General features: G+C 36.0%; 2 protein-coding genes across 21 annotated transcripts; both read right to left on the bottom strand.

The window, feature by feature from the left end:
- Positions 1-31,666: 31,666 nt before the first annotated feature.
- On the bottom strand, positions 31,667-40,489 carry LOC147504118 (eukaryotic translation initiation factor 5A-2-like). 20 transcript variants are annotated; one of them, XM_086557208.1, is made up of 15 exons: positions 40,264-40,485; positions 38,945-40,085; positions 38,805-38,848; positions 37,934-38,160; positions 37,458-37,805; positions 36,297-36,397; positions 36,058-36,209; positions 35,239-35,675; positions 34,345-34,415; positions 34,006-34,177; positions 33,106-33,235; positions 32,682-32,804; positions 32,465-32,521; positions 32,272-32,343; positions 31,667-32,190 (listed from the first exon to the last, which is right to left on the bottom strand). In XM_086557208.1, exons 11-15 carry the CDS (start codon positions 33,163-33,165, stop codon positions 32,086-32,088), a joined length of 417 nt encoding a protein of 138 aa, XP_086413334.1. In that variant the 5' UTR covers positions 33,166-33,235; positions 34,006-34,177; positions 34,345-34,415; positions 35,239-35,675; positions 36,058-36,209; positions 36,297-36,397; positions 37,458-37,805; positions 37,934-38,160; positions 38,805-38,848; positions 38,945-40,085; positions 40,264-40,485; the 3' UTR covers positions 31,667-32,085. The 20 variants fall into 20 exon arrangements, 2 of the variants coding, with proteins under 2 accessions (XP_086413334.1, XP_086413333.1); XR_015192986.1 differs by lacking the exons at positions 31,667-32,190; positions 32,272-32,343; positions 32,465-32,521; positions 33,106-33,235 and adding an exon at positions 34,490-34,563 and having other exon boundaries at positions 35,239-35,315; positions 35,425-35,675; positions 37,458-37,815; positions 40,264-40,489; XR_015192982.1 differs by lacking the exons at positions 31,667-32,190; positions 32,272-32,343; positions 32,465-32,521; positions 33,106-33,235 and adding an exon at positions 34,490-34,563 and having other exon boundaries at positions 35,239-35,312; positions 35,425-35,675; positions 37,458-37,815; positions 40,264-40,489.
- Positions 40,490-49,464: 8,975 nt separating this feature from the next.
- On the bottom strand, positions 49,465-50,259 carry LOC147504117 (uncharacterized). Its single transcript, XM_086605064.1, has one exon. It carries the CDS (start codon positions 50,257-50,259, stop codon positions 49,465-49,467), a length of 795 nt encoding a protein of 264 aa, XP_086461190.1.
- Between the last annotated feature and the right edge of the window lie 21,830 nt (positions 50,260-72,089).

Genomic DNA, 72,089 nt, shown 5'->3' with positions numbered 1-72,089 from the left:
CCAATAAAACAAAATAAAATATAAAATTAGCCTACCTATCTGGATAAGTCTGAGAAATGGGATGAGTGAAGAAAAGAGAAGAGAAATGTAAACAAAAATTAGTTAGTTGTTTCAGAAAAGAAAAAGAAAAGAAGTTTACATCCAAAGAAAAGAAAAGAAAAGAAAAAGAAAAATAGAAATAAAATAAAAACTCCAAAAATAGAATAAAAAGAGTCAAAAAGCCAAAATAAAAAGGCTAAGGATGGAAACAAAGTGTAGAAGCAAAAGAACAAGATTTTCTATAGTTACATAATATGAAGACCCTACTTTCTCAGACTTGTCTCTTTGAATATCCATTTCCTTCCTTCTTTAACCAACACCTACGCCCCGTATCACCTAATAAAGACCTCTAGCTCAATTAGAAATAGGTTGGTGTGATAGTAAGTAATAGATGTGTTTGATCGACCTCGGCTTCCTTGGATTGTCATTGAGATTGTGAGGAAACGTGTGCCTACTGCACACTGGAGCTAGCAAACTTGAGTGGAAAAATCAGAGTGTTATGTGTTTTGACACATTCCTTGTGAGAACCTACTTAGGCACGCTACCCAAAAGTTTCAGAAATGGACCTGCCATTGCATTTCATATCATAGTTCATTGTATAGTTGTTTATCTTAAGATGATTTGATTATCATGCATGTATTAGTTTAAGTTTTAGAATGATCATTCTTGTTTAAACACTAGTGAGATGTATAGATCATTGAGACATAAATAAGGAAACAATAGTTTTATTTCTTAGTCGTTGTAGTATAGATGAAGTTTGTGAGTACCTTCACTGGAAAACTCTCACAAGGCTATAACTCGTCCACTAGGGAATTCCTAATGGTTTAAGGCCTTGTTGCATATGGTCAATGCAATCGCACTTGGCGAAACAAGATTAGTTAGAACTCCATTTTTTGTCACTTATTCTAATTTCTCATATTTGCTTGAGGACAAGCAAAATGCTGTTTGAGGGTGGTTTGATAAGAGCCCAAAACTGTAGTTTTAACCCCTTTAATAATATTGCTTTAGACCAATTATGTGATTAATAAGTAAGAGTTAATATTGTTATCGTGCATTTGTGTATTACAGACATTGGAGTCGAATATGTACAGAAATGCTTCCCTTTTGCGAGATAAAAGATCAAAGGTTGGTTGCTAAGAAGTTCCATGATTAAAGACCAAGATTCAAGGAGAAAAAGCCTTTTTAAAGCCCGGTCAAAGCTGAAAAGTCAAAGTCAACACGGGCAGAAACAACGCACAAAAGTCAGCAGAACTTTCGAAGGCCGTATCTTTGGACTCAGACCTTGGAATTGGGCCTACCTTATGTCAAAACGACAGGCTCGGAAAGAGTTTTCCATTGGTCCAAGCATTGAACCAATCAGAGGAGCAGAAGTAGGCAAAAAGTCTATGGAAATCAAATCCAGCTGAAAAGGCCTCTGTGGACTGAAGAAATTGGGTTTTGGGCTTGATTTTCCGGCCCAAAACATGGCTCCTTAGCCCATGCATGAAAAAGTGGATCTGGTCTCCTCCATTTGTATGGAGAAGACTTAATTCTTAAGGATACCTAGATCTAGATTATAAAATTAGGTTAGACTCCATTAATTAGTTAGAATAGCTTGTTTTAGATCTAGTTTTTACCTTCAATGAATTAGTGTTAGAACAAAGTAGATTATTATTTAGAATTCAAGTAATTAGTTCTATTACCTTGTTTTAATTTAGATTTAGTTTTGTAGCCTCCATTAGAACCATTTAATAAAAGCTTTATTATTATTCAATTCAATTGCTTCTCTGTCTATTATGTATTCTTTTCATTATTTTGTTCATTATAGTCCCATGAATCAAAGCTAAACTTCCATTAGAGGGAGTTGAATGAAGCTTTGAGAGGACTTGATTTGTTAGTATATATTTGTTGTTTAGGATTTTAAGTTTATGTTTTTCTTGAGTTAGAGATAAGAAGAGTTTAACCTAAACTAGAGAATAGTGAGTTTGCTATGAGAATGGGAACAAGCTTTCTCTCATGCTAATTATTTTATGACTAGAGATAGTATAAAGTAATTAGGGATCATTAAAGGTCTAGTCTTTATATTTTAATCTTGTGTGAGAATATCTAGACTAGGGTTTTCTATACAAATCTATGCTAGCATGTTAAGAACTTAAAAAGTGGATTTCAATCTTTCTCTAGCTTTCTCCATATTTGATTCATCTATATTTTTATTAGTTTAGTTAATTTAGAGTTATTTGAATCCATAGTATAATCGTAGAATAAAAATTTCACATCTCATTACTCTCACCATTGTTCCTTGTGTTTGATTAATTGAATTCATTTATGTCTTGCTAGTTTAAGAGTAGAATGATTCTGTACTCTTTATATTGCATAATGAATTGAGAGTAGGAATAATATTGATAAGGTAGTTGATCATTAGTTGTTTATATTCATCTATAGATAATTAAGAATCAATTTACTAATTGTCTAAGAATTGTCTTCGTAAAAGTTTTAGTTTTACTTGCATTTAGTTTCATCTCTTATTTGTGAGTAGAACTAATCATTTTTATCGTGTTATCAAATGGCGCCGTTGCCATCTTAGTTCCCTTTAGTATTGTTTTCGTTAAAATTGTTAGTTTTCCAAAGTCCCATAACCCACCCACCCTTATTTGATTCTCACTGTGGTTGTTCATTTCAGCACTAAAAATTTTCCTCGCAGAATTACACGTAGCGCGACTCGCTCCCTGGGCAAACTAAATTTTAGCGCCATCCTCGCCCAAACGCCTGGAACTCCACTTTTTAGCTGAGCGCGACCCACGCCTTGTGAAGGTAAAACACGAGTGCCCCCCGCGCTAAAGTGCCTGGACCTTGAGTTTTCCCTGAGCACGACCCATGCCCTACCAAAGCTAAATTGAGAGCTACCCACTTCAAACGCTGGAACTCCAAATTGACTGGAAATTCCACCCCCTCATGAAACTGCCCGATTTACACAGGTTTGTTTCAAACTTCCATTTCTTTCAAGGTTTTCAGTGTTCTAACTTGTTATACACACTGAGCACGCGTAAACAAGACACTATTCATAAGCGAAGCAATGAGGCATTTAGGTACTCTTTTCTTCCACACCTCGTATCTTCTGTTAGAGGTTCATACTAGCATATTAGGATTGTTTGGAGTATTGTTGTGTTTCATTAAGATTGGCGTAGCCTTGCATGGGATTAAGGTCAGGCCGAAGAAAAATGCCCAACGTAATCAACCGGCAACGTCAACAAACACGCCTTTCTAGTATACCACTCACTACACCTCTAGCTAATATACCACACACACCACCTGAAATAATGGCTGAAGAAAGAGAGTCTCCTCTCTCTGACTTTTACAAAGCCTTGAACGATATCCCTAAATCTTGCATCGTTCTATCAGACCAAGTGGGGGATTTCCGAATCCCCCTAAATATATTTAATTTGTTACCCATTTTTCATGGGTTAGACCATGAAAAGCCTTATCAGCACATGCGTAGGATTGACCAAGTCCTTACTACATTCCACCATCATACGGTGGGTGCTGAACAAATTAAACTAAGGATATTTCCGTTCACTTTAGCCGATAAGGCAGCGTCTTGGTTAACTGCCCAAGTGCCTAATTCTGTGGACTCGTGGGCTAAACTTGTTCAACTATTTATGGAACACTTTTACCCACCACTGAAGACCGATGAAATGCTTTCTAAGATTCATTTATTTTGACAGAATCCTCATGAATCATTTTTAGAGGCTTGGAATCGTTTCACCGATCTTCTTATAGAGTGTCCACACCATAACCTAGCGAAAGACACGTTAGTTCGTGCCTTTTTCAAAGGACTTCTACACCACCATAAAGAAGTCCTTGACATAATGAATGATGGTAGTTTCCTAAGTAAGGGATCCTCAGAGGCTTATTAATTTTTAGAAGATCAAACTAAGCATAATAATAACTGGGGGGTAGTGATGATATCTCCCATAACGCTAGTTCTTCTACAACAGTTAAAGCCGCCGGTATGTTTGAGATGAAACCCGACCTTGAATTTAAAAATTTAATCAAATCTCTAACTAAAAAGATAGAGGCTATTTCTGTTCAACAAACGCCTATCCCCGTCATGAATGTCAACACCAATCCATGTAATTTCTGTTTGAGTCCAGAGCATCCCGACTCCTATTGTTCTCTCGTTTACGAACAACAAACATTACAACAAGATAACGTTTGCTCAATTAATAGTTATCCTATTCTTAATGCCCCTTGGAGACAACACCCCAACTTCAGTTGGAGAAATAATCAACAAGTAACACCTCCAGGGTTTAATAATCAAAATGTTAGGCAAGCAAACAATTATAACCAAGCTCCACCACGACAAGGACAAGGTCAGGGTAATTATAATAATTATAACAATAATAATTATAATGCTAATAGAGGTATCGTTCCGGTAAATAAATATCAAAATCCACCCATTAATAATCAATGTGACATAGTTTCTGTCACACAACCTATAGCTAACACTCTTTCACAACCGGATCATTTTGATACCTTTATGCAATCTCAACAACAGATTTTACAAGTCATCCAACTTTCCTTACAGCAGTTAGCTCAAGAGAAAGTACAACCCAAAGGTGTGTTTCCAGGTCAAGCGATAGCTAATCCTAAAACAACAAACACAGCCTTTGAGGTGAATGGTAATACTAGTACAGAAAATGCAAATGTAGGTGAGCTAAATGCTATCACCACTCTCCGTTCTGGGAGAGTGGCTGATAACAAAGTAACTATGCCTATAGTTACCCCACCAGTTGTCCCTACACCGAAGATTGAACTAGATACCGTAATAGAAACTAAAGAGTCTACCCCTGTAGAGGTACCAGTTAAACCATAACCTAAGAAATAGAAAGCAATGGTTAGACATCAAGTTGATCCATACGCTAAATATAGAGAGAAGCCATTGTTTCCCCAGAAATTAGATATGTTAACCAGAGATACAAACTTTGACGAGATTAGGGAAGTTTTCAAAAATCTAACGATTAACCTACCCTTTCTCGAAGCAATTAAAAAATTACCTCACCATGCTAAGTTTCTCAAAGAGTTGTGCACTAAAAGGCGTAAGACTAATATTCCTAAAGACGCCTTTCTAACTGAACCGTTTCCAACTTTATCAGAATATAATGGAATCGTAAAGTACAAGGACCCTGGTCGTCCTACGGTACAATGCACTTTAGGGGATTTCCACACGATGACCGCTTTACTAGACCTGGGGGTGAGTGTTAACTTACTCCCATATTACCTATACAAACAAATAGGTCTACAAGAGATGCAACCTACTAAAATGACGTTGCAATTAGCGGATCAATCTATTAAGTACCCTAAGGGTGTGGTTGAAAACGTGCTTGTTAAGGTCCGAGATTTCTACTATAATGCTGATTTTGTTATCCTCGTTACAGAAGTCGCTAACGACTCTGTTCCAATCATTTTAGGGCATCCTTTCTTGGCAACTGCCAACGCGCTCATAAACTGCCGTGATGAATCGATGTCCTTGTCTTTTGGCCATCTTTCTGTTGAGGTAAATGTTTTAAAAATGATGAAACAGTTACCAGATTCGTCTGTAGATGGGGAGGTTAGCATGATTGAGAGCTTAGCTCAAGATTATTTTAATAACACGTTTCCAGAAAACCAAATGCATAAATTCCTATCTTTTGGAAGTTCAGATTTTGCCGATAACTCCAACTTAGAGGATATCAACACAATATTCGAGTCTACACCTATCGTAGACCCTTCTATTAAGTTGCTCCATCTACAAAGTTTGAAGACCTACTGCCTAACCAAGTATTCATTACTCAATATGAGGACCCCCCATAAACATTTATCAATATTCCTTCTACCTCGGTGCTTAAACCTCGTCCTCCTGAATTAAAGTATATTCAACTTGATCCGGATGGTAGTCATCCGATAATAATATCTTCTCTGTTATCTAAGGAGGAAGAGACATGTTTGATCAGGGTGATTAGGGAACATCGTTCTGCGATTGGTTGGTCCCTAGATGACATTAAAGGAATTAACCCTAATGTATACACTCATCGTATCCATTTGGAGGATAACACAAAGGCTTCTCGCGAACCTCAGCGTCGCTTGAACCCTTCCATGAAAGAGGTGATCAGGGAAGAGGTCTTACAGTTACTCGATGCGGGTATCATATACCAAATCTCTGATTGCGAATGGGTAAGTCCCATTCATGTCATTCCTAAGAAATCAGGGATTACCATGGTACGTAATGCCAAGGGTGAATATATTGCCATGCATGGTCCTATGAAATGGAGGATCTATATTGATTACAGACGTTTAAATGCAATAACATGAAAGGATCATTTTCCTTTACCCTTTATAGATCAGATGCTTGAACGTCTAGCTGGTCATGCTTTTTATTGCTTTTTAGATGGCTACTCTGGCTATTTCCAAATTATTATTGATATAGATGCAAGAAAAGACTACCTTCACATGTCCTTTTGGAACACACGCCTATAAACGAATGCCTTTTGGCCTTTGTAATGCTCCAGGTACCTTCCAGAGGTGTATGCTTCATATATTTAGTGACATGGTAGAGTGTTTCATGGAAGTATTCATGGATGATTTTCTATCTATGGAGACTCTTTCACTGACTGCCTGTCTAAGGTTTTGATACGGTGTGAAGAGAAGAGTCTGGTTTTAAATTGAGAAAAATATCATTTCATGGTAAAAAAAGGCATAGTACTAGGTCACATTGTATCTAGTGATGGCATCGAAGTAGATAAGGCCAAACTAGATAAGATAGCAACTCTACCTATACCACTTAACCGCTTTGTGATATTAGAGCGCTCCTAGGCCATGCAGGTTTTTATAGGCTCTTTATCAAAGATTTTTCAAAAATAGCTAGGCCGTTGACTAATTTGCTTTTAAAGGATGCCATTTTTTATTTTAATTTTAGATGTAAATAGGCTTTTGAAACTTTAAAAGCCGCCTTAACTTCTGCACCCATTATACAGCCTCCCGATTGGTCTAAACCTTTTGAACTCATGTGTGATGCTAGTGATTATGCAGTTGGTGCTGTCTTGGGACAGAAACTATTTAATAAATCCACTGTTATTTATTATGCTAGTAAAACTCTAAACGATACTCAAAGGAATTATACAACTACTGACAAAGAATTCTTAGCTATCGTTTATGCTTTAGATAAGTTTCGTCCTTATTTGGTTGGTTCTAAGACTCTAGTTTACACGGACCATACATCCCTTAGGTACCTTCTCGCAAAGAAGGATGCTAAGCAGAGATTAATCCGATGGATTCTTCTTCTGCAAGAGTTCACATTAGAAATAAAAGACAAACGAGGGGTCGAAAACGTAGTTGCCGACCACATATCTAGACTTACAAATGACGATGATAATGATTCTGAGTCCATACCGGACTCTTTTCCTAATGAGCATCTATATGCTATTTTTTCTGCACCATGGTATGCTGACATTGTAAATTATTTAGCGTCTGATGTTATTCCTTATGATTGGTCAAAAAATAAACGTAAGAAGTTCTTGGCCAAAGTTAAGCTATACTACTGGGATGAGCCCTACCTTTTCAAGTATTGTGTGGATCAGATTATTCGTCGTTGTATTCCCCAATGGGAATATAATGAGGTTCTCTCATTTTGCCATGACAAAGAATGTGGTGGCCATTTTAGTGGTATGAAAACAGCTGCTAAAATTCTTCAATGTGGGTTTTATTGGCCTACTCTCTTTAAAGATGCCTCAGTGCATTGCAAGATGTGCATTCGTTGCCAACAACTTGGGCGAATCACGAAGCGTAATATGATGCCATTAAATCTAATCATTGTGGTAGAAATTTTTTACTTATGGGGCATTGATTTCATGGGTCCCTTTCCAGTTTCCCACGGTTTCATTTATATTCTAGTTACCGTGGACTACGTGTCTAAATGGATAGAGGCCATGGCTTGCCGTAGCAATGACCATAAGACAATTGTGTTTTTTGTTAAAGAGTATATTTTTTGTCGATTTGGCATTCCCAAAGCCATCATTAGTGATGGTGGAACACATTTTTGCAACAGAGTTGTTGCATCTCTCGTGAAAATGTATGGAGTTACACATAAGGTAGCAACTCCATATCATCCACAAACTAGCGGACAAGTAGAAGTTTCTAATAGGAAAATCAAAAAGATATTAGAAACAATTGTAAAGCCTGATAGGAAAGACTGGTCAAAACGTCTATCTGATGCCTTATGGGAATATAGGATTGCTTTCAAAACTCTTATATGTATGCCTCCCTTTAGACTTGTATTTGGGAAACCTTATCATTTGCCCGTTGAATTGGAGCACCGCGCTATGTGGGCTATAAAAAGCCTTAACTTCAATTTTGATGAGGCGGGTGTCAAGTGCAAGTTACAATTGAATGAGCTTGAAGAAATCCGTAGCGATTCTTATGATCTCGCGAAGGATTATAAAGCTAACATGAAACGTGTTCATGATAAGCATATCTTGCGCAAAGAGTTTGTGGTAGGTTAAAAGGTCTTACTTTATAACTCCCATCTACATATTTTTCCAGGGAAATTAAAAACCCGTTGGTCTGGTTCTTTTCTGGTTACTGAAGTCACCCCTCACGGGGCAATCACCTTGGTAAATCCCAAGGACAACAATACCTTTCAAGTCAATGGCCAACGGTTGAAATATTTCCATGAGCTTTTACCCCCTGATGTAAAGAAAGTTCTTTCATAGGACCCAATCTATGTGGACTGACCTTTTCGTTGGTGTACTTCCTTTCATTTTCATATATTGGTAAGTGCACCATTCAGGTAACCGGGCCCTCCCTATGGAGTGTGTGGCTGTAAGTACCGGATCCTAAGTCCACGGTTAACATAATTCACGTTTTCCACTCTTACATGTTTTCTCGGTTTTTGAGTCATGTTCTTCTATGGTGTGAATTATGCATTTATTGCTTTCTTGTTTTTCTTATATTAAATCTTTTTCATAAAAAAAATAAAAATTGTGAAAATCATAAACATAGTAATTTAGGAAGTCTCGGGAATCTGACTTAAAAGACCTACTTTTAAAACAAATTTTCTAAACTCTGTGTCTAAAATTTGTCTGGGGGTTGGGTGTTTATTTTCGTCCTGGATTGTTCAACTTTCCAGTTGTGTTGTTTAGGACGTTTAATTGTATTTCGATTCGGGTTGACATTATCTATGAAATTAGAGTTCATTCGTTTGCATAACTTACGTCATGCACGCACTTTGAGACATTTTCCATCTTTTATATGTCATCCATGGTCAGAATAGAGTATTTTATGGATTATTGGATTGGAAATTCTCTCCTGATCATTTCCATATCTCATCCGTAAAAATCAGACCGGTAACGAAGCGGCAATTTTAGTTTGAAGTTGCGCTAAAAATCGAAATTTTTTTGGGATTCGAATTAGGCTTGGGCCCAAGCCCACAGTACAACCCAAGAACGCATCATATTCTTCTTCTTCACCTTCACCACCGCCATTAACATGTTTTCAACCCTATAACCAAAAAAAAAAAAAAAAAAACTTAACCCACGCCCAAGTTCATTCCCAAAATATATTTTATTCTCCAAATCATTCCCCCACCAATTTCCACCACCAAAAACATTAGAAAAATTTGAAAAATAAAAAAATTTGAACTGCCGCCACCCACATGCCACCACCATCATTTTTTTTTGTAAGGTTGTTTCACCTTGTTTCCTACACCTTCTACAAACCCTCAAATCCTTTCAACACTTAAAATGGCTCAAAGACGTAGGATTTTGCCGGAGCACACATTTACTGCCCACCACTTCGCGTGCCGTTTTATGGTGACGAGATGGTTAGGAGAGATTGGAGTGCTTTGTGGTACTCGACAGACGATTTTTACCACGAAGATTTGGTCCGACAATTTTATAGGATGAGGGAGTTGGATGGGAATAGAATTTTTGTTAAGGTGGCTGGGAGGAGGAGAGAAGTATCTATTGGGTTATTGGCTGAGATTTTAGGCATTCCGCCTAGACGCCATCTCGATGCCACATTACAGGAATCCCAATTTACTGAGGTCAAGCCTTTGATGAACGCAAATGTTTCGAAAGGGAACTACAATGCGAGCTCGCATTGTGTTCCCGATCATCTCGAAACCAACCAGGTTGGTCAGAAATAGCTCGGGATTGGTAGGAATGTCATAGGGAAGGAGAAAGTCAGCGACATCGGTCTGAACTGCCTTCACGTTCTATGGATACTCTAGGAGCAGAAGCATAAATTCTATATTTTGGAGTTTTTGAGTAACATGATTAGGAGAGTTGGGAAGAGTATTGCACCTCTCCCTATTTTGATAACGAAGATCATGATGACCTTGAGAGCGACTCTGACGTCTGATAGGATTTGCCTAAAAGAGCACAGAAATCCTCATATTTATACGGAGTGTATCCAAAAAGTTTGGAGGTTGCTTGAAGAGAGGGCAATTGAAGAGGATGAGGAGGACACGACATGTTTTGATGCCGATGCCTTGGAGAGGTGTAGGTCGGATGCAGAACGCATGACTGTGATTCATCATGGCATGTGTTCTCTCAATACTATTTGCGAAGACCTCCGGACTCGGCAGGCTACCATGCATCATAACTTCGAGACTCGTGCCCAGCGCGAGGATGAGCAGTGGGAACAGACTAGGGCCGAGATGGAAGCTCAGCGCAAGTTCCGAGACGATATGCTTGCACGTTTTTCCACCCTGTGGGGTTCTTCCTCCGAGGAGCAATCGTGCACGAAGCGCCGCCGTCGCAGACAGATGGCTCTAGCCCATCAGGAGCTCAGGAGCCATCATCTTCCCATGTGCCTTCCACTACCAGCAGCGAGTGGTTTAGGAATATTATGAGTTGATGTTGTGTTGTATTTCCTTTTTATTTAGTTCGGATGTTAATTATGAATTCCGTAGTTAAATTTGAATTTGGTTGTTAAATGTTGTTTAAATTTCAATTTTAATATAATATGGTTCTTTTCAAATTGTGCATTGTTTTTATCGTTAATCCCACCTTCCCGAATTGTTAGGGGGTGATATTATTTACTCTAGCATGATTTGTTATATTATCCTCCAGTTTAGAATTTGTTTTAGAGTGAGGGTTGAGAATATTGCCGATATGGGCATACCTATAATTAGATGTTGTGGTATGATGAAATCTAAAAGAATTTAGAAGTTACTATTCTAAATTCAATCTAAAAGATATTAGGGTTGTTTTAGAATCAAGAATATGGGTTGTTTCCATTTTCGGTTTTGGAAATTTTTTGTTTCCGACAATTGCCTTAAAACTTTTTGGCAACTTCCCGATTCATTTTAGCAACTTAAAACCTATAAAAACTTCATTCATTCTACACTCATAACCCACACTACACCTAACATTCATCTCTCACCTTTCACTCCCACGTTTTCCATTTTTCTTCTCCATTTTAGCAACTCAAAGAGCTGGACGAGCTACTGCGTTCCCAAATGGAGCGCCACCTGCGCCCTAGGCATTGTCAGCCATAATTTCATCAGAGCGCGACCTGCGCCCAAAACACTGGAATTCTAGTTTTTATCCTGAGCGCGACCCACTCCCATCCCAAGCAAAAAGTGAGCGCGACCTGCGCCCAAGTGCTTGGAACTCAAAATTCACTAGAGCGCACCTCACGCCCATCCCAGGTATAGGTTGAGCACACCCCGCGCCCTGACCCCCATGGGCACGAAAAACTCCAATTTTTTTTTGGGTTGTTCCAGGATCGTTGCAGCTGTTCTAGAGAGTAGTTTTGTGATGACTTCTCCTATAGAAATACCGAAGCAGTCTTTCGAACACTTGTTGGGGAGCGAGACTTATGGACATTGGTTCTGCGAAAGGATCATGCAGTTTGGATGGAGGCATCTTTTGGTAAGTGAAGACGACTCGTATTCACCTAAGTTTACTGAATTATTTTACAATAATGTTATGTTCTATTGTAACCAAGATGGAGAACAAGAATTCTCCGTCACGGTTGATGACACACCACTAGAATTCAATAAGTATGTGGTAGCGTTAGTTTCGAGAATACCAATACCTGATCCTATTCACACGTGGGGGTATATGACCGATAATGCATACCTCTATGACTATACATATTTCCATGAGTATTATGGGGGAGGGGCATTTCGTATAATGGACCAAGGGCATTACAACATAGCCCTTGGTAGCCTGTCCCTAAATGTAAGCACCACTATGTTATTCATCCTGATGAATATTTTAGGGGATTGGCAGTTTACCTCTACAAATAGTACCGCTGGTGACATTTTCCTTGCTTTAAAGCTGGGGGCGACGCCCGATATGACATTCCCTCGAAAGTATTAGTGGCTAGTCTTAAGAGGGCCCAAAAGCATCGACATAAGTATCTTCTTATGTCTATTTTGGTTTGCCGCATCATGCTCAATTGTCTACTGATTACCCACTCCACCACGGATTGGAAAAGGGTTGAAGTCATGAGACCCACCAATTGGGTGGTTCGCTCATTTCGAGTAATGACTTGGCCGGGATGGCAGGTGCAACCTCGTTTGGTTGCTCTTTACACCCCATCAGACATAGTAACACTAGACAGGTTAGCACAAGTTGACGACACACGGTGGCGGGCTTGGCAAGTTATCATGGCATTGCAGGATGCGAAGGAACCTCCTCTCTTTGGAGAGGGAAATGAGGGTGAGGATTAAATGGGAGTTAAGGTTAGTTTTTATTTCAGTTAGTGCCTGCTTATGTCCCAAGCAATTTATTTCTCATTAACCCCATAACGGGTGGAACTCTTATAGAGTTGTATCAGTTTTTATTTTCTATATTAGTATGTTTTAACCTTGTTTTGTAGATGTTCCAGAATTTCACGCGTTTCCATGGTATTTTTCTACCCTATTTATTTAAATACTTTGAAGACAAAGCATGCTTCTTGTTTGGGGGGGGGGGGGCATAGAAATACGTGTCATTAAGGCATCTGTTAGGATATAGATATGTACAGTATGCACTTGTTTTCTAGTTAAAAAATCCAAAATTTTTTAAAAAAATATTAATAAAAAATTTATGTTGTACACTTAGGAATATTGGTATTGATTTCTTTCTCTAGGCCCTTGATAATCTAGAAATCTCACATAGCTTTTGTATTATAATAGTTTTTAGAAACTTAGGTTAATATGTAGGTAATAATCCTTGCATCTATCTATAAATATGTTACATGAGTATCTATGATTGTTGGCTGTAAGTTTCTGAAATCTAGGCTAGAGTACTTATTCTACAAATCCTGTGAGAATATAGCCTAAAGTCTTATATGAATGAACATTTGAGAAATGACACAAGGGAGAAGTAAAATCCGGATAGAAAAATCACACGTCCACTTGCTTGATCACTATACCATATCCTAAGAGAGAATTTAGGCCCTATTTGGATCGATATAGCCAGAAATTCAAACCTATGAATTATTTTCCGCTTTAGTCCCTCTCCGAGCCTTTCTTTAGCCTTTCATAAACCGCAAATCCTTTACCCCCGCTACAAAACAAAAAAAAAAAAAAAAAAAAAAAAATCAACCTACCCAATTCTTTGAATAAGTGTGAGAATAGAGATAAAGAATAGAAAAGAGAAAGACCTTTGAAATCAAGAATTTGTTAGTCGCTTCAGATGAGAAAAGTAAGTTTCCATCTAAAAAAAATATAAAAGAAAATAAAGAGTTAGAACTCCAAAAATAGAATCAAGGAGTCAAAAGCCAAAGAAAAAGAAAAAAAATATGGCTAAGGATAGAAACAAAGTGTAGAAGCAAAAGTAAAAAACAAGGGTTTCTCTAGTTACATAATATGAAGCCTCTATTATCTCAGACTTGTCCTTTCTGAATATCCATTTCCTTCCTTCTTAAACCATCTCCTAATCCCCGCAACACTTAATAAAGACCTCTAGCTCAATTAGGAATAGGTTAGTGTGATAGTAAGTGGCAGATGTGTTTGATCGACTCCGGCTTCCTTGTGTGTCATTGAGATTGTAAGGTAAAGTGTGCCCACTGCACACTGGAGTAGCGAAACTTGAGCGGAAAAATCAGAGCGGTTTTTGTCTTGACATTTATGTGAGGACCTACTTAAGCACGTTATTCCGAGTTTTCAGAAATGGACCTGCTAGTACATCTCATTGTATATATGTTTATTCATAGATGATTGATTATTATGCATATATTAGCTTAGGTTTCGACTTAATTATTTTGTATTCATTGCTAGTGAGATGTATAGATAATTGAGACATAGATAAGGAAACAATAGTTTTATTTCTGAGTCGTTATAGTATAAATGAAGTTTGTGAGTACCTTCACTGGAAAACTCTCATGAGGCTATAACTCGTCCACTAGGGAATTTCTAGTGGTTTAAGGCCTTGTTGCATATGGTCAATGCAATCGCACTCTACGAAACGAGATTAGTTAGAACTCCATTTTTGGTCACTTATGCTAATTTATCATATTTGCTTGAGGACAAGCAAAATGTTGTTTGGGGGTGGTTTGATAAGAGCCCAAAACTGTAGTTTTAACCCCTTAACAATAATATTTTTAGACCAATTATGCGAGTAATAAATAAGAGTTAATGCTAATTACGTGCTTTTATGTATTTCAAGCATTGAAGTCAATTATGTGCAGAAATGTGCCACTTTGGCGATATAAAGGAGCAAGGGTTGGTTGCTAAGAAGTTCTATGATTAAAGGCCAAGATTCAAAGAGAAAAAGCCTTCATAAAGCCCGGTCAGAAGATGAAAAGTAAGAGTCAACACGGGCAGAAACAACACACAAAAGTCAGCAAAACTTCCGAAGACCGTATCCTTGGACTCAGGCCTTGGAATTGGGCGTACCTTATGTCAAAACGACCGGCTCGGAAGGAGCTTTCCAATGGTCTAAACCTTGACCAAACCAGAGGAGCAGAAGTAGACGAAAATTCTGTTGAAGTCAAAGCTAGCTGAAAATGTGGACTGAATAAATTGGGCTTTGGGCTCGATTTTCCGGCCCAAAACATGGATCCTCAGCCCATGTATGAAAATATGGATCTGGTCTCCTCCATTTCCACACACAAGACTTAGCTCTTAAGGATAAATTAGCTTAAGATAGAAAGTAGCCATTAGAGAATAATCTAGATCTAGTTTTGAGAATTTTTATTAGTTAATTAATTAGTTTTTTTATACCTTGTTTTAGATTAGTTATTTGAATCATTTTTTATCATTCATTAGATAAATAAAATAGTTAGTTCTTGATAATTTCGATTTTGCTATTTAAAATTTCTTAGATCTAATTTCAATTCTTGTTTGTTATTCATTTCTTAGTTGTTTACTTTCGAATTGAATTCTTGAGTAGATTGATATAGTAAAGTTATAATCTTTATATTATGTTTTAGTCAATTTTATATGGAAATAATAGTTTGATGAATCAAGGCTAAACCTCCATTAGAGGGGTTTGATGAAGCCTTGATAAAAACTTGATTGTGTAGTGTAGAATCGTTGTAAGAGTCTATTCCACTCTAGAAGGTCGTTGATTCGCCATGAGAATGGGTTGGACTTCCTCACATGCTAATCATTATTTGGTAGAGATTGCCATGATTGATTAGGGATTAGAACGACCAATTCTTACCGTAAGAACGTAAGAATTGGATTACAACAATCTATGCTAGTTTATTAAGTTGGATTCAAGGTGGATTCAATCCCCCCTAATTCTTTATCTAGATTCAAACCTTAGTATTCCGTAGCATTTTGTAGTTTGAGTTAGCGTATCTTGTTCTTAGAATTCACATCGTAGTATAATCCCACCATTACTCTCATTAGACTTTGGATAGATTCGCAATATTAGAAAACAATTGAATGCTGAAGAACTAGGAGTGGAACGAATCTTCTATTCCAACTCTACTTCAATAGTATCGAGAGTAGAAATCTTTGATAAGAACTGTCTTCGTATAAAGAAATAGTTTTACTTGCGTTTGAAATTCATCATTTTATTCGTAGGTAGAATTATATTCAATTTTACGTTTTATCACTTAGCAAAGTGTGCAGGGTTACTTAGTTGCGTAAGAGTTACAAAGACAATAGGTATGGATATAAATATTACCTATGGGGGCGGGTATCCATGGAGACTCGACCCCAATGGGGCGGGTATGGGGAATCCCCGACTCCTTCCAAGCGGGTATGAGGCGGGTACGGAGATTGTGGTCCTCTACCCTACCCGCCCCAATTAAGTATGTATTGTATATAATATGCATATATTATTTATATTATGTATATTTATCAAAATGTTGTAAGAGAATAAATTAAACTCAAGACCTCATTCTTAAAATCATGACCATTTTTCCACTAGGCTAATGCAAAATCCATGAAGAGTCTTTAATATAAAGAAAAAAAATAGTTTAGTTAGGTAATTATAACTTTATAAGTATAAAATTTTCTTTTGTTAAGTTGGTTAATGGGGATAGGGCGGGTATGGGGAATCCCCAATTACCTCTTGAGTGGGGATGGGTCGGGTATGGAGAGTGAAATTGAAGTCGGGGATGGGGATAGGGATGGCAAACCCACCCCATTTACATCCTTAACAATGGGGACAAAAATTAATCTCTAGGATAGTAATTCAAACTAAAACTACAATCATACAATGTCAAAATGCCATGGAATTTTATTGATGTCAAAGTAGATGTACAAAACATATGTTAGATTGTGAAAGATTTAAGAATTCTTTCTGTTCTCTGCACAACGATCCTAAGCAGTTGCACTATGTTGTTGATGCTCTGTGAACCATTCCCTGGGCCACCACCACTATGAGTGTACAAAATTAGACTTCATTTTCTCTTTCTGGTAACTTAAACAATCCCCGGCTCCTTGGATCACACTGTTAAATGGCACTATGCCATGGCATATCTTTGCTAGCCATTCCTGATAGCCTTGGGTGTACAACAGGGCACAAACAAATGAGGTCCACCACTCCACTTGAGTTTTCTTGACTTACTCATAAGCACTAGCCACTGAAAATTTGTGTTTCAAACATGGTGTGTCCATTTAATGATTTCAGCAAATACATGTGCTGCATATCCCTGCATTTTCTACTAGAAAGCAATTAACACTCAATACAAACTTCCCCAAAAACACCCAAAACTGTAATATTAAACCCCATAGAGATATATCAATTTGGTTAATTATGTGTTTAATAATCATAAAATAATTATATTTTTGTACTTTTGCAGGTTTTCGCAGTAGACATGAAAATATTGGTATAACCTGCATTAAAGCACGAGAACAATGTATATTTGAAGTCTTCCAAATCAGCCGTGTGAAGCTCAATAAAGACGGGGAAGAAAAATGTTAACTTTCGAAGCTCATATCTCTTGAACTTGGACTCCAGTTTCGGTAAGTAAGCTGTTTAGATGATCAGAACGACTAGCTCTATCTCAGGCTAGAATTTGCAGAAATCGACGTTTGGGCCCACCAATGGACATAACAAATAGACCCACCTTCCAGGCTCACAAGAAGAGATGAGTTATTAATCATGGAGCAAGTCAAGACAAAAGTGCCAAATTATTGGCACCAATGGACACCTTGCATGTGGTTAAATAGATGCATTGTTATCCAAAATAGTGTAATTTTGACATGATTTGGTTTTGAAGATAGGTTTGTAATAAATGTAATAAATGTGGGAGGTGATTTCACGTGGAGGAAAAGGAGAGAAGCTTAAGTGTGGGCTAATTTGGGAGTTAAGTCCTTAGCCACATTTTCATATTACATTCACTCTCTCATTTTTGTAACTCTCTCACTTTTCATGTTTTTTTTCTCTAAGTGCTTAAGCTTTGTACAACATTTTAATGGTGGAACATTACAACTAGTTCTTGAAATAAATATTACATTCCTTTAGGTAAAGATTGTGTTATTCTTCTTCTTCTTCTTCCCCTCTCTCAATATATATATACTTTAGAATTTCATTAATACAAGGATCATGAGCTAAAACATTTCTTTGTGGAGGGTTAATGATGCTCATGTGAGGAACAACTTTTGTTATTGATTTCTAGTTATTTGTTCAGGACAAATAAGCTAGACTTTATATCTTACCCCAAAATGGTAGTTGGTGTAGAGTATAGTTAGGAATTGAAGTGATTTCTTAGAGATAACTCATTGCTTTTGTTTCTCATACTAACAATATGATATTAGAGATAAGAACATATTGTTAGGTATCAAAACTCTAATCTTTATTAAGATTTGTCTATGAATTCCAAGAAAGATTAGAGATATAATAAGCTAGATTCAAGCAATAAAGGTTTTTCTTCACATGAGTGGATTTAACTCTCCACACCTTTCCATATATCCATTTATCTTTTTAGTGGTGCATGTTTACATAACTTTTAACTTAAGATATCTAAAATCAAGCTAAGTAGTTTTAATATTACTCAACCATCAAAAAATCCTTATCACTAGTTTCCCTTGACCAAACTTTAATTGTAATGCTATCTTAGTCTTAAGTTGGAACGAAACCCTTACTCTAATAATACATACGAAGAACGTGAGTAAGGAACTTAAGTTAGTACCAAAACGGATAAAGAAACTTCAATTCTTTACCCCGCAAAAGTGTTATCATCAAATGACGTCGCTGCCATCCTAAAGACGCAAGGATGATACATTACAAGCTGGAATTATCTCCAAGGGGACCCCCCACTCCTAACTCTCCATCATTTTCATTTTACGTTTATGAGAGCGGTTCATTTGTAATTTCTTCGTGTTTCGCTACTGATCCCGTACTGTTGTTTTGTCTCGCTTACAAGAAACATACACACAGACCTGGAACAACATCTATACCAAATTCTAAGACTTATGGGAAAATTTTAGCTGACTGTGGATTTGTTGAATCGCGTGAGCGAGCAGATTAGTTGCGTCCGCAAGTCATACCTCTTGTGTGTGCTATCATATTAGCTGTGTGCGCTAGCCATTTGGATCTGTTGCAGTCCGGATTTTAATGCAAGAACAACCTGTTCTGTAGCACTCCAGTAGGGGTCTGAGCCCAGGTTCTCTGTTTTGAATTAGTCCAGTAACTTCTGGAGTTCAGGACGTTCACAAGTTGAAACAACGGTTTCCTTTCTTTGGCGGAATTGCGGGACGCTTGCAAGTTCCAATTTTTATTATACTTTTGCATGATTCACATGTATCTAGTTATTATGTCGTAGGTAATGGACTATTATTTGCGTATTAGGTTAGAAATATGTATGAATCATGTTAATACGCCTGTTAATATATATATGCGGTTGAGTGATTATGAATTGCATCTTAATGTATATATACATGCCCGTGATAATGTTTTGCATGGTGTATATATATATATATATCGGTTAGGCTATAGTGACACCTTTATTTTGCCACTCTTATCTCACACCCCTCCTGGTCCCTCAATCTCATCCTGAGATCATCACATCTAATTCTGATAAAAATCGCGAAATTTCAAAATTTCCAACTATTTCAAAAATGAAAAAACGTGAAATTTTTGTCAAACTCATCTCGGTCTTCTTTTTCTCCACTCCAGAAACTCTCATTTTTGCCAAACGTGAAATTAAGGTATGCTCATTTCGATTATCAAGCAATAATCAAGAAATTTTCGATTATCAAGCACTTTCATTATTTAATTTGTTTAATTCGTTTGATAATGTTTATTTTTTTTATTCATTATATTCAAAACTATATTGTTTAATTTCTGCAAATACAATTAATTCGTTTTAGTCGCTCATGAAAACTTGGTATTCTGTGTATTAGTAGAGGTGATGGTGTCCTCAAAGTCTGAAAGCATTCTGTTAGTAGAGGTGAAAGCGCGCGTGCTTAGTTTACCCTTCTGACAGGTGCGCACGCGCTCAGGGGTTTTGTTTGGGCTTTTATGCGAGCAATCTTTTGTTTCGTTTGTTTTTGGTAGGATTGGTTTAGTGAAATCACCACTTGTTTGTTTTAGGTTTAGAACGCCAAAATCTAATGCACTTAGTATTACATTAGCTTCCTTGTGTATGTGAAATTTATGAAACACATTGCAGCCTAGAGGTCCTTTTATGGTAATTTTGAAACGGTGAATCTTTTGGCGAAGTCATGGCGACTACTCTAATTTTTCATGTTGTTTATCAATTTTTCTACTTCAGAAAATTTTAGTCAAGTTTAATTTTTATCTAAATGTTTATTGATTGTTTTTCTACGAAGGGATTATGGGGTGGGATAATCTCTGGAGTTGGTCTACAGACCATCATTCTTATTTTACTGCATCTCTTTGATTTGATTCAATTTGAGTATTTCTTTTTTCAATTTTATTTGTTTTAATCATTTACAGGTAATGAGTTCGAGCTCAGTCACTTTGGATTATTCTTGTTTTTGTGGAAAGCGTGCACCCATTCAAGTTTCTTTCACAGACAAAAATCTAGGAAGGAAGTTTGCTGGATGCAAGAAATTTCCAAATGGGCATTGCGAGTTTTTCGTATGGGTTGACAAAAAGATGAATCCAGGGGGAAAATATAGGGAGTTGTATATGAGGCATGAAGCACTGAAGCATATGCATGAAGCTTTGAGTGATCCAAGGGTGAATTCAGGGTAAAAATATCAGGATTTGTGTATAAGACATGAAGCACTGAAGCAAAGGTATGAAGCTTTGGGTGATGTGAATGTGGTACTGAAGAATTTGAACAATTTATTAAGAGATTCCATGGATGCTGAGAAAAGGCACAAGGTGGAGTTGCAAGAAGAATTTGATGAAATAGAGAAGAAGTATTTAGCTTGTAGGAAAGCATGAGGAAACTGTTGATTTTTATCATTATTGTCGTTTTATGGTTGTTTCTTAAACGAAATTAGTTGCTCATGTTTTCTGTTGCTATGTAATTGTATTTTGGTGTAATTGCAATTGTAGTTTGCTTTGGATTTCGTATTTTGGTGTAATTGCAATTGGTGTAATGGTAGTACATATGCTCAAAGCTTGGTTATTGGGGTCCTGATGCAGTGTGCGTGTCAGAAGAATGCATGTCAGACGAAAGGGAGTGATGCATGTCATAAGAGCCCAAACAAAAGCCCTGAGCGCGTGCGCGCCTGTCAGAAGGGTAAACTAAGCGTGCGCGCTTTCACCTCCACTGACAGGCAAACTTGTATGTGCACACTTGGAAGTTGGATTGATATACATATAACATTCTAAGACTTAAAACCAAATTAGGAACTTGACTGTGACTGGCATAAAATGAGGATACAAGGAGCTACTACAATTAGCAATTCTATAACAACGCAATTAGCAGAATTGCAGAAGCTAATACATTGTCGAATACATAATCCCAGCTAAGATAATAATTTTATATCAACTAATGACAAATGTAAACTTATAGAGAAACATAAGAATAAAACAATTCCTTAAATCATAAATGAAACATCTGACGAACTGGTCTTCAACAAAATCAAAGTAGATAAAAGCATTCCCATCCCCCATGATCAGTTGTTCAAGGTTCATTTAAGGCTGCTACCACTACACACTGCCACCACCACACACTACACACTGCCACCACCAGACACTGCCACAAAAAATGGGTGGTGTGCAATAATAAAAAGGCTACAAAGTTAGATATACAGTTAAACTTAGAAGTTATAGAACCAGTCCATATATCAAAGATACTTCGTAGAAGCTATACTTACATTTAACAGATTACGTATTATTTTTCTCCAGACAATTTCTTGAGTCATGGTTAGCAATCTATCCACATTTGCACTTTCTTCCAGAATTGTTTAGGGCTATCTCTCTGGGGGATTTCAATCTAACCGCTTTCTTCTTCCCCCTCCCATTTGTCTGAGAAATGTTGGGATTCAAAATTAATAGATGAATAAAGATTTGAAAGTCAAAATAAACTGCAAATTAAAATAAATATTTATGTCAAATTAAACACCAAATTAAACACTAAATTTATATGAAATTAAACATTCAAATAAAAAAAAATTGTGATGTATTAACCGAAGGTATCGAAGGCTCTGCAACTGGAGGCTCTTCATCATCTACGTCTCCTTCGTAGGAAGTTTCATTAAACTTTGAAATTACAATAGCCATTTCACCAATCTTTTCAATTAAATATGAATAACCCTCAAAAGTATGCAACGCAACGTAAGCCACTTGAGAAGCAACCTTGATACAATGAGCCACTCTCAAAGGTTCATGTAAGACATTCCCAACCACAAATCCAGTATCAAACTCCGCTCTATAAGTATTAGCCTTTTGCATCCACCACGTCAATCTAAAATGGCTTGGAATCTCTTCAATGTCGTAACGAATAAAATCCTTCAAGATGTGACCACAAAGTATCCCCATAAACTGAAAATACTTACATTCACAGTCTGCCTCTAAGGTTCCGCTATCGAAATTCACTTTCCAAACGGACTTCTTCTGCGGGTCTTTGAACTTCACCATGTAGCTTCCGGTTCCATTGTTATCCATCTGTTGCCCATCAATTTTGTACTCCATCTTTGCCTTTTCTAGTTGCTCCTTAAATTTATTGAATATTGAGATCGTATAGACCTTCGCGGCATGCATAAGGAGGAAAGCATCGTTAGGCATAATCCGTGAACTATGCTCGGTGTGGTAATCAGAATCTCTTTCTTTCCTAGCAAGCAAAGCCAAAGACCTCTCATTACCATGTACAAACTGCATACGCATAGTCGTCAAATTGACAAACTGGTCATAATGAGCATTCATCGATTCACTTCAACTAGTCGTGTGCATACCAGCAAAAAAAGTGTCACTAAGATAACAAGGAACCTATTTCTCCCGCATTGAATATATCTCTGTCAACCAAGGATTTTCAGACAACTCATATTTCTCAATGATTGTACACCATCTTCTCTCAAAATTAGCAATCCTATACGAAAAAGAAATAGTGTTCTTCAACTCAGTTACTAATGTCTCAAATTTGGTAAAGGACATCTTTTATTGGAATTTCTACATAATATGCCAGAGACAGTAACGATGACGAGTACCAGGAAACACTTTAGCAATAGCTGCGGTCATCGCTCTATCCTGGTCAGTGATGATTGCAGTTGGCGCACGACCACCCATGGCTGCAAGACAGGCCTTAAACAGCCATATGAATGTATATTCTGTCTTATCAAGCAACAATGCGCAACCAAACTGAATCAACTGATAATGATGGTTGACTCTAGTAAAAAGGGCAAAAGGCATGGAATATACATTGGTACAATATGTGGTATCAAAAGACACAACATCCCCGAAATAGTAATACTGGCATCGAGACCTCCCATCAACCCAGAAAAAGTTCACCGCAGTCCCATTTTCATCTAAATCAATAACGTAGTAGAACCGGGGATCCTTGGTACTCTTCTGCATAAAATATTTTAACACCACAGTTGCATCACCTTCTTTAGACATCTTTCTGGTCAAATCATAATGATGGTTCCAACAATCCTTCTGTGTAAACCCAACTTCCTCTCCATGGAAAACAGATGCCACTTTCCCAACAGGTAAACTGTTATCACTAAACATCTCAGTCAAGCACCCGGCACCGCCTCGCATATATTTGTTAGTTTTCATGCATATTCTCTTCGATGAGGTCACCAGACCGTGACTATGGTCATTCTGAGCAACGCTGACCTCGTATATCTCTTCATGTATTCTTTTCTTAATACGAATTCTAGCTTGGCAACCACACCGGATAGTTGATGTATTTCTTAATCAGACTTGATCTCTCTTGTTAGAAACCCCTTCATGTGAGCAAACCAGTAAACAACCACTAACCAAATCCACATGATTTTGTTTCTTATTCTTCGTCTAAACACGAGTCTCAAATCCCTCTTGTTGACCATACTCTTTGTAGTAAGTCTTTGCTTCGTCAACACTTATAAAAGTCATTCCTATACAAGGAGCAGCTAATGTTTGCGTGCCTTGAATAGGGGATTTAGTAGACGAAGACCCAACTACGTCTTCTTCGATATTGATTGATGTCTCTGTCTCCATTTCTATAAATCGAAAAAATTAAAAATATAAATAACTTAAACAGACAAAAATCCCAATGTACATAAACAGTGTAAATAACTTAAACAGAAGAAAATATCTTTTAAAGTCATAAAATGGTATTTTTGAACTTTCTTTCTAAGTCATAAAATAGTATTTTCTTAAACAAAAGCCCTGAGCACGCGTGCGCCTGTCAGAAGGGTAAACTAAGCGAGTGCACGCTTTCACCTCCACTAACAGCACTTTCAGACTTTGATGACATTGCACAATAAACAAACTTACACGCAAATGTATGAATGGTTAACTTCAAAAGATCAAATCATATTACACCAAACAAACTTAGTCACTATAAGAACAATGAACAAACAAATAACTAAAAGATTGACATTTACCTGTAGAGAGGCAAGAAGTAAACCGAATTTGATCAAATTATAATGAGGTGTCTTAGCTCAACACGCCTGTAGAGAAGTGATTTTCGTTTTAATCACTATTGGTTTGGAAATGTTACTCATTTGAGAGTTTTTGGAGTGGATAAGAAGAAGACCGAGATGAGTTTGACAAAAATTTCACTTTTTTTCATTTTTTAGTTTTTGAAATAGTTCAAAATTTTGAAATTTCACAATTTTTATCAGAATTAGATCTGATGATCTCAGGATGAGATTTGAGGGACTAGGAGGGGTGTGAGATAAGAGTAGCAAAATAAGGGTGTCACTATAGCCTAACCATATATATATATATATATATATATATACAAGTGGCCTGTTTAGCATATATATTACCTTATGAGTGGTTTAATATTGCCTAAATGCATATCTATACATACTAGCAAGATGCACGTGCTATGCACGCGATGTTAAACAAAACTTGCCAAAAAGTGTAAACATAATTTGGGTGAGCACACTTACAATTGACATTATGTCTGAGCAGACCCACTGGCATCCGTTTAAATTTTGAATTGAATGGAACTCCATTCCTATTTGATTTTCAGACATACCTAAGCAATAAATTTTTAAGTATAGCTCCAAATAACACGTACTTTGAGCCTCTCATCATAGCAAGTGCACGTTGCAACAACAAAGATAAAAGGTTAGTGCATCAAAAGCACCTATGATATTCATTGAAATCAGTATCCAACCGTTAGGTAAATAGGTAATATGCAACCGTAGGTATTGAATTGGAAGAATGAGACATACACTCCAGAGATGAGTCATTTGGTTTGTTAATCAATCATCCAAAATGGAGTTACAATGGCATATGCGGCACAACGGCATACTCAGTCTACATAGGATATTACATCAATATAAGAATTAAAGTACACTAATTAATAACAAAAAGAAGTAGGTCGCTCTGACTTGTCCTCCACTATAATAGCTGGTATGCTGCAACCATCTACTCGCAAGCAGCTAGGCGCGGGTAGAGTGAGACGGGTGGGTAATCTATGGAAGTACGTTCTTCTTATGAGTGTTCATGCATTGGGCGTTGGCTTGAAACTGGGCCCCATATACAACCATAAACTTAGCAATTGTCAAAGGGAATGATTCTCGTATAGTAACTGCATTATGAAATGGAATGCATCATACTCACATATATGCAAGAAACCATCAAGAATACAACCCATTGAATCCATTGATACTCCAATATTAACTGAGTATCTTTGGGATGAACTTAATTCAGTTAGAAAAAATTTCTTTACTCATTTAAGTTGAAAATTATGTCAACAGTCAAGTCACAAATAATAATTCAGAAACTAACGAAAATGCAAATTCAGTAGCAGAAATCACCTTCCTCACGACAAAACATAAATTCAAATAGGAAATATTAAGTTTTTATAAATCTAATGATTTCAGCTAGGGGTGTCTCTTTTTGTCGAATTTCCGATTTTTCCGAAATCCGACCCGAAATTGGTCTGGGTGTAGTTTTCATGGGCCGATTTTCCGATTTCCAAAAATTCCGAAAAAATTTTGGATCAGATTCCGATATAATTCTAAAAACTGATACGATCCGAAAGTTTCGATATATAGTCGATCCAAAATTTCCGATATTATTGCCAATTTATTCCGAAAATATGTACTTCTCTCACTATCCACTTGATTAGATCTCTACGGTTCATTTTATTTTCTTTCAAAAACAAAACAAAAATATAATCTAGCCTCTACTTGACTCCATCTCTTCCCCACTCGGCCCCTCCTCTCCTTCACCAAGTCAGAATCTGATTTTTAATTATGATCAACTAATGTTGCAAGTTAGAAGGAGATTATGATCAAGTAATGTGTTTTTCTATAGTTTGTAACATATTTAATTTCCTTTATCGAAAAAAAATAGAATTTTTCTAATGATTTTTCCGTTTTGATCTTTTTGGGCATTGGTATTATTGTTCTTTTGTTGTTGACGAGTTGATTTCGTTCTCTTTCTCGAGTTTCAGTATTCAGTACAAAATATATTTTCGTTTATTTCTTTGTTTATTATAGTACAACCATTAAACATTTATGTTAGTTCGACAATGATGTTCAGTGTTTGTTATAGAAGACATTGAATAAATTAAATGTTTAATTGTTTGAAATAATATATGCTTGTGCAGGTATATATATATGTCAGCCATGGGTGAGAACAATACTCCCGTAGCTAGTAGTGATGAAGTTATAAGTCAGAAGAAGCAAAACTCATGTCCAGTAGCTAGTACTCCTAGTAGTGATGTTATAAGTCAGAAGAAGCAGAAGATAGGTCCAAAGTCTGGGTTAGTTGGACACCATGGACCTTCTGCTGTATGGAATCACTTTACTAAGTAGTTATCAGAGGAACCAACAAATATAGTGGCACAGGTATTTGCAACTATTGTCATAAACCGGTTACTGCACCTTCATCTCATGGAACCAACAAATTATGGAATCATCTTAAGAAATGTAGAGAGTTTCTTGGTTATGAAGGAGACAAAACTCAAACAACACTTACTTTTAAACAAGGCCAGCCTTCTAATTAGAGGTTTGACCAAGAAAAGTGTCGCAAAGCCCTTGCAGTAATGGTAATTGTCGATGAACTCCCTTTTAGTTTTGTAGAGTATGAAGGTTTTAGGTTGTTTTGTGAAGAAGCTCAGCCTAAGTTTCATGTGGTTGGTAGAACAGCCATAACTAAGGATTGCTTAAAGTTGTTTTATAAAGAAGGAATCAAGTTGAAAGAGTGTATGAAGTTGGTGCCTTCTAGGGTATGCATCACAACAGATTTGTGGACTTCAATCCAAAATATGGGGTATATGGTCTTAACCGCTCACTTTATCGACAAGGAGTGGAAGCTTCACAAAAGGATTATCAATTTCTGAGTGCTTCCACACCCACACACTGGTGAAGCCATTTCCAAAGCTATAGAGGGGTGTCTATTAAAGTAGGGTATAAAAAATTTAATGACCATCACACTTGATAATGCAAAAAATAATGATTCATGTGTTGAGGACTTGAAAAGAGATTGAACAAGAGAAATGGGTTGTTGTTTGGTGGTGAGTTCTTTCATGTGAGATGTTTTGCGCATGTTATTAATCTTGTTGTTGGTGATGGAATTGCGGAGGTTCAAGATACAATCATACGCCTTCGTCGAAGTGTCAAGTATGTGAGGAGTAGTCCTTCATGCTTGCAAGTGTTTAAACAGTGTTGTGTGGAGGAGATGATTACTTCTAAGAAGTCATTGTGTTTAGATGTCAAAACAAGATGGAATTCAACCTATTTAATGATAAATGTGGCAATGGATTTTGAGAAGGTCTTCGATAAGTTTGATGAGTGTGATCCAAATTATAGGTTTGATTGTAATGTAAATAAGCAGGGTGTAATGGGGGATATTGATTGGATGAAACTAAAAGCTTTGCATGCTTTCTTAGAAGAATTTTATGATCTAACAAAACGTATTTCCGGTTCCAAATATATTACTTTTAACACGTATTTTGATGAGTTAACACAAGTTAAAGATCTAATCATGGATCATTTAGCTAGTGATGATGTGTTTTTTTGTGATATGGCTAGGAAAATGAATTTAAAGTTTGATAAGTATTGCAAGTTTGAAACTCTAAATCAGATTTTGATTGTTGCAATAGTTTTGGATCCATGGTATAAAATGCAATATGTGGAGTTTTGGTATGACACTTAGTAAGAATTGGTCATGATGATGATGAGGCAAGGGAGAAATTGGTGGAGACATTCCGTGATGAGTTAAAAGCTTTGATGACTCATCTTTATAACCATTATAAACTAGAATATGTTTCCAATGAAGAAATTGAATCATCTAGCATTTTAAATGATGATGGGAGTAATCTGATTGGGAAGGTGAATAAGCGTCTCTTGTCTAAAGATGTGTTTAAGGGCAAGTTGAAGAAGAAGGATGCTAGTGAAGCTTTAAATGATTTGGATAAGTTCTTGGGTGATAGTGTTGTAGAAGGGGATGAAAATGTTTTTAATGTATTAGCTTGGTGGAAAGAGATGGTTCCAACTTATCATGCACTTGCTATGATGGCACGTGATGTTTTAACCATTCATATAACATCGGTTGCTTCCGAATGTGTTTTTAGCACTGCCCGCTGAATTCTAGATCCATTTCGAAGCTCTTTGACTCCAAAATTTGTGGAAAGTTTGGTGTGTGCTCAAGATTGGCTAAGAACCGCATTGTCATCAATTGAGGTTGAAGAAAATCTTGCTGCACTTGAACAAATTGAGGAAGGTATATTGTGCTCAACCTGATTTTGGTTTTTGTTTTTGTTCTATTATTGTTTACTAAAACTTATTATGTGTTTTGCTTTGTCATTATATTTGTTTTACATGAATTGGGATCTTTGTCAATTGGATCAACTACTTGATTATATTTTGGAAGGGCAGTCATCCTAATTGTAAGTTTTATAACTCGTTTCTTTAATCTCTATATTTACTTTGTATAGTTTTTTATTTTAAGTTCAACATCCATATTTTTTTGGTTTGTAGATTCTTATACAAATTTTGTGTGTTCAGGTGCTACACTAATAGGAGTAATATCTATGGAGGTCGTTGGTGCTGCTGGATGCTTTTGATAAATAGGAAGAGTAAATCAATTATACATTAGCTAATATAACATTGTAATTTTGTGATGGTTTCTTGGACGTTGCATTGGCTGAATAGGTTTTAAATTTTTGTACAATATCATACTGCCATAGTAAATATTGAATTGATCCAAAATTGTTCAGGTGGATTTTGATATTGTTTTTGGTATTTTTAAGTTATGTAAAGGCTAGCATTCCTGAATGGGTTCTTTCTATGAATGGTTAACTTCAACTTTAGGTGTAGCTCAAGACTTGGAGGTCTCTTATTATAAATTCTATACAGGACCCTTTTTAGTTTTTACTATATCTTCATCCTTGTTGCCCCTTTGTGTTTTTTCTATAGTTGGGCTTCTAGAATTTGTCTTCAAAAAGGTGTTCTTGATTCCTTTTATGGGGTAAGTTTGGATATTTTATAACTATTTGCTGAGTGCCCACTTTGAGTATACATCATTTTGTTGTTTCTGGATTGAGTGTTGCAGATCCCTCTCAACAAAATGCAATGCTTGCTGTTGGTGGAGGTTTATGGGAAGTTTCTAGCATAGTACAAGAGGTCGTACATTGGTATCACTGGTATGTCCACTTCACTTTTTTACTAGGCCTTACAGTCTCTCTTTCTCATGGCTCCAGTCCACACAGTGAAGGTCCTTGAGCAGTGTAGAGTAGCACCTCCAGCAGGTACAACTACTCAAACCACACTTCCTCCCACATTTTTCGATCTACTTTGGATAACTACTCCATCTATTGAGCACCTTTTGTTCTATGACTTCCCACACTCAAAAAACCATTTCACTCAATGTGCTTACCCTAATGAAACAGTCACTCTCTCTTACTCTTAGGGTTCTTTTTCTCATTTTTTCTTGGATCACTTGTTTGAGGTAAGTTAAGGTGGTGAGTAAGTTTGGGAAATTTTGAAACAATGGCTTTAATTTGAAGCATATAAAGGAATACAATTTGTCATCGTAACCCGAGCAGTTTGCGGCAGGGAAATGTTGATATTGATGGAATGAGATGAATCAGACTATATGTAAGGTCACTAAGGTGATTTGATGCAAAGTAGTTGGTCTTTCACCCTGCCACAATGCCACAAAATGGATAAAAACTAGCCTTTGAAACTACAGCTTTGCTAAATTATCTATGAAATATGGTCCGGCTATGAAGGTTCAATTAGGGAGCAAATTTGGTATTATATTTAGTTCGCCAGAAGTTGCAAAGGAAGTCTTAAAGACCAGGATGCCAATTTTGTCGACCGTGATGTACTAGTGGCAGCGTTTGTTGGTACATATGGTGATGTGCAGCTGTGGGCATGGCTTTCTCTCCCTACAATGAACATTGGCGTATGATATTCCAAAAATAATTGAAAGTAAAGAGATCAGTGAAAATTTACCAAATATTCTGAAATTTCCGAGTTATTCCGAAATTTCCGAAATTGGAAATATATTTTGAATCTGAAAAAAAAAATTAGATCGGATTTGGCTAGCATATTAGGTTCCGAAAAAAATTTGGAAAAATTCCGAAGGAAGTTAATCCGATCCGATCCGAAGTCACCCCTAATTTCAGCAATGTCCGTAAACTTCTAAAATTTACTAACTTATTGAAACCTAGAGTTTCAAAATTTGTTGGTATGTTTATACAGTGAACAAATCGTATATGAATTATACTAAAAAGATTATAAACACAAAAGCATATATTCAGGCCAAAGACAAAAATCACTAAGTGGAATTTATTATTACTATAATCTACACCAAGTTTAAGCAATTTCTTCAACCGTGTAACATAACCCAAAAGCATATATATATATACCAACTTTTTACATTTCAATTACACATAACGCAAATCAGCTAAATGAAGGTGGAATAATTCACTCCAATCAAGTTGATGAGTCCCAATTCTAATAGCATAACTACATGTTGAGCCAAGAAAGAGAACTATTTTTAGAAGAAAAGTTTTCACCAAGTTTGTAGATTCAAAGTATAAATACGATTAACTAATAGGTTCAAAACAATAGAAAGCTTCAACATAGAAGATTTGATTTCGATACACACACAAAATAACTAAGATTCTCAAGTACGCAATGTCAACATAGAAGATTTGATTTTGATACACACACAAAATAACTAAAATTATAAAGTACGCAGTGTCGCCGAGCTAGGTAGCTGACAGGTGAGTACCAACTTACAAATGTGCATGGAATTCGCAGTAAGTCAAGTGGTCTTATTGTACTTACTAAGGTATGCCCGTGCCTACTGCCCATGAGGCATCGACATGCCTACGGCACTACCTCGACGCTCGACGTGCCTTACGGTCAATCTATGATCTGGGTTCTTTCATAGCATGCTCTAGATCATACGTTTCTTGCAAAGTGAACGCGATTCCATCTTAACTGTAATTTTTCTAAAAAGTACATTTAAGATACAAAGTCTGAAGACATGTTTCTGACAACGACCGTCAATTACCCTCATTTTATTCTGACGTTCATTTTTCGAAGCATCCACAGCAAACATTCCCGATCTATATATGGCAACATATCACTATAATCTGTAGCAACTCTAGGGGAAAGATTCAATTGCATCTATGAGCCCAGTGGCGACTGGTGAGAGAATAAGTTGTATTCTGCTATCAGCCATTGGCAAATTTAGGTGCCTGCTATTGCCAACGGCTATACATGGCTTCGGTAAAACATGAGCAATAAAAGAAAAAAGTTGCTCCATGAGAAGGCACATACTTTTAATGACACTGAGAAATAAAATACCAAATGAGTATACACTCAATATTAAAGGTAAAGACTTAGGTTTTAAACTCAAGGTTTTAAACTCAAGTTGATCCCATAAAGAAAGATTTTTCTGGATCTGGCCCCTCTAAAGACCATCAATTCATGTCTTCTTTCGTTAAATCCTTACAGAAACCCAGAAACAAGTCTAACAGCTCAACTACCTGATCATAGTAGTGGGACATATATCTAACAGAAGCAAAAGACAAAGTAATTATTCCACATAGTTACTCCACCAGGTAGGCACATAGGCTGCTGAATAGAATTTAGTTTTTAGGGCCAATGTCTTTGAGAGTTGAGATCTGCTCTTCTCCCATCGAAGACATGACAATCACCACCAGATCTTTTCCTTCAGCAAACCCCTCTGTAATCTATAAAAATGACAAGGAATTAGTTGCAAAGAATATGAAAAATCAGTCTTTCAAAGAGAGGACAATAGAAATAGTACACACGTGGGTGAGCAGTGGCTCTTCAGGAAGCCTCAGATCATCCTTGGTGTTCCCATTCTCAGTTAACAGGCTCACCTGAAAGGACCCAACCTCAGTCACTTAGCTAATAAGAAACGCTAAAATTATCTTGGATAAAGGGAGAAAGCACTTTTCCTGACTTAGATTATGTGATAATAGTATAATACTAATAACTTACAAAGCCATCTTCAGAAATATCGATCAACTGATAGTCTGTACGATTAACATGAGGAACCTGGAAAATAGATATGCTTTCATATGTTAATGGTGAAGAAAAACAACCATCCAAAGTTTCATATGCTTTCATATGCTAATGGTGAAGAAAAACAGGATTTTATGATAAGCAAGGAATGAGAGCATAATAGATCGAGAAAACAATCAAATTATGAACTTACATCACAATTGTGGGATGAGGGCACAATATCTTCAAGCTTCTTTGATGTGAATATGTCAATTGCTACGAAGTGACACTTGGCATGGCCATGCTTGCCAGTTTTTGAGGTGGAAACCTCAACAACCTGATTACACAAAAAGCACCAATAGAGTGAGTTGATCCATGTGATCGCATGTGAGGCTGAAGACCTAAAATAGTTGTCTTTGTATTATAGCATTGACATACAACCCTAAACCACAACCTCCAAATCCAAGAAACTGGTTTTAGCTCTTATGGTAAATATGCATCTAAAACTGGTTTTACCACCACCATTATACTAAACATTCTGCCAAACCATTTCTAATCCAACCCCTGGGGCCTGACACTATCAACATCCAGATTAAGACAAACTCATAGTAAGAAATCAATATACTACAATAACATACCATAAGTTTTGGAATTCTGATCAAAACTTGTATAATCACAGAAACGCTAATAAATGCCATCCCCTGCACTTTAACTTCTAGAGAAGCACCTACTCGACCTTTGTTTCAGCAACAATCACAAGAAAAACTTCTACTTACGAAGAAAACATGATGAAACGTAACCATTCAGAATTGCCTTTTATTGGGTAAAACTACTCCTAAACAAATCAAGTCCAGCCTTCATTCTTTGTGCAGAACATCAAGAAAATATTCATAATAATATCATGGATGATTAGATATTGTGACATAAAGCACTAAGACTTAAACTAATAGCGGAAATGAAGAAGGTGGCCTAAGCTTAAAGGTTCAGTCTATCCTATTATAAATGGAGCGTGTGGTTCTTTATTTTCAATGGATCCTCAGAGTGATTATATTCATTTCTATTTCAAGGCATCAAAACTATAAGCAATAAGCAGACCATGAAAACAGAAAGCACATATACTTTACATGACCCCCCTGTAAGTCAGAACTAAGTTGTACCCAATCAAATATCAAATTCAACAGATACAAACCTACCTTAGTTGTCGAAGTTTTTACGAGAATTCACATTCCAAAGGGTTTTGTTATTAGTTAAATAACTAAGTGTTGCAAAGATGATTAATATATGGCCCAAACAAAAAAAATAAACCAACAACAAAGTGATAGTCGAAGTTTTCTTGGCACGAAGCGGAGCTGCAGGAGACAAACGAAAACTAAACAATAGCATGTAAGCTAGTGGACACCGAATCTGATTTACAAAGTGAAAAATACACTACCAATTAACACATCCAACACAACCCAGCTGAGGAGTTGCAAAAGTTATAAAATTTAATGGCTCCAACCCAGCAATTTTTCCTTATGAAAGCCGTTCTTGCGAGTTACCTGATATACTTGAATGCACTTCACTCAAGTTGCCAGTAAGAACCAAGGATTCACTCTGGGGAGAAGGCTCATACAGCCTTCCAATAGCATGCCTTGCTATCAAACCACCCAAAGAGTGAGCCACAAAGGATATCTTTTGCGCTCCATGCCTACGCTTAACAACTGATAATACCTATATTTGAGACAAGAAAGGTTCCTCTTCAGAACTTCTCCAAGTAAAAAGTAAAAAATCCCAAATCACGTTCAAGATAACAAAGTTGAGCAGCTTGGACATGACATTAACACAAGGACCTTATCAAACCAAGCACTATAGAAAATAATAAGGTTAATTTCAAGTACCACTTCAGCTAGTCTTTCACCCATCAAGTCAACACCATCAAAAGTTAACCTTGACGAGTTGCACTCACTGCCTGTTTGAAAAAAAAAAAAATTAGTCAAAAAAAATGTTACTTTTGCTGTGTCTATGACAAATACACAAACTCACCCTAATGAGAAACCTTCCACAATTACATTATTGTTGGTCAGAGAAAAGAATTCTACAGAATTGTAACCGTTGATCTGTGATAAAAATAATAGAAATAAATGCTGAGCATTATCCTGAAGCTGACAGTGTAACCCAGCAAAAAATACCCAATAGGAGACTCACAACCAAAGATTGTGACTCCCAGATAATATCATTGAAAAACCCATATGGAATCAATGCATAATCTTGTACTCTTGTCAAAAGAAGCTTCATCATTATATACTACAATTATTGAGATATAAACAAATGTATGCGCTCTAATGGAAAAACAAAAGCTAGAGAGACAAAATTGGGACTGGAACCCCTTAATTATGTGCTAAGAGGAAGATGTATAGTTAGTGAAGTCACTCCAAGAAAAGTGCTTGCTAACGGCACAAATGCTTTTAAAGAACTTTGGACTTCGCCTAGATCTCATTTTCTCACATCCACGATAAATCTATGGTCGTGATGTTTGTCTATGTTATGTGTTTAGTTTTTAAAAGAATAGAGAGGATCAACAACATTGAAATTCCATACTGATATTTCTTGCAAAATCACTACCGTAATATTATTATAATATAAATATATATATATATATATTATTATTATTATTTTGACATTTTTCTCCCAAATTATTAGTTTACAGAATTTACCATTAAGTTTTAATAGGATGTTCTACAAATCTATGGTAATAGCAATCAAATTTTCAATTTTTTCTCAAAAAATCATACCTGAATAAACCCCAAAACACCTTTTGGGACCCCATGGTGTTCATCCTTCACCTTCATTCACATAAACCAAATTCCTGCTAAAGAAAAAGTAAAAACCAAACGAAAAAAATGAAGAAGAGGGAACTTAAAATGGAGTGAGCGAGGATACCAAACATTTTGAGGATAATTTAGAGTAATTAGAATAACCTTTAAACCCCATAGATGGGGAGGGAGCCGTACCAGCGATCTGCGATAGAATTATAGAAAGACTGGTTCTGCGGTGTTGAAGACGAAAGAGTAGAGAAAGAAATGATTCTTTCTTTTTTTTACCCTAAATTAGAGAAGAAGAGATATTGTGGAACCACTATTAGCTTAGAAATGCAGCACACCACCTAGATGAACTTGAAAGTGCCGTATCACAACTTGTGAAATACAATGACAACCATTGGATGGAGTCCCTGCAGCCCCCACACCATTGCTTTTTAGTAGATAGATTATTGTGTACACTGCAGAGATAATTGATTGGATTTCACGACTATCTATGGTTGAGGTTTGTGGTACTGTTTAGTAATAGAGTTTACAATGAACCATTAAGAAAAGTCATCAAGATGAACTTAACCATGTAAAGATAAAAATTCCTCAATAAGAACTTAACACCAAATTCCATCAAGGTTTTATATGTATATAAAATAAAACCCCACATATTCAACACTAAACTGCCCAACACAAAACATGTTCTAAAATCAATCTTAAATCCCATCATTTAGAAATATGTACCATTAAAGTTCACTTAGCATAAGGAAATCAATAAATAGACACTCAACATAAAGATGAACTTACGGGAGTTCCGGTTTGCCGATCCGTCAACCAAATTCTCCTTTCAGCGTGCAACCCGTGACGTTTGTGCACCTCCAATCTTTTTGCCAATTTCAAATTTTTGTTTGACCACCTCAGCAGTTCTGCCACAATCCCTATTCACACCAAGCTGACAACTAAGGCCAACAACGTCGACTGACATTAGAAACATGAAACAAAAAGGAAAAAATCAACTAATAATGTAACCCTAAACGATATCACACCTCGCTGTTCATTGCCCTTCCCTGGGAAAGTGATTTTGGTTCCCTTTTTCCAACCTGGTCTGATCTCTATTGTCAGGATTTCCTCTACTGGTGTAGGTCTCCTATAAATGCAAAGCAGAGCACACAATTAGATCAAAAATTTTAGGAAGTTATCGATCAATATCATCACATACAGACATCTTTATTTTTTTTACTGGTAGATGTTTTTATTAGTATATATTAGCAGTAGAATAGTAGATTCATTACAATTAATCTCACCAAACACAGAATTCAAGCCTTTAATGTAAAAAACAACGGAGTTCCGTATAAATTTGTAAAATGCAACCTTCTCAGGCTCTCAGCCTTCCAGTTGCCTCCCCCAATCTTCTCCAAAAATAATAATAAAATTAAAAAGATAGAAGAAGAGAATGAATGAGGAGGGCATCAACGCAAACCAACTTCTTCAAAGCTAATAATCTGAAAAGCCCACCTCCTTCACTAAGCTGACTAAATATTCGAAATGAACATCACTACTTTCGTTTCCTTGACCTTGAGACACTGTCTGTTCTTCCACTGATAAACTTTCAGCATTACTTACAGAAATTAGAGCGCCTGTTTGCTGACCAATATTTTCTGGCAAACCATCCTATTCCAAAAGCGATTAAGAGTTACTACACCCTTGTGCTGTCTAAACACAAATAGGTATCCCCTGCATGGAAAGATTTCCATAAGCACTGCCATTGATTTCAGCAGTATCTACTCCCCCCACCACCAACAACGATGCCTCTTGTGGATTTCCGATATATTTATCAACCATGTCAATTTCTTTGGAAGAAGTAATATGTTCATCTTTACCGCTGTCACCCGTATTCTGGGTGAAATTAGAATCACTACTCAATTCTGGAACCTGCGGCATAGATTCAACCTTCTCCACCTAACTGGATGGGTTACCCATATTTTTGTCGTGATCATGATCCACACATCCTTCAGAAGTTTGATCTTTCAAGTTCAGAGATCTAGCAAAAGCGTCGAGGTCCAACATTTTAATATATTATAATCGTTTTTTAGTATTACTCTTCTTCTTCAACGGACACAAAGCTACTATCAAGTACTAAAAACCATGAGACCAAAGTGCAAAATGAAAACTTTGTAACAAAGTTCACAATAAAGATAAAGTTTTACCCGAGAAGCAGAGATAGTAGAGTTCACAACCACAGCGCATGCAAGGATATTGTCTGAGAAGACAGCATAGTGATGGAAATCTGGTTTGTGCAATCTGTGTTGGTTTGGAAGCACCCTCTCTTCAGGTTGCAGAGCAAAGAAATCTACAGTCAGCCACATGGATAGGCAGTGCAGTCCTTTTGGAGTAGTCCTTGAAGCAAGCTGAACAAGATAGCTCTTCTGGTTTTTCTGTGTATGGACCTGTTCTTCAGCATTATGGGTCATTGCACAAAGTTTAGTCGCCATGGAAAAGTAGTCAGGGTAAATACGACCTGCTTTGGAAAGGACAGCCTCCATGGATTTCATTTTCTGCAAAGCACTAACAATCTTCTGGTTTTAGATAGATGATTCAAAAATTTATCTCTTGTCCTACTCATTTTCTGGTTACTTACTTACAATTGAAAACATCTTTTCAATTAGACTAAGCATTAGCATACCTTCTTGACAAATCTAAATCCTTGGATGCTTCACCAACTTCTCGTTCTATCTCTTTTATCCGCAATCTTAACTCTTTTACTAAGTGAGAATTGCTGCCTGGAGGTGCAAAATTCAAGTACTCCTTGGCCCTGATCACCTGATCTTTCATCTCTCTTACTTTTTCATCACTTACTGTCCGGGGCTGAGAGCGCCCATTACTTACTTTTCCTACTATTTGATTATGTACCTGCATCCAAAATCAAAATAGTTGGTAAGTAGACCGCTAAACTAAACAACGCCATCTCCTCCGCTCAAAATTGTAGCAATCAAATATCAATTTAAAAAATCCCAGCACTTAATTTCTTTTCAGACGTTGTAACTTTAATTATTTAAGCCCAAGTCAAATACATTCAGGATATATGCTGGGCCACCATTTCAACCGATGAATGTGAAACTTGAATGTAACTTCTTTTTAATTAATAGAATCCATTTGTTACATGTAAACGTGTTAGAACGTCTTACTTATCCTGTATATGCTTATTCATTGCTCTCTTGTTGTTACTTCATACCTCACTTCATCATCATGATATTTAAATCTTAAATTTTACTTAAAATTATCTCCTCACTCACCACAGATTTCATCATTTCAAACACATCTCCCAATACAAACTTCAAACGCACCGCAAACTTTGGTTTTCTAATCAATATTGATTGTTGAGATATATAATAGTTGCTTAGTAACACATCTCTCATTCCCTTTCAACAATTTGCCAAACCAGTACCAATAGTACATTGTATATATATCAAATCCATCATAAGAGCTTTCATGATTTGCTTCGTTCAGCCTAGTACTCCAATTAACAAAATGACAAATGCAAAGAACAAACATACCTTTTCTTTGATTGGGTGTAAATGTAATCCACCTCGACTGTTTCCTAAAGAATAAAAAGTTCAACCCCAAGTGATTAGTTAAACTAATGCTCACCACTAACAACAACTAATCAAGTAAATAAAGTACCAAAAACACCAACCATTAGTATGTATTGTATCCGTATTGCCTCTCACATCACGCCTAACTACAGACTAAATATTATTATTATTATTATTATTACTCTTCTCATCTTTATACACAAATAGTTGTGGTTCTTTCAAACCTTCTCCTGTTTCCTACACATTAAAAATAAATAAATAAAATAGAATAACAAAACCCCGTATCACCAAAATGAATAAAAAAAAAATGCAAAAAACAAACCCATTGGATCGAGTTTAGTTTCAAATCTACTGAGAACATGGTGATCTCCCACTATTGAATCATCGCCTTTTCCCAAATCTCCGGCCCTCTGCGGGACTTGATGACAGTTCCCAACTCCATCATTTACAAAAGTCTGCACAAGAGCAGTGGAGGCATTAACATCCATACACTGAGAAGTCACCGCTGACGTATTTCCTTCAGATTTATCAAACAAATTTGTGTTTTCCTTCAGTTTTGCTACGTCAAGGTTTTCATTGCTAACTAAACTTTCCCTACACTCCTCTTCAATCACACTTAAGGCTCCTTAACCTCCATCAACAGACCTTTCACCCTCACCTTCTAGAGTGTTAGAGTCAATGGAAGGTACCTAATCCATGGCACCCATATCTAATCCTGAGAATCTATCTAAAGACTCAAGTGGTGATGTAGAGTCCACACATGTGACATTTTCTGTCTTGGATGCCTCTTGATCCATGTTGTGCTTCATTTGATTGGTTAAGCAATCCAACCCATCACAGATATCTGACTCTTCAATAATAGGTTGCTCCATTATTTTCATATCATCCTGCCCAACCGATTTTAAGAGCAAATCAACCGATTCTGAGGAAGTTGCCTCTGACTAAACATTGTTAAGCCTAAAAATGGAGCAAGATTCAACTGCACTGGAGCTGAACTCTAACCCACTACTTTCACGCGAGAAATCTTAAATCCAGTGGTTCTCTTCTTGACCGTGAATGCCGAGTAAATCCTCTAAGTCTACTTATCTATCAAATCTCAAGTGGATTTGAAGGCTGTCATCCAAAGCAAATTTGGGAAGTGAATATTAGTGCAAACCTAGAGAAAACTTGATGTTCTCTTCACCGGCTAATTGGAAAGTTTGACTGTGAAAATCATTGTCTTCATAATCCATGGGTATATCCCTGAAATAATGCATGAGTAAGGGGAAACAGAAAAAGAAGAGATAATCAAATTCAACATTGCAGATACATCGACGTTGGAAACAAATTATATTTTATGACTTCAACTGTAAAAAGGCCCCAGGTGTGTGGTTTTTATAAAGAGAGAGATGAACACAAAATTATAGGATCATAAACTTACTTTTGATAAGATCCAAAGGTAGATAGGAGATAAAGAGAGTGGTCTTCCTCCATGGCACTTTCTTCTCCGAGCTCTTCTCTAATGATTTTACATTCAACTTTTTGGTTACTTTTTTTTTACCTTTGGTCTTACGGGGAGAAACCCAAAATTAAAATAATGAGAGTAGTAGTTTGATTGTAATGAGAAAAAAAAAATGAGAAACCGAAGAGATGGGAATGAAGAGAAAAGAATCACTTTTCCTCTTTTCTTAACATTAATAATAATAATAAGGCATACAATTCAAAATGGTGTGGAATTGGTTTTTTAATATACCACCACATGAAAAGACTGATTGCTCCTATTAAAAGATGTTAAGCAATATTTTAATTTAAGGACAATATCGAAAATTTATAAAGACATAAAAAGACAAAGTAGTTCTCATTAATAAATATGGGTAATCTTGGACATACCCATAAAAATACTCTCGTACCCCATAACTAACTCAGTTTTTGTCATACCCCAATAACCGCTTCAATCCAATAATATCTTCCAAATTAATTTGAGATATTTTCAATAGGGGTAAAGAAAGAGAAAAAACAAAAAGACCGAAAGACTCATTCCAAAAGGAAACAACAAATAAAAAAAATTGAAAATAATACTCTGAACATTGAAGAATCTTTGTGTTACTACAACACACTACACAATAAGAGAACTTCTAATAAAAGTAAAATAATGCCCAAAAAACAAATTGTTTTTTTCCTCTTCTAGAAGTTGCTTCAAATTTGATTTTTTTTTTCTTCTTATTACAATTACTTATTCTTCATCATTGTAGAAAGGGTTAAAGGAGTTTAGTAGAAATATATCAAATTGAAAATTTCTCAAGCGGAAAATGAGAAAGACAAACAAGGAGCTGCAATAAGGAAAAATACATTAATGGCTGATGAGTGAGAGGAGGAGGAAGCCTAAATTCTACAATTTTATCTCTTTCTAATTCCTTTTCAGAAGGAGGAGAAAAAAAAAAAAAAAAAAAAAAAAAAAAAAAAAAAGTGCGAAGGGTTTGTGTTTGCTGGAATGATAAACACTTATTTTGTTTTGTCTTTGATATGCTTAATAAAAGAAAGGGTAATTTAGGAACCTAACTGTGTCTTAAACAATTTTATTTATTTATTTCAAAGTTGGGGTATGCGGGAGTGTTTTTATGGGTATGTCCAAGATCACCCATAAATATCTAGGCATTTGATTTAATTATTCATCCAGAGTATTATGTGTAAGAAAAATACTCAGATAAATTTAAGAGGTCACAATCATTATAGAATATACTACTAGTAGAGATAAGTGGTATATCTTTGCCTGTTAACATATTCATATCTATCAATGGACTATATTTGCATGTTGGCATATATACATTTTAAGTTGTACATATAGTAATCGTGATCTTTGGCTACGGTTGCCTGAATCACGCGTGTGACCTCAATTCGGAAAGATCTTGACGGCGCACACACTATCATCACTGAGCTATGCTCTGTGGTAGCCGTTTGCGAGGTTAAAATCTGATGTTTTCCCTTCCAAATTCATCATTTTAGAAAAATGTCTTGTTTAATAAGTTGATTTTATCATGAAAGAGGAGAACATTCTAACGAGGGTTAAAATCTGAGTTGGATAAGTTGTTTCTAAACCCTTCGGGGTGAAGCTGCTATCTATATGACATTCACAATCTCACCGAGTATTGAAAAAATCAATTTATTATGCAAAACACGGGTAGTATATTAGTCTATATATAATACGTTGCCTGTTTAGTTTTTACGTATATATTACGTATCTATATATTTGCCTATGAATAATATATAGATACATATGAGTAGTTTCAATTTGCCTGTTAGCGTAGATAACGTATACGTAATATATATTTGCCTATTAGCCTCTATATACGTATTACTGATGTGTATTTGTCTGTTCGTAAAAAAATACTTATAGATGATATGTCTTTGCCTATTAGTATTTATATATACGCCCCAGTAGAATATCTTCACATGCTACAATCTATAGCTACATCTGAGTATATTATCTATGCTTGATTAGACTTTATATGCCTATTTAGTAATTTTAAATAACTTTAAACAAAATGAGGACCGTGCATAAATTTTAATAATAATAATAATAATATTAATATTTTGCGGCTTTATCCTATACATAAATTTTAAATAACTTAAAAAAAATTCACATAAATCTTAAACATATTCCAACAGTGTCTAGCAAACTTGAAATATTTAGGTTACTTAATTAGAACCATGCTTGCACGGAAAACCTCCCTCATATCTTTCTTGTGACCTGGCTGTTGGTTTATGCACACATACCTAGCTTCACTGCTATGTTAGCTGCAGCTTAGACCTACGTTGTTCACTTCTAATGCTTCAGAAAATAATAAAATCCAAGTAATAATAAGTTCCTTTTGTGCATCAGATCTAATTTTATGCTTGCATGAGATCAAGGTCTAGTAATAATAAAGAATTTGAACATATTTATCGTAGGAGAAAATACGATAGGCAATTGCGTAAGTTCTCACCTTAACATAGTTCTTCATCTGTTAATAAAAATCATCAAGATCCCTTGTCACCATTAACTTCATTCGTTATGGCTGTCGAAACTTCACCAGCTGAGAACCCCCTTTCGAACTTCTATACTGCCTTACAGGAAGATCTTTCTTCCTACATCAAACTCGAGGATATTGCAGGCGATTTTCGAATCCCGCCTAACATTTTTGGATTGTTACCTATTTATCATGGTCTATACCATGAGAAACCTTACAATCACCTCCATAGGATTCAACAAGTAACCACCACATTTCACCATCCATCAGTCTCTACCGAACAAGTCTTACTTAGGTTGTTTCCCTTCACTTCAGCTGATAAAGCGTCAGTTTGGCTAGCAGGACAACAACCACAATCCATAGAAACATGGAATAAACTTGTGCAAGCTTTCATGCTACAATTTTATACTCAAAAGAAAACTACTGAAATGCTTCAGAAAATCTAATTCTTTCGTCAAATTCCTCATGAATCCTTTACAGAAGCATGGAGTCAATTTATTGATCTTCTTTTAGAATGTCCTCATCATCAGCTCGACACCACTGTCCTTGTTTGTTCATTCTTTAATGGACTTTGCGATCATCAAAAAGAAACACTTGATATAATGAATGGCGGTTGCTTCATGGACAAAGGAGCTACTGAGGCATATAATTTTCTTAAAAAACAAGCAACAAGAGGTACATATTTGGGTAACACTAATTCTTCTAGGTCATCTAAGGGCACTATTACAAAAGCTACATCTATTTTTGAGGTAAAACCCGATCCCGAATTAAAAAATCTGATAGAATCCCTGACTAAAAAAGTAGATGCCCTTGCAGTTCAAGTAAACGATCAACTCCCAAAATAGGTCATGAACGTTAACACCTCCCCATGTATTCTTTGTCTCAGTCCTGACCATCCTGATGCTTATTGTCCCTTGTTATATGCCCCCCCCCCCCTTCCCAACCATCAGAAGAGGCATGTGCATTCAACATTCCTAATGCACCTTGGAGACAACATCCGAATTTCACTTGGCGCCCAAACACCCAACAGATGGCTCTTCCAGGTTTCGCCAATCCACCTGTTCGACCATCCCCAACTATATTCCATACCGTTAAGGAAATAATCAGCAGTATCGACGAAGTCAAAATCAATTTCCAAGTAATTCCAATGCTAACTATCAAAACAACTACGACCTTGTTCCAGCCAATCCTAGTTTCAGCTATAATCCACAACTTCTCAGCAATAATCGTGAACTAGTACATATTGCACAACCCGTGCCACTCGCTACTGATAGGACAAGCGAAACTTTCTTAGCTTGCATGAACCAACAATCTCAAATACTGACGTCTATCCAACAATCACTTCAACAATTAGCGCAAGAAAAGAGTTAGAAAGGCGTGTTTCCTGGACAAGCAGTTCCGAACCCTAAGCAAGCAAACACTACCTTTGAACTCACCAATGCACCTGGTAGAAATGCTCCAAACTAGGGTGAGGTGAATACAATCACTACTTTTCAATCTAGCAAAACCGTAGACAATCAAATACGTATGCCAGATGATCAACCAAAGATAACTGGAGGTTCCAATGAATTTGTTTATGATAATGAAACTACTATGGAGGCACCAAGTTCGACAAAGTCGCCAACTCAAAACTTGGGAAACGAACAAGCGGATCCCTATGCCAAATCCCGCCCTAAGGCACCGTTTCTTGCCCATTTGGCAAAGAATAAACCGGACAAAATTTTTGATGAAATTCGAGAAACTTTTAAGAATTTGACAATCAACTTACCTTTTCTTGATGCCCTCAAACAATTGCCAAAACATGCAAAGTTTCTGGAAGATATGTGCACCACAAAAAAGAGAACCAATGTTCCTCAACAAGCGTTCCTCACCGAACAGTTTCCATCCATCACTGAATACAATGGTATAGTAAAATACAAGGACCCTGGTAGACCAATAGTTCCATGCACATTAGGTGACAAATATACGGCTACTGTGCTACTAGACGTAGGAGCTAGTGTGAACTTACTTCCATATTACTTATTCAAACAACTAGGTCTTCATGAGCTTAAACCTACGACCATGACTCTGTAGTTAGCCGATCGTTCCATTAAGTATCCAAAAGGCATTGTGTAAAACGTCATCGTAAAAGTCCAAGACTTTTACTATCCCGTCGATTTTGTCATTCTGGATACAGAAGTTGTCTGTGACTCGATTCCTATAATCTTAGGGCGTCTGTTCCTAGCAATTGCTAATGCTCTCATAAATTGTGGGGATGGTTCCATGACCATGTCCTTCGGAAATCTTTCAGTCGAGGTTATACTACACCAGAAAAGGCGTTTAGCAACGGTTATATTTGTTACTTATATTTTTACTAACGGTTATATCTGTTAGTTCTTGGGTGTTACAGTTACTTAGGCAAACTTTAGTAACGGATATATCCATTAGTTACATTAATTTTAGTAACGGATATATCTGTTAGTATATATTATGTAACGAATAGATGACTGTTGGTGGTTTGTTGGAATTGTTTATTTGTAACGGATATTAGCGTTATTAAATATTGGCGCGCTTATTAGTAACACTTTGTGTAACGGTTATATCTGTTACTAAACTAAGGTGCAATGCAAAAAAAATATTTTTTGGAGCCAAAATGTTTCCCCCAATTTTTAGTTTCCACCTTGGACATAACTAGCACATTTGATTATTCCATCATACAAATGCAAAGATATCACATTTCACAAGTCAGTCGAGTAACACGTGAATAACAAAAAACACAAACTAATTAAACATTATAAAAACAATGCCACCAATCCAAATCCAAATTTACAAATCGAACGTATAGAGTGAGACAACAATGCACAAAATTGTAGCAACAAATCCATAAAAGTGCTTCCTCGTCCGGTCATGGAGTGTGACGGCCATCTAAAATTACGAGACAAGTAGCTGCTGAACATCATTCATTCTCAAGCACATTAACCTCCTGCACATCATTTAAGTTTAGTCACTTCAAAAAGTAGGGGGTTGTAGACAAACTTATCTAAGTGTAGAAGAAAACAAAACAATCCAACTGGTCCACAAAATAGAAGAAAGTGAAGATAACATCTTAAAGATTGTTTCATTTATTATTAAAGATGTGAACTACAATCAAAGATAAAAGATGAACATAGAAAGAAAATATTCTAAAGGTGAAGCAATATGTGAATTAGATCTAAGAAAGTTGTTGCTTTGTAGAATTGAAAGGACTGAAAATCCATTGTAATAGTATTGTAGTTACTTGGCTTTAACAATAATAAATTAACAAGTTTAATCAAATGAAAAAACATATTATCTACACTAATACAGAAAGAACACAATGAAGCAGGAGGGAGCTAGTGTCCTTGAACCTAGAAACTAACACACAAACAATCACAAAAGTTTAGAAAGTTATAGCTATTAATTACCTTGATTAGCTTCAACAATATTTGGTGTTCTAATCTTAATCAACAAATCCTTGAAGTAATTTCTGATGAAGTGGTCATCCATAATTGTCCTTCAATTACTATGTCCAGTATAAGTACTGGAAAAGCTGCCCCCATGAGGTTGAGCATGACAAGAAAACGATTATTGGCAGTTTAGTTTCATTGTCTAGGAGCAACCAGACTTCAATAAACAAGAGTACAAAATATTTAAGCAAACAAAAGCTTGTACAAAAGAACAAAACAAGAAGTTTGTTCATGTATAAATTGCAATAGATTCCAACTATCTCACATAAGGCAGACTAATATATTAGTGTGGTCTAACATGATATACCAAGACAAAACTCCCTATTCAGATTGGTACAAGGGCTGCCTCTAGTATAATAATTTATGTGGCATACTAAATCAATCTACTCACAGGCCTAAGAGAATGAACATGAAACTATTCCGACAAACACTAGCCATAATAAGAGTAAAAATGCATATATGTACCAGAAGTATAAAGACGGGGGGAGGGGGGGGATTCATATTTGTAATGGATAAAAGCTTGTACGCTTTACAAGTAAGGCACCACCAAGGCATCTCGCTATTACAGAATACCTACTAATTCAACACCAAAGGCCCTCACAAATGACACTAGACGCAAAGATTAGAAAACTCCATGTCGTGATCTATCCCTTATGGTGTAGTGTCAAAACTCAAAAGTAAGTATAATCATGGGCCACCTAATAAAGCAATCTTACCAAGCAGATCAGGAAGATGATAAGAACAACCAATTCCAATTTTATGAAACTAGCATGCATCAAATGAAAACACAAGACGATGCCCAAGCTAACGATACCCAACTGCTATAAATGCGCTATAGCTTATCATAAACCATTTTTTTTACACACAAGATGATCAGTGCAACCATTGTTAAGCTAACAATCAAGGCGACTTGCATTATACTCAATAGTGAAACTGGAACTTAGTTGGATAACAAATGCTTGATACAATTTTGCTTTATGTATTGTATATGTATTTCTAATAAACTCTGTATAGGATGACCTAGAGTGAGCATGTATTGTATACAAGGACTATCCTTCGGGTTGCAACCACCAAAATTTAATAGTCAGATTCAGTATGTATTGAATGTAATAAATCTTCACTCATTTACAGTCACTCATTCAGTATGCTAATATAGAAATATAGTGAGTCTAGGAGTAAGCTAATACATTTTTTTGACATCACTAGGGTTATAAGATCAGATACTAGTCCAAACAAAAAGAAAGACAAATTTCAGCTAAATGATAAACCTAAATGAAGCAATAATAATCCACAATGATGAACCTAAATGAAGCAGTAATAACACAAGTCAAAACTAAGTTGCATGCAAGGAAGACAAATTTTGGCTAAAGTCCTTTCACTTATTAAGGTTAGCATTTTCAAAGATATAAGTGAATGAGAATACTTACTAAGATTAAATACCTCCACTTGCTTTATATAAGGTTTATCCATAGGTATCCCCTCCCCTGGTAACATAAGTTTTCGAAGAAGCAAGAGTTTTTTTATCATCTGCCCACCACACAAGAAGAAGGGAAACAACAAATTTGACAGTTATGTATTTGTATACAACAACAAATCCATATTGAAGTAGACTTTCAACACACACCTGGCAGGCGAGATCCCCAAAAAACTTGGATTCTCAAGACATTTTTATAATACATGTAGGATCACAATGATCCTCTCATAATTGGTTTAGAAATTTGTGCATCAAAACAAAGACAATATATATGAGCAACTGTAAAATGGCTAAGAACAAAATAAATACACTTATCTTCCGATCAGAACAAATAAAAAACTTGGTTAAGATTTTAAGTACAGGAGATTGGAAAAACCCATGCTATGACAATATTGGTGTATTCTTGGTTTTATACCTGGTGTCCTTAGGAAAGGGATGATAATTGGTTGTATTGCAAGCAAGTGTCAGGCAACATGTAGGCAAGAAAAATAAATCTAGCTGTTTAAGAAAATTTGAAACCAACAGTTCAACATGTTCAACAAAACTACTTATAGGTGTTGAAAAAGCTAGTTATAGGTATAGCTACGTAAGACATGAATTAGTTTATGGAGTTACACGTACCTAATTAGCGATAAACGAACTCCAGACAATTAGGCAGGCCTAGTAATAATCTTTATCAACGGGAGGATCAATAATTTCAGAACTTCTTCAAAAAAAATTTGAGTCATTCATTTCTTATAATTCCAATCAATTGAACCAACTAAAACCCTCACTTAATTATTCACTCCCAACAACAATGAAATATTCAAAAAACATTTTTTTCAACCATATAAGAAACAAAACCCTTAGCAATGCCAATACATTTCATAAGAAAGATGCATCACCAAATTTACTAATTAAATAAAAGAAGCATATTTTTTGAATGGAAGATACAAGCCTCTGAAATTGGAGTGTTTTTAACCAAAGAAGAATAAAACTTAACTCAAAGAAGAATAAAACATTAGAAAGAGAGAGAGAGAGAGAGAGAGAGAGAGAGAGAGAGAGAGAGTACCTAATTGAAGAACAGATAGGAACGTTTGTTCACTCTGTACAATTTCCTCAAAGTTCATTCTTTTTCTCCAGATCTTCAGAGTTCGTTTGCTTCTTCGATTAGAGAATGAACTGGGATAGAGAATTGAAATCCAATTTTTATTGAGTTATAAGTTTGTAAGGGGAGAGAGAAAATAAAAATGGGGAGCTGAAAAGAGAGAAGGAATAGAGATGCGTGCGTGACCAAAAGTGGCCGCTTCAATTTTTTGTTTTCTTTACTTTTTGAAACCTTACTCATGGATATAAATGTTAGACAACCCCAACATAACCATGAAAAAGTAATTAAATTTTTATTCTCAATATTTGCTAACGATTTCTTCCATATAGGGGCGGATCTAGGATTTTAGATCGGGGGGGGAGGTGGTCTGCCATGGAGTTAACCTTTAAAGATTTTTTTAGGAACCAATAATCAATGTCTAAGGAAAATTATCTAAATATCTATTTGAGTTCATAATTAGCTAGCATTGATAAACAAAAGAGTTATCGCTTTTATTACCTTACCCAAAATGGACAAAAGAGTGTTTTCACTATAGACCTAGACAAACATAACAAAGAAATATGCAAGAATAACATAGCACATTAGCATCACACTAGTGAAGTTTTGACCTTCATGGATTCTTATCAAATACATCTATTATTGCATCCAAATCAACTTCTTTAGCAAATTCCCATTCAATGTAAATAGTCATGCAATCTACAAGAAATCCATCCCCTATCTTGTTACGAAGTCGTGTTTTAAGCAATTTCACAACTGAGAATGCTCGTTCTGTAGTTGTTGTGGAAACATGAAGTGTCAAGACAAGACGAATCAATCTATCAATCAAATAATAGATCTTGATATTTCTTATTTCAACTAGTCTTCGACATAATTTGGAGATGGTAGACAACTTCTGAAAAAGAGGATGCTTGAGCACATCAAGTTTGTAATGTTGCAATGGACTTCTCAAATGATGTATCTCTTGTTTCGTGAAGTCTCCACAATAAAACTTTTCTGCGAGTTTGCAAATGTCATCAATGTAGAAGAACTTAAAAGCATCTTTCAGATCCAAAGCAAAACTAAGATAAAGAAGCTCTATTGTTTCTTCTAGAAATATGTTCTTTAATTCCACCAACTGGTAATCTATTACAACATTAAATAACTCGACGCGGTAGTGATGCTCAACTGTAATGTAATCTTTCTGCTGGCAAGAACGACCTGTACCCACCATGTGTCGAGGACCCATATCAGGCATATCAATGTCATGTGTTTTGCAAAACAAAATCACATCACTAAGGAAAGCGTCCCAAGAAGATCCTTTTAATTCTTGAAGAAATGTTTTCGTACTGGAGACTAAGCTGATAACATTTAAAATGTCTTGGGACTCTTCTTCCAGGGATTTGCACAAGACATTAGTAATTCCCATAGTCTTATGTAATAAATAAAAAAGAAAGACAAACTCAAAACTTTTCATTGCAAGAATAGCACCTTTAGCTTCCCCACGCATAGAGTTGCTTGACCCGTTCTTCATGACGCTTTCAAGAACTATACAAATTGAATCGAACATCTCCTTTAGGCTACAAACCGAAGCAAAATGAGAACTCCATCTAGTATCTCCTGCTCGTTGCAAAGTAGAAACTTGATTAGCTCATTTTCCAGTAACAAGTTCACCACTAGCTACCAGCTTATCAATTTTATTTTTCCGAGTATCTTCCAACTCCTGTTTACACTTGGGCGCAACATGAAGATTAACAATAGAAGCCAACTTGGAAAAAAAAACAACTAAACATCAGAAACATCTTTAGAAGCCGCAACTAGAGCAAGTTGTAGACGATGTGCAAAGAAATGCACATAATATACATATAGACACTCCTTCAGAAATAATGCCTGTAATCCATTTTATTGACCACGCATATTGCTAGCACCATCATAACCTTGACCTCTCATATTTATAATATACAAATTATGGCGAGCAAGGATATTGCATATAGCTTCTTTCAAAGTTAAAGTGCAAGTGTCTTTAACACCAACAATACCAAGAAAATACTCTCTAACAAAACCATCTCTATCAACAAATCTTAGGACAATCGCCATTTCCTCCTTGTTTGAATTATCTTGTGCTTTATCAACAAGGACACAAAATTTTGCATCACCAATTTCCTCACGAATTCTCTCTCACTTTATCGTCATAGATATGCAAAAGTGTCTTTTGAATTGAATGTGAGGTATATGTGGCATTTCTCAGAGCATCTTTTAATAATTATGCAACCTTGTCATTCAACATCGCTGCAAATCCCAACACCCCCTTGAAATTTCCACCATTTTTTGACTTTTTGGACTCGTCATGGCCTCTAAAAGAAATCCCTTGTAGTGCAAGATATTGAATACACTGAAGAATAGCTTTAACTAGCGAACGGTTCTTAACAACCTCTTTTTTAGATAATGTATTTAACACGTTATCTATATGTCGAGAAGGAGTCATGAAATTTTCACAAGTTATCATTCCTGACCTATGAGGTGAGCATGGACCTCCTTCATATAGTAAAAAGGAACACTTCTTTCCATTATTAATCTTTTTCCAACATTTAAAACCTTTAAAAGTGAATGCAGGACGCTTCGGCGGATTTGTTTCAAATATAAAACATGGAAAACAATAAGCTTTATCCGTATGGAGTGAGTACTCTAACCAAGGAAAGAGTGTGAACCAAGAGGAGTTGAACCGGCGAGTTTGCTTTCCGAATATGGTGGATGGATACTCTTTCTCACTGAGTTCAAATAACCAATGCCCCTTTCCAAGAAAAGCTCGTCGAACATCATCTTGTTGATTAACCAGGTAATTATATATTGGAGTACGTTTACCCGGATCACATTCAAATAAAGATGTGGAGTCAACTTCTTCAACACTAACTCTTTGGGCTTGAGGAGAAGGTTCAACTTGCTCAATTTCAATAACTTGAACTTGTGAAGGAGGTTGGCCATCTCTATTAAGTCTTGAAATATCAAGACTAGATGTAGAAGTTACATCATTTTCCGAGGTGGCATCTTTGGGTTTAAAGAAGGAAAACATGGTTTTCATTTTCTTACGAGCTTGATGTTCAAACATTCTTACAATCTTGTATAAGATAAATCATAATAATTTCGTAATCAATAGTTTGCTCTATACTAAAAAACAAAAAATAATATCACAATAATAACTACAATAATATTCAACTAATTAAATAAGACCAAAAATTAATTGACAATCTAATATTCCAACATAAACTACAAGTTAACAAGGCAATAAAGTAGAGAACACATTAGTATTTGAAAATTGGAAAACAAAAACGAAATAAAAAAGATAGGCATAATGCAAAACAATTTACCTTAGTTAATGAATAGGGATAATGAATAGGGAATAAAATGATAAATGGATGGGGCGCGGAATTGGAACTGCCGACTGCAAAAGAAGACAATAATAGAGAATTTTTCTTTTGTGAATAGTAGAGCAAAAAGTGCTTTTGTTTTAACCTCTCAATTTTTTTTTTCCTGTTTTACTTTTTGTGAGAATGTGAGGGATCGTGACTTGTGAGAAACGTGCGACTGGGCCAATGGGCTATCTTGTATTTTGTTTTACTTTTCTATTTTTTCTGTTTTACTGTTTGTGAGAAACGAAACAAGTCAGTTGCACTCAGTTAGGATTCATTTTTGTTTTCATTTTTCGCTATTGTTCATACTAATATATTTTTTTGGGGGGGAAGTTTGGGGGAGGGGGGTTGTAGCCCCGGTCAGCCAACCTATAGATCCGCCCCTATTTCCATAAGTAACATATATATCCGTGACCAAATTTGTAACAGATATATCCGTTACTAACTAAAATTTGGGTCTGTTATTAGAAAATGACTGTTTTGGTGTAGTTTAATGTGTTTAAGTTGATGAAACAAATTCCAGAGGCTGACAATGATGGTGAGGTTAACCTGGTTACCAGCCTTGTGCAAGAGTATTTCTTTCCTTTGGTGTTTCTGAATTTGATGTTGATGTTTATACACATGAAGTAAATGGGTTATTAGAGTCAATACCACTATTTGACCCTACTACCGTGTTGTCGAGTGATTTGGACGAACATCAATCTGTTTTCTCTATGGAAGAGGACTTTCCTCAAGAATCTTTGATACCCACTCCTCCCACCCCTGACTTAAAGCTTATTTCTTCGGATTTAAAATACGTACATCTTGATCTAGATGGTAGTCACCCAATTATCATATCATTACAATTGACTAACGATCAGGAATCCCGTTTAATTAATGTCATTCAAAAGCACCATTCTGCTATTGGATGGTCTCTCGATGACATTAAGGGTATTGACCCTGGTGTGTGCACCCATCGCATACATCTTGAAGAAAATGCAAAGACATCATGCGAACTGCAACGTCGTCTAAACCCCGCAATGAAGGATGTTGTAAGGGAGGAAGTTTTAAGGTTACTCGATGCAGGTATTATTTACCATATCTCTAATAGTATTTGGGTAAGTCTAGTACACGTTGTTCTCAAGAAGTCTGGCATTACAGTTGTGCGAAATGATAAAGATGAATGCATCTCCACTCGTATCCTAGTGAAATGAAGAATATGCATTGACTATCGCAAACTTAATGTAGCCACTCGTAAGGATCACTTCCCACTTCCCTTCATCGACCAGATGCTTGAACGTTTAGCGGGTCATGCATATTACTTTTTTCTTGATGGTTATTAAGGATATTTTCAAATAGTCATAGATCTTGCTGATCAAGAAAAAACAACGTTCACCTGTCCGTTTGGTACATTTATGTATAAATGAATGCCTTTTAGCCTTTGCAATGCCTCTAGTACATTCCAACGTTATATGCTTCACATTTTCAGTGATATAGTTGAACGTTTTATGGAAGTCTTCATGGACGATTTCTCAATATATAGTAATTCTTTCGATAGATGTCTATCAAATCTTGAAAAGGTTTTTGCACATTGTGAAGAGAAAAATCTCTTTCTTAATTGGGAAAAATGTCATTTTATGGTTACAAAAGGAATAGTTCTAGGACATATTGTTTCAAAGGACGGAATTGAAGTCGATAAAGCTAAGATTGTAAAAATTGCTTCCCTTCCTATACCTAAAATAGTTCGCGACATTCGTGCATTTTTAGGACACGCAGGGTTTTATAGGAGATTTATCCAAGATTTCTCTAAGGTTGCTCAACCTTTAACAAATCTCCTGCTTAAAGATGTCACCTTTGACTTCAATTTCAATTGCAAACAAGCTTTTGAGACCCTAAAATCCACCTTGACTACAACTCCTATAATTCAACCACCTGATTGGTCTAAACCTTTTGAATTAATGTGTGACACGAGTGACTACGCAATTGGAGCTTTCCTAGGGCAACGCCGAGAGGACAAGCCAATTGTCATTTACTATGCTAATAAAACTCTTAGTGAAGCTCAACGTAACTATACCACCACTGAGAAAGAGTTTCTCGCTATTGTATATGCCTTGGATAAATTTTGTCCTTACCTAGTTGGTTCTTCCACAATAGTCTACACTGACCACACGACGCTTCGTTACCTATTAGCGAAAAAAAATGCAAAGCAGAGGTTGATCCAATGGATCCTCCTCTTGCAAGAGTTTACTATAAAAATTAGAGATAAAAAAGGTTGCGAGAATGTGGTTGCGGACCATTTATCATGACTCGTCAGTGATGTCGATAATGAAACCAAAACCATCTGTGATTCCTTTCCGGATGAACACTTGTATTCCGTCTTTTCATCTCCTTAGTATACTGATATAGTAAATTATCTAGTTACCAAGGAAGTCCTTTCATCTTGGTCTCGTACTGACCGAAAAAAGTTCTTATCCATGGTGAAATTTTATTTCTGGGATGATCCCTACCTCTTCAAGTATTGTTCAGACCAACTGATCCGCAGTTGTATTCCTGACTGGGAACACAATTACATGTTATCCTTCTGCCATGAACAATCTTGTGGTGGTCATTTCAGTGGTAAGAAAACTGCGGCCAAGGTTCTACAATGTGGGTTTTATTGGACCCAGACCTCGAAATTGGGTCTATTATATGTCAAAATGATCGGCTCGGAAAGAGCATTCTAATGGTCTAAGACTTAATCAAATCAGAGGAGTAAAAGTGGACAAAAGGTGTTGCAGTAATTTCCAGCAGATAAACCCTTTTTGGACTTAAGTAATTAGGTTTTGGGTTTGATTTAGTGGCCCAAAACATAGCTCCAAAACCCATGCATGAAATTGTAAACCTAGCCCTCTCCTATATAAAAAGGACTAAGGCAAAACTCTAAGTCAATCATCTCCTACCTCTTCTCTTTAGTCTAAACCTAGTTTATGTTTTATTGGCCTAATCACTATTAATACAATTCAAGTTATTTTTATTCCTTTAATTATGTCTTATTATTATTATTATTTATTTCACTAGGCATTACCCGTGCCTACGGCACGGTTTGTTATGAAGTGCTTATTATGTTGTAGCATTAATCTTCGTACACTCAAGTATTTCAAACGTGGGAATTTGTAGACATTTTACTTGAATAAAAAATGAGATATTACTTAAGTTAGTGATGAAAAAAATACTCGTGACATTAGCAATACAAACATGCATGTCTAAACAGTTGGCGACATAACAAACGATATCTTAGAACATTGTTCCTTTAAATATGCCTTCAATTAGCTGCTGGAAGCAACAACGTCGTCAAGGTTCAACTAATGGCTGTAAAAGGAAGATTAAAGTTGTATAAATTTAATAAGCAACAAAAAAAAATGAAATAATAGGTTTCATATTTCAAACCACGACATGAACTAGTTGTCTCAAGCTCGAAACAACTAAGAAAATGGAACTATCAAAACTTACCACAGGATTCACAAGATCCAAGCCAAACTCAAAAAATGAATGTCCATAAATGGAGAAAACAAACAAGTACAATTTCAAGATGTTGGTTTAAATTTGAGAAATCAATAAAACCAATAGATGAACACATCAACATAGATTAACCAACAAAGGTAGCCAAGTAGTGTTAGAAGGGATTAACCATAACATTCAGAGTACATGGAAGACAAAAATAAAAAATGTAGTAAATAATACCTGTTTGGGGAGAGAATCTTAAAACTATTGCAACAGTAGAAAGGGAAAAGTTGTCATCGTATTTTTTGGGAAAGTGGACATGTCAGAGTCATGGAGAAAAGTGGGTGTAATATGAAGGGTTGCGGTTTTTAAAAGTTGTCTTTGAATTATAAAGCCCACAGATCATGCGGTTTTAATGCATACTAACTGTTTGTTCAAACCGCTCGTTCGGCTTGAATAATGATGTGATGTCATCCTGCAATTGCAAACTTTGGAAGTACGTGCAAAGAGTACCAAAAGAGGCAATGTATTAGGATACCAAGAAATAAACTCCCACAAACTAAACTAACAACCCCAAAAAGATAGTACTTCAGCTTTGAACAATAATCCATTTGCAATGAAGTATAAAAAAATTTGGTCCAGAATGGAAACAAAATTACATAAACCAAGATCCTTAAGGGAAAAAAAATACAAAAGTCTAGGACTATATAGTTGTTGCAAATCTTGTCGTTTTCCTTTAAAAACAAAATAAATATAATGGTCTAGCATGATATTTTATATTGGATTCTCCACTCTACAAAATTAGCAAGAATATAAAGCAAACTATAAGTACAAATCTATAGAAAATAGATTCTCTATTTAACATTTGAAAATTTTCATTAGAGATTGCAAGACTATTTAAAATGATGACTCCAAGCAACAACATAAGCATCTCCGCTTATTCTCAACACCCTTTAGGCAATAAATTAAATCTAACCATCTTTCTTATAGGTGCATGCTTAACTATCCCTAACTACAAACTCCATTCAAAGGTAAAAGATAAGGTGTAACCAATATGAAAGATCAGTACACTACACAATTTTAACTATACGAAAATAAAATGTTGAACAAAATTAGCATATAACTTGATGCCTTGACCATAACGAATTCAAATTTTACAAAGCAGGATATTCAAAAAGGAGGGAAAACTAAGATAAAGGGAATCAAAGCCATGATTAAATAGCAAACTTTGTGAAAAATATGATTTTAGAATTAAGTTATGCAGGCATGCCATAATAGTGAATATCAGTGATATGCAAGTAACCTATTATAAAACTAAGATGATATGCACGCATGACTTCAAACAACAAACTCAATCAAGAACTATCATACAGTTATATGAAAAAATGCAACACCAAACTTGAATAATTGTTTTACCATAATTTTCTCTGAATTCACTCAGCTAAACTCATAAGAGCACATTAACAATTAAAATGGGAACTGGTATAGTGTCATTTAAAACTAAAACGTGAACATCACTTAATAGAAAGAACAAATAATAATCGAAGTCCACATGTGAAATTAATGATGATCAATGAGATTCAAATAATAACACGAAGCATGTTAAGGAAGACATATGGCAAGAGAAGATACCTAGGTGGAACCAAGAGACGGAGAGTTATGACTTTCTCCATAGTTCACCATACCTTGTCAAAAGTTCAAGGGTACACAGTCGATCAACATGAAACACTGAAACTGGCCAAACTCAATTGACCATTGGGCATAGAAAACTAAAATCTCCATGCTAAAATTTTCATTGTGATGAAAACTTCATTGCAGAAGAAGTAAAACTAAAGTCGCTATCAAGAGCAAACCTTCATGCAGATTTACAACTTATCATAATGTAAGTGCAATTTGAGTACTAAAATAGAACATTGCATCTTTAGTGTAATGAGTATAAGCTTCACATCACTCTGGTACTCGAAGGCAATATGCCAATAATAAAGCAACACCATTGAAAAAACTGGAATCATACATGAAATAGAAAAAATAAAAAAGTATATTAGATGCCAAATACCAAATAAGATCCATATCAAATGAATATGGAAAACTCATCAGTTGCTTGCCTGCTTGGAGCAGAACTCCTGTTTGCAATCTCCGCTTTCCGTAAAAAAAAATGGGGTGAGAATAGAGAGGTTGCGCAGTTGTAGTAATTTAAAAGAGAGTGAACATGAACGTTTGAGTCAGAAGGAATCTTGAGGGTTTCAAAACAAATTAGTTTTGGTCGCACAATCATTAACAATTGAATAGGAATAGGATTTTCACTAAAATGGAAATGAAAGAGAACTTATAACAGTCTCAGTAACCTGAATCGCAATGGTACAAATCCTGCATCAATTGTCAGCATGTAGCAACCTAAGAAAAAAACCTTTTATGAAGATTGATGAGTTTTTTAGGGAATTCTTAGAACCATGAATTGAAATCAGTCACTGATTGGAAGAAGATGGACAGTTCCTACCAAGAAGATAAGAGTAGAAATTGATGATTGGCCATGAATTATCTTAATGGCAAGTGGGGAGTTTTGGGAGTTACAAATTTATTCAAGAAGGGAGCTGAGGGGGAAGTGAGAGAGATTAGAGAGGATGGTTGACGAGGTTTTTATAGTGAAGACATTTAGTTATGGACTAATAAGAATTAAATAAGTTGAGCGGTTTTTTTCCACAAACTTCATCCAAGCAACAAAGATCATTTTCAACCGTTACCTAGGAAATATTAGAAAATTTAAATTGCTTAATTATAATTAAATTTATAATGCTAGACTAAGCATATTATCACATTTGTCATTGTTATAGTATTTTCATAATAAACTGATCATTGTTATGATTGCAAACATGGTATAATTCAAACCTCTCATCCAAAAATAGCCAATAATATTACTAAAGAAGAGAGGAAAAACGATCAAACCTTAATACAACGAAAGCTAGCTATGACAATGTCTAAGAGCTCAAGAATATGCTAAGCATTCAACAACTTCATGTAACTGACTTGCAAACATATTACGTAGTACATTGAAGTCAGATAGTAGCATTTTGATTCCAGTTATGCAATAAAAGAAGCTATATTAACAAAATGAAAAGAGACATGTAGTGAAAAAAACATATGGCAATTAGATATAGTCATAGACGTGAAATGAAAAATTATTTGGAAGAAATCGGCTTACCCATATAGTTAGAAATATGCAATTCCAATCAAGTCAATTGTTGTTTTTATTTATCATTATATGAGCAAAGAAAATGGTAACAACAAACAGAATGGAAAGAATCCTATTTGCTAAATGTTAATGCAAAGAAGAAAAAAAACACAAAGATTGGAATAGATTGTACCCTTCAAACAAAAAAAATGATAACATTCTATTGGATTTGATTTTTTTTTCCATTGTGAAACTCAGTTTCCTACGACTAAACCAATTCAATGAAGTATAACCAAATTTGTATAGAGAGCAAAATTCTTCTATAATATCAGCATTTCTTAATTCGAAAGTTGAATAATTAGAAATAAATGTGATATATGAAGCTCTAGAAATAAGGAAAAAAGATAAAACAGTACCTTGAAGAATGATTTAGGAGAGGGAAGGCATTGCTTAAGGTTTTGTATCCACTCGATTACTTTGATCAAACCACAACTGCCTCCAGTGACATCTTAAATCAAACTTTAACTATGGTAGATTGGAAGTTCAAGAGACGAAAGAGTTTCAGTTATTCATAGAAGTAGAAGAGTCACTTAGATGGGGGACTTTATGGAAGCCATTATGTGAGAGCGCTTTGTTTTAAAACGCCAAGACTTATGGTTATGGAAGGAAAGTGCAACAGTTGACAATTAGGCTGATGGAAAGCTTTCTTTAGTCTTAAGCTTAACCTATTTCAGTTACTATGTTGAGAATAATGAATGTGTTATTGATAATTGCATTAAGTTAGAGCGTGCTCATTTAATCTAGAAAGGGGGCCACTCCATCTCATAGAGCAAAAGCAACCCATCCGATTACTAAGCACCAAACACACTGAATTTATTAGTGGGCTCTAGGTAAGCACGAAAATTTGTATCGCTAGTGGAAGTTAACCATAAGCAAATGAAACTTCGGAATCGCGAATTGTCAGAACTATAACGAATAATAATAATAATAAACATAAGAGATTTCGAAAGAGCAAAACCATAATGCTATCATTCCTGAAACACAAACAGTGATTTTACTAATAATGTTTATTGTTTTTATCGTAATAACTGAACTACAACCCAAGCTCCATGCCAGAATTTCACAAAGTGGATACTTTGTTAATTGAGTTATAAAGCACGACTTAATGTAGATAGTACATTCATCACACATATTTTAATCAATTCATTCATCAAATGTTTTAATCGATTTATGCTTGTACAATGCTTACTCAAGAGATTCTCTACAACAGTGCATCATCACTTCATCCATAACAACATTCACTATGAACATGTTGATCTATGGCTCTTCCATAGAGATTTAGCAACTGAAAAAAATTACAATAGTAGCTCACTTGTCAAAATGTTTCCTTAAACCAATAAAGCAAATTAAAGAACACATGAAACACAACAGCTATAGTTGAACCCACTAAAGTAACAAACAAAGTAACAAATTTAAACACAGCAGTCCACATTCAACACTCTGAAGTCGCAATTAATTTCAATTTAATAAAATTAACATAACATGTTCTAGTAAGCATAAGAAATTTCCAAAGCCTTCAAAATTCAAGCAAAAAGAATAATACACAATCAACTCATGGGAAAGAAAAGAGAAATTAAAAATGGAAACAACCGGCAATGATTTAATCCACCCCAGTACCCACTCAAATTCCTTGCTAATTCACAAATATATGATGCAAGTGAGTAACATTTCTAATGGAAGAATGTAAATAGATAATCTATAGATGATTTCAAAATAGGATAAGAGTTTGGGATTCAATACCTTATTTAAAAATGCCTTATTCAAGGGGTCAGTTTCTCCCCATCAGGGAAGAATAATAACTGCATCAACAATCCTTATTAAGTCAGAAGAATCAAGGATTTCTTTAGAACAATCAAACAGAATTTTAGAGCTATAAAGACGAGAAGATATAAAAAGGAGTTATAAAAAATTGATCTTACTGAGTCGTTGCGCACTCTTAGATGCTTACCAGCAGGAACTTTATGTATTGAGACTGAAAGGCCAAAGAGAAAACAAGATCATCATTTTGCTTGAGAAGGGTCTTTAACCAAGAGAGGGAGGGTCTTAATGGTGTATAAAGAGAGTTTAATTAGCGGGGGAGACCGTTCCTTTTCCTCAAGTGTTTTAATTGCCGCTTTTTTTTTTTTTTTAATTTCTTGTGGGCTGGGCTCAAGGCGTTGAGCAAATGACTGAATGAGGCATATTTAACGCATGGGCGAATTAAATACAAATTAGGCCAACTGAATTTTACAGGTCAATAGAAATTTAGGGTGTGTTTGTTAAATGGCAAATGGGGGTGGCTAATTGTATTTTCCCACTAGAAGTACCATTTACCAATGTTTGGATGTATTTAAGGGCACTGGCAAATACTATTTAGAATTAGCCAGAAAATCAAAATTTTCCACTAGAAGTGGAAAAATTGAAAACAGCTCCCCCTAAAGTTGAATTAGTCACCCGGTATTTTCCCAAGGAAAATAGAAACAACTCTCCCACTCGATCTCTCTTATCTCTTTCTCACTACTGCCTCTCATCAACTCGCTCTCTTCTCAGGTATTCTCTCTCTCTCTCATCTCTCATCTCTTATCTCTCTTCTCTCTTCTCTCTTTCTCTTTCTCTCTCTCTCAAACTCTCAAACTCTCGGTCTCTCTTTCTCTCAATCTCTCTATCTCACATTTTTTTCACTGTTTTTTTTTTGTTTCTATCTTTGTTTTACCTTGGATCATTTTGCAAGACAAAGATTCACCTCGTGGAAGTTAAACCTTAAAGTTTCTGTTTCTAATGTTTATTAGTTTAAAACCACTTGGATCTTTCATCTTATCTCAATTATATTATGTAATCAATATAACAGGGTTATGAGTTTTAAAATTTTCCGTTGTTCACATGATTGGTTTTGTGTCTTAGAAGGCTGCTAAAGTAATTTTGTGTCTTAAACAGTTGAAAATACCAATTTTTGGCAGTATGAGAAGATAGGAAGTTGTCTAAACAGATTCTCCTTAACATAGTTGGAGGAATTTGAGTTGTAATGCATTTGGTGGGAAAGAAGATTAGTAATTTGGTGTCAAGCTATGTTGGGTGTTATGGAAACAAAAATCTTGCTTGGTCTTGTAATATTAGTTGGGTTTGGCTGTGTTTGGAAAGAAAGTTTAATAAAAAACGAGAGCAGAATAATTGAATTTCACGAGTTTATGTTACTATTTAATAGTATTGACAAGGTGAACTCAACACCCACCCTTGTACCTATGTAACCTTGTTGATGCTGTTTTGCTTGGCATAGCTGATATCCGTGTAGTGTAACATATTTTGAGACGTAATACCTGATTTAATATTCGTTTTTTGGGTTTTAATTTAGTTTGCTTTCATTTTGGTTTTGATTTTAAAGCCCCCACTAATGTTTGAGGGATTGAGAACCAATACAAAGTGATAGAATCTCAAATGGGTTGTTGTTAAGGCCTTTTTTATTGTAGTGTAATTCATGATTGTTAAACCGATGATTAGTGGTTGTTGTTTTTTGTTCTTGTTTGATTTTTGGGCTTTTTTTTTTTATCAGTGATTTTTGGACTTCGTTTAGTCATTTCTTCAATGTATATGGAGTCAAGTCATTTCGTTTAGTCATTTTGCACTTTTTGTTAATTGAGTACATGAATTTGTATACTTCATTATTTTTTTTTTTTTTTTTGAGATATTGTAGAATGATTACCGAACGTCAGCGTAGATTAGTGGCATTTCTACTTATAGTTATAAGTGCATATATGATGATGACATGGTGGTATAGGAGAATGTATATGGGGAGGTATAGGCCTAGGCGTAGGGTTCCCCCTGCTCTTATTAGAGGTCCTCGTAGGAATTGGGATCAAGTGCGGAGAACTGTATTGGATAGGATGTATACAAGCAGGGTGTTGATGCCACGTTGTTTTTTGGTTTATTTCTATGTTTGAACTATATGCTTTTGTTGCATTGTTGTTAAGTGGTGGACCGATATATTATTGTTAAGTGGCATTGTTGTTACTTTTGGATATTTTATTGTGTGTGCTTGTTGAGTCTCTGTATGCGTGTAGTGGGCTGGTGTAGGTGGTGTGTGTGGTGGAGTTGTGGTGGAGTGGTGGTGGTGTGATGCTGCTGCTACTTCTGGTGCTGCTGCTGCGATGCTGTGCTACGATGTTGTTGCTGCTGTTGTGGTGCTGATTTAGTGTTCATGGCCAAAATGAAGAAAATTCAAGTGTTCTCCACATTCAAGGTTATGCTGATTTGGTTTATTTTTTGCATATTTCTATGTTGGGCAAAGATAATTTTTCATCCCAGGTGGAAAATTGGTAGCATAAGATGGTCGCCAGGGTTCTAAAAGAAGTATTGTTCTCCCCATTCAAGGTTAGAATCATATTGGTTCTCCACATCCCTTCGTGTTTTCTCTTCTTATTAAATCCCACAATCAAGAGTAAAGGAAAACCAATATGTTTAGCTTGGATCGTGTATATCTTTTCCTTTATCTTCATTGTGTTCAACAGTGTCTCATGTAGCATCCTAGAAATAAAGAAATCCAAATGTGAATAGACTAATTCACCCAATCAATACAAACACACATTTTAATCAAGTGAAGGTCTTATGAGGAATATGTGGATCTTAGGAGGAATCTGCTCCACTTCTTCAATACCAATGCGTCCCAATTGCCACTTAAAGTTTTGCATCAACCAGGTTTAAGGGACGAGTTAAGAGCATTTGAGATTGACAACAAGATAACATCGAGGAAGACCATTGAGTGCCTCTTGGAAGAATTTGGTAGTACAACAAAACGGTGATGGAGATCTCCATTGGCAAATGGGGAGGAGACACTATTCCTTGTACGTAGGCTTGTACATTTAACTTGTTTATGTTGTTATTTTTCAGTTGTATGAAAGTGCAGTGGTTTGAGTTATGGTTTAAATAACAGATATGGTGATTATAGTTGCGTGATAATATAAGACAATGGTAGGATTGTAGCACCTGTTTTTGTAACTAAAGTTTCTGGAAAGTATCCGTCTCTTTAACATTGCTTTATTTTCTATGTGAGCTTTGTGTAAGGCAAAACTTTGTACTGTTCAACTCAAAGAATGTTTTGTGTACAGAGAAGAATTGTAATATATAAAAGAAAGAGAAACTGTATACATATATTTGTGTAAGCTAACTAAATCTGATGATGTATGCACAATTTCAAGGGATCTATTCAAGCGTCTTTAGTGCTTTTGGTCGGAGATGAGTGTATGAATTCCTTTTTATTATCATCGTTAGAAATCTTGATCAGCATAAATAATACCACCTTCATATTTGGTTTAGCCTGTGGTGCCTCTGCAGTCCAATCTGATGATGTATTTTATTTTATTTTTTGTTATACTTCATTGAGTTTGAAAAAAAAAAAAAAAAAAAAAAAAAAAAAAAAAAACTATCTCCAAAAAGTTGAAATATCATTTGCCATGGGAGAAAAACCACGTAAACAAACACTGGCAAAACTGACAAATCTTATATTTTCCCACTATAAATTTTTGCAAACAAACACTGGCAAACTAAAATTTTCCCACTAGAGATTTGCCTGACAAATCTATAGTGGGAAAATACTGGCAAATCTTATATTTTCCCACTAGAAGTTTGCCAATTAACAAACACACCCTTAGAGATAATTTAAATGCACTGGAAGTCTAGAAGTCTATTGCCGTTGGAGATAACATTTTATTTCTTGAAGTAAGCCTTTCAAATGTCGTAAGCGCCTTTTAGCTGGCACATTCATTTATGAAGCGTAATAATTCATTTACGAAATATTTAACTTATTAAAGAACATTTTAAATATCATTGAGAATTAGGTTTGAAAACAATCTAAGCCATACACGTGTCTTTTATCCAACTCAAATCCCCACGCGATCCCGACCACTCTTTGTCTACCCATTTTGTTTTATTATAATAGATGATAGTCTAATGAACCATAGCTAAACCTCCATTTGAGGGGTTTGATTGAAACTATGATGAAGACTTGATATGTTAGTATAGAATAGTTATATTAAAGAGCTTAAAGTCTAGGGTTTTCTATTTAGCAATAAGTAAAATAAACCTAGACTAGAGAGTAGTTCATTCACCATGAGAATGGGTTTCAACTTCCTCTCATGCTAATTATTAGTTGGTTAGAGATGCCATGAATAATTAGGGATACAAAGACCTAACCTTTATGTTGAACCTTGTGTGAAAATATAAAGATTAGGGTTGCAACAAACTCTATACTAACATGTTAGGGATTAATCAAGGTGGATATCAAATCTCTCTAATTCCTTCTTCATATTCACATCTTATTATTTAATTGTCATAGTTTAATTTAGCATATATTCAATAATAGTTTTCACCATATTAGAATCATTACTCTCATATTGTTTAATTGTTAATCACGAATTGAATTAGTATTTTCTAAGCAACTAAGAGTGGAACGAATTCTTACTTTAGTTTTATTGCATGATAATTGAGAGTAGAAACTTTGATATAAAAGAATAAAAGTTTAGTTTACTTCTTCCTAGTTTAAATTAGCTAAGATAGAGTAAAAGTATAAATTTCATTCTATCAAATGGAACCACTTCCATCTTAGTTGTATTTAGAATTAAATTCCGTTAGTTTTTTTCAATTCTATAAATAGCCCAATTCACCCACCCACCCTATTGTTCGAAAGTGCTTGTTTCTGACTATGTTTTCTGTTTCTTGAAAATAGGATTTTGCTCCTGGAAGTCTACCGAAATTTTTTTCGAATTTGTACTCGGAGCGCACACATGCCCTATTTATTATATCTAAGCGCGCCCGCACCCTTCCTTCCAGTAAGCTAATTTCGTGTTTTCTTTCTAATTTTCAGGCCCAACCCATTAAGCAACCACGCGAAATTCTATTTCTAAAAAAAATCACAGAGCGCGCACGCGCCGTTGTTGCCTTATATTTGAGCGCGCCCGCGCCCCTCTGAAGAAAGCCCGATATACACAAGTTAGTTCTAGAACATCTTTTCGTTTGAAATAATTGTTGATTCAATGTTCCAAGTTTCCACTAGACACTGAGGTTCATATTAAAGACATTATTCATAAGCGTAGCAAGGAGGTATTCAGGTTCTCCTTCTTTCACTCCTCGTCTCTTCTGTCAGAGGAGTTTAAATTCTACTATATCAGGTTTTGTTTGACTGCTATTAGTATTTATTTCATATTGGGCTTAGCCTTGCATGAGATTAAGGTCTGGTAAGAGAAAACCCTCTAACGTTATCTATAGTAAACGTCAACGCACATGCCTATCTAGAATATCACACACTACACCTGCATCAATGGCTGAAGAAGCAGAGACTCCTCTCTCTGATTTTTACAAAACCCTAAACGATGGCCCTAAGTCATGCATCATTCTTGCAGACCCAATGGGATTTTTGAATTCCCCCAAAAAAAATTTAATTTGTTACCCGTTTTTCATGGTTTAGACCACAAAAAGCCTTATCAGCATATGCGTAGGATAGAACAAGTTCTCACTACATTCCATCATCCTAACGTAGGTTCTGAACAAATTAAACTAAGGGTGTTTCCTTTCACCCTAACCGATAAGGTAGCATCTTGGTTAACTGCCCAAACGCCTAATTATGTGGACTCATGGGACAAACTTGTTCAATTATTCATGGAATAGTTTTACCAACCACTGAAGACAGATGAAATGATTTAAAAGATTCATTTTTTTTTGTCAGAACCCTCATGAATCCTTTTCAGAGGCCTAGAACTGGTACACTGATCTTCTTATAGAGTGTCCACATCATAACCTTGCGAAAGACACGCTTGTTCATGCATTTTTCAAGGGGATTTCACATCATCATAAGGAGGTTCTTGATATAATGAATGGGGGTAGTTTCCTTTGTAAAGGAGCCTCAGAGGCTTATAGGTTTTTAGAAGATCAATCCAAGCGTAATAATAACAGGGGGGTAACGATATCCCTTGCTCCACTACTTTTTCTTCCACAGCCAAGGCTGCCAGTATGTTTGAGGTTAAACCCAATCCCGAGCTTAGAACTCTAATCGAATCCCTCACAAAAAAGGTAGAAGCCATTTCTGTTCAACATAAGCCTACTCTTATCATGAACATCAAATCTCTTCCATGTAATTTTTGTTTTAGTCTTGAGCATACTTACTTCAATTGTCCTCTCGTCTATGAACAACCACCCATACAGCCAAATAATGTTTGCTCCATAAATAGCCTTCCTAACGCACCTTGGAGACAAAACCCCAACTTCAGTTGGCGAAATAATCAACCAGTTACACCTCTGTGGTTTAATAATCAAAATGTTAGGCCAGCAAACAACTACAACCCAACTCCACCAAGACATGTACAAGGACCAGGTAATTATAATAATAATAATAATAATAATAATAATAATAGATGTATCATCCCGGTTAATAAGAACTATCACAACCCACCCGTTAATAATCAACGTGAGATAGTTCCTGTCACACCACCTGTGGCCACTACACCTTCACAACCGGATCATTTCGATGCCTACATGCAAGCTCAACAACAGATTCTACAATCCATTCAACAATTCATACAACAGTTAACCCAAGATAAAGCCTAACCAAAAGGTGTGTTTCCAGGTCAAGCTATACCTAATCCTAAAACGCCAAACACTACCTTCGAAGTAACTGGTAATACTAGTAACACAAATTTAAACGTAAGTGAGTTAAATGCCATCACCACTCTCCATTCTGGCAGAGTGGTTGATAATGTCGTAACTATGCCCATTGATACACCACCAGTGGTCATTGAAAATGAAAATTTACTAGATACCGAAATAGAAACTGAAGATCCTACCCCTGTAGAGGTACCAGTTAAACCACAACCCAAGAAAAAAGTGGCCAAGATTAAAAATCCTATTGACCCATACGCTAAATATAGAGAGAAACTACCGTTTCCCCAGAGACTAGCCATGTTAAAAAAGGATGATGAGATTAGGGAAGTTTTTAAAAATATAATGATAAACTTACCTTTTCTTGAAGATATTAAAAAATTACCACAACATGCTAAGTTTCTAAAAGAGTTGTGCACTACTAGGCGAAAAACAAACATTCCAAAATACGCCTTTTTAACTGAATAGTTTCTCACTCTATCTGAACATAATGGAATCGTTAAGTACAATGACTTTGGTCATCCTACTGTACAATGCACCTTAGGGGATACCCACACGACAACTGCTCTATTATACCTGGGGGCGAGCGTTAACTTACTCCCTTATTATCTATATAAACAAAAAGGTCTACAAGAGATGCAACTAACTAAAATGACATTACAATTAGCTGACCGTTCTATTAAGTATCCTAAGGGTGTTGTTGAAAACGTGCTTGTTAAAGTTCAAGATTTTTACTACCCAGCCGACTTTGTTATCCTCGACACGGAAGTCGCAAACGACTCTATTCCTATCATCGTAGGGCGTCCTTTCTTGGCAACCGCCAACGCGCTCATAAACTGTCATGATGGTTCGATATCCATGTCCTTATGACACCTTTCTGTTTAGGTGAATATTTTTAAAATAATGAAACAGTTACCAGATACGACTATCGATGGAAAAGTTAGCATGATCGAGAAGCATGATCGAGAGCTTAGCTCAAGATTATTTCAATAACACATTTCCAGAGAATCAGATGCACCAATTCCTTTCTTATGAAAATTCTGAATTTGATAATGACTCCCTGGACGTAGATGAAATTAAGGAAGATTTCTTTTGACTCTTTTGCAACTCTTCTTTGCCACCTCGCGAGTCCCCCCCATCAACATCCATTCATCCTTCAATGCCACGACGGAAGAAGAGTTTTTCAATCTCTATCCCATTAATTCTTCTGACCTACCTATTGAGGAATTTGCATATCTCAAGGCTTCTGATGATCTAGAACTGAGAATACTAGTTGAGCTCTATTCACCCACCTCACATCCTAATGTTACTCATTCACCTTCCATCACCAATATTCCTCACCTTCCACCTTTTCAAAGGAACCTTGAGTTTGCACTTGACCCTCTTACTTTTCCTGTGCTTCATGATTATTTAAACCCTCCTTATACATAAATAATACCCATGGACAAGCCACCCAACCCTTTCATTTTTGGATGTGTGATTATACCAACCCACGCCACCAATGAGTTTTGTGCTAAACCCATATTCTCATTTTTTCCATTCCTTACTTCTAAAACTTATCCATATCCCACATATCTTCTACAACCATCCATTTTCTCACGATCATTCACTTAGCCACCCTTTCGTTGGAGGAAAAAGAAAAAATTGCATGCTAGGTTAGGTTCTAGCTAGATCTATTAGTATTACTCTCATTCCGCTACGCCACGTCATAGGAAATCTTGGTGCCTAATTCTATTTGGTTTTGCTGTCCCTGTTAATTATTTATGGAAAACCCACAACTCTTTAGATTGTTAATATATGTTTATGGTAAACTGCATGTTAATACATGTTTTAGATAAAGTCTCGAGTATCTGACTATAAAAGACTCATTTTATTCTTCGGTGTACTCCATTCCATTCTTATATTATGGGAGTGCACCATTAAGGTAACTGGACCCTCTCTTTGGTGTGTGTGGCTGTAAGTACCGGATCTTAAGTCCAAACCCAACGTAATTCACGTTTTCCACTCTTGCATATTTTCTCATTTTTGAGTTGTGTTTCTCTATAGAGTGAATTCGTCCTTATTGCTTTATTGTTTTTTGTTATATTAAACCTTATTCATAAAAAGTAAAAAAATATTTAAAATCCAATAAACATTAGTCTAATAAGTCTCGGGAATCTGACTTTAAAATACCCACGTTTAAAACAAATTTTCTAAACCCTGTTTTCAAAATTTTGTTTGGGGGTGGGGTGTTTGGTCTTTCCATTCTTGATCACTCAACTTCCTATTCTTGTGTTTATGCCATTAGTCGTACTTTGATTTGGGTTGACACTATCTATGAATTTAGATTTCTTTCGATCACATAACTTATGCCATTCACGCGTTTTGAGGCATTTTCCATCTCCTTATGTGTCAACCACGGTTAGATTTGAGTTTTTTTTTTTATAGATCATTGGATTGTATTTTCTATGATGATCATTTTCATAGGTTATTCCCAAAAATCGGACAGTTAACGAATTGGGAATTTTAGTTTTAAGTTATACGAGGCATATGATAGGACCATTATGGATTTGTTTAGGGCTTGGGCCCGAAAATTAAAAACCTACCAGGTCACGTGCCACGCACGTGACTCCCTATTTTAAAAACTTCACGCATTTTTTTCCCTTCTCTTCCTCGCCTCCATTACAGAACACTGCCTGACCCAAGAAAAACTTAGAGCGCGCACGCCCTCGTATTCAGACCATCTTGAGCGCGCCCGCGCCCTTACCTCCACATAGCTACCCCCTAAATTTCAACCGAGTTAGTTTTTACTCTTCCACACCTTAACCATCACCACCAATTTCGTTTCTAGATCTCCATGGCCCCTAAAGCCCCAAAAATTCTTCCCGAACAAGTTTTTACCAGTGCACAGTTTGCACATTTCTTCTATACTGAAATGCGTATTAGGAAGTGGGAAGGGTTGTGGTATTCTACGGAGGATTTTTATTACCCTGATTTGGTGTTCTCTTTTTACAAGAAGAGGGAGATTAGTGGTCGTAGGATTTTTCTGGATGTGAATGGTAGTCGTAAGGAGTTAACTATAATAGTGTTGGCTGAGATAACTGGCATTGAGGAAAGAGACATTGTAATCACCATGCAGGAATCTCAACTCGGGGGTATAGGTCCGTTGATGACGGAGATAATGTTGGAAGGACGTTATAATGCTCGGTCGCATTGTGTTCGTCAGACATTTCTGAGAAGAAACCAGCTGGCAGTGGCTCAATGGGTTTGCAGGAATGTTATTCCCCCACGAAAGCCAGTGACATCAATTTGAGTTGTCTGCACATTCTCTGGACCCTTCAGAATAGAAGGTATGAGTTTTGCATTCTCGAATTTTTATTGAATGAGATTATAGCAGTTGGTCAACTTACCACAGCTTTCCCTGCATTGATCACAAAGATTATGTTATTTTGGGGATGTGTTCCGGAGTCTAGTAAGGTTAAGTTGAAGTTGCATGAGAATGCATGTATTTATCGGGAGTGTATTCAGAAAGAGTAGAATTTGCCTAAAGTTTTGGCTGCTGAGATGGAATTGGAGGAGGAAGAGGAGGAAGATGCAGTATGTTTTGATGTAGGAGCTTTGGAAAGGGCTACTATTGATATAGCCCATTTCTCATTACTTCACCGTGGCCTGAGAACTCTCCATAACCATAATGAGACGATTCGTACATGCCAACGTTCTCTTAGTGACCTCTGTGAGGCTATCCAGACTAGGCAAGGTACCATTATCTGTAACCAAGATAAGCTTCAGTCTAATATTGAGTTGCTCGGCGATAGTCACTAGGATATCCAGGCTAACATGGAGACCCTCGCTCATACTAATAATGAACATTAGGAAGCCATGCATATTTTAATGGAACAACAGCGCACGTTTCAAAAAGAAGTTCTACGACGCCTGCCACCTCATGATGGTTCTTCCTCTGCTGACTCCGGAAGGCGTGAGCGTCGTCGACGCAGGACGAATAGCTCTGGCCCTTTCTCATCTTGTGGCTAGTTCATTTGTATTATTTTTAAGAATATTTTCTTGTTTTAGTAGATTTATTATTCTCAGTTGTTAGTTAATTAATTAATATTGGATTATGTAAGTTGGTTTAATTTTTGTCCACGCATGCTATCTATTTTTCATGAATCCCACCTTTTCGACTTGTTTGGGGGTAACATTATTTGCTTAGCATTGTATTTTACCATATCCACATATTTTTGGAATTAATATTGAAATGCTTAAGGAATATAGTTTATGTGAGCATCCTGCTAATATGGTGTAGCTAGAATTAGCTACTGTTGTTGGTGCAACCTTAAGGGTTAGAAGCATTAAGTTTGCTATTTTAAATCCATGCTTAAAACCATATAGAATTGGTGTTGAGTTTGCTCTCGGCTGTTTCTATTTTGGTTTTAGAAACCCTTTTCTTATTCCATCTCTTTCCTTATCAATTTGGGAACCTTGGAGACCTTTGTTTAAGACACTAGTGTTCAATAAATACATGGCACGCCATGTATTTCACTCTGCACACATTCATTTCACAGGTCT

Source organism: Coptis chinensis, chromosome 4 (genome assembly GCF_015680905.1).
Source record: "Coptis chinensis isolate HL-2020 chromosome 4, ASM1568090v1, whole genome shotgun sequence".
Taxonomy (NCBI): Eukaryota; Viridiplantae; Streptophyta; class Magnoliopsida; order Ranunculales; family Ranunculaceae; genus Coptis; species Coptis chinensis.
Note: the sequence above shows the minus strand (reverse complement) of the source record. Positions and strands in the feature narration are given on the sequence as shown.

What these genes read in the sequence shown, in the direction of transcription:
- LOC147504118 (XM_086557207.1), bottom strand. Translation starts at nt 38,082, where the DNA reads ATGAAAGATCAGGTGATCAGGGCCAAGGAGTACTTGAATTTTGCACCT. An exon ending in GATTTAGATTTGTCAAGAAG is followed by an intron (nt 37,816 to 37,933) that starts GTATGCTAATGC and finishes GAAGATTGTTAG; the next exon opens with TGCTTTGCAGAAAATGAAAT. An exon ending in CTACTATCTCTGCTTCTCGG is followed by an intron (nt 36,398 to 37,457) that starts GTAAAACTTTAT and finishes TTGCATTTATAG; the next exon opens with GAGACCTACACCAGTAGAGG.
- LOC147504117 (XM_086605064.1), bottom strand. Translation starts at nt 50,259, where the DNA reads ATGGGAATTACTAATGTCTTGTGCAAATCCCTGGAAGAAGAGTCCCAA.